At 34.6% G+C, this 72,089-nt stretch overlaps 1 protein-coding gene across 4 annotated transcripts; it reads left to right on the top strand.

Moving 5' to 3' along the window:
* Positions 1–33,303: 33,303 nt before the first annotated feature.
* LOC122046908 (malate dehydrogenase, chloroplastic-like) lies at positions 33,304–45,529 on the top strand. 4 transcript variants are annotated; one of them, XM_042607863.1, is made up of 3 exons: positions 33,345–33,432; positions 38,200–38,275; positions 44,023–45,529. In XM_042607863.1, the coding sequence occupies exon 3, from the start codon at positions 44,044–44,046 to the stop codon at positions 45,277–45,279; it is 1,236 nt and encodes a 411-aa protein (XP_042463797.1). In that variant the 5' UTR covers positions 33,345–33,432; positions 38,200–38,275; positions 44,023–44,043; the 3' UTR covers positions 45,280–45,529. The 4 variants fall into 4 exon arrangements, with proteins under 4 accessions (XP_042463794.1, XP_042463797.1, XP_042463796.1 ...); XM_042607860.1 differs by lacking the exon at positions 38,200–38,275 and having other exon boundaries at positions 33,304–33,432; XM_042607862.1 differs by lacking the exons at positions 33,345–33,432; positions 38,200–38,275 and adding an exon at positions 33,449–33,651.
* The last annotated feature ends 26,560 nt before the right edge of the window (positions 45,530–72,089 follow it).

The raw sequence follows: 72,089 nt of genomic DNA, 5'->3' as shown, positions 1-72,089 counted from the left end.
TTAGTTACCGTAAAGGAGTGTTTTCATAGTGGAGAGTGCTCGTGTGTGTGGATCATTGGATTAGTCACCTCTTCTTGAGGTGGATACCAAGCAAATCTTTGTGTTAGTGTTGTATTTTTATTTCTTGTACATTCCGCTGCATATCATCACCAAGAAGCAAGCTACAAGCGCACGACGAGCCATTCACCCCCCTTTAGCTACATTTCAACCCTAACACTAATGACCTATAGGAACAAATACAGTGTATTAATTGATAAAATAAATAAAATTATAAATGTGATAGTATATAAAAAACTCAGTGAGCTATAAGTTTGGTAAATTTGCATATTAAAAATAAATGTGCTTGTAAAAAAACTAGTACCACTAATGTAAAAAAATTATGGCAAATTCCTTTAAATAAGCTAACAAAACTTATCCATCATTAAAAATCAAAATCCTCATTGTCATTATCATCCTCCTCCTCCTCCTTCTCATCATTATCATCATCATCATCATCATCATCATCATCATCATCAATTTCACTTGTATCCACGTTTATCACTATACCGCTGGGATATCGTAAAGTTGGAATAATATATTCCTCAGTCTGAAAGGTATTTGCAACTTCCTCTTGTTGATATGCAATGTTTTCCCAACGTGCCTCAATTTTTTTTCGTGCTTTGGTTTTACAAACAACCCACCAATCAATCTTATCACGTTTCAAACTAGGATACGAAGAATAGAATACTTGAATTGTTTGTTGTGCCAACATAAATGGTTCATATCTCTTATAAAATCTCTTATGATTTATTTCAACCAAATTATAATGTGGATGCACCTTCATCCCTCTGACAGGGTCAAACCAGCGACACATAAATAATATAACTTGCATTTATGGCCCTGGTTATTCTACTTCTAGAATTTCATCCAACAAACCATAAAAATCATTGCTTGCACCTCCTTCATTGGATGATGATACACACACTCCACTATTCATGGTATTCTTTCTCATTCCATATTCTTGAGTATGAAAATTATATCCATTTATGAAATATGCTGACCAAATGCGTACAAATGATTTTGGATCCCATGATAGATGGATTAGCCATTCTTGCTCAAGGCGAGCTAATTGATTACCATGAACCTAAGGTCAAAACACCAATTGTTAAAAGTATGCATATGTATCAACCAAATATAGTTTGTTTACTTACATATGATTTGAACCATGCAGCAAATTCTTCTTCACAAAATCGATCAAACTCTTGTGTCGACAATTCAGAATATAAGTTTTGAAATATCCTACTAAAAAAACATATTATTACACAAACAATTTATGTCATTAAAAAAATAAAATAAAAATATATACTTACTCGTAATATGATGATACTTTTGGACAATTTAGTAAAATATAGGTCTAGGTTGCTTGCCATTCTTTACCAGTTAAATATCTTTGTTTACATGGTCCACTTGGTCAACCAAGGTAGTTAAAAATTGAAAATGAGTTCACATTTGGATCAATAGGACCCTCATCATTTCTGCCCACTCTTCGCCTTTTGCTATGAACATGAGGTTTAAAATAATATGATGCAAAAGTTGTTACTTCCTCCACAATGTATGCATTAACAATAGAAGCTTCAACTCGTGCTTTATTTTTTACTTTTTTCTTCAGATGATATAAGAGTATGTTGGTAATATAACAAATTATATTAAATATTAATATATAATCCAGAATTAGTAATTTTTTTTGCATTCAAAGAGTCAGAGTATAGAAAAAAGAAATTCTACCTTTCAAATGGATACATCCACCGAAAATGGACAGGTCCTCCAACTTTGGCCTCATATGGCAAGTAAACCAAAAGATGTTCCATGGAATCAAAAAAAGAGGGTGGAAATATCCTTTCTAAATTGCACAAAATGATTGGAATGTCTCTCTCTAACTTCTCCATGTGTGAACATTTCAAAACTGTTGAGCAAATATCATGTTGGAAAATACTTAACTTCGTAATCGCTCCCCATACAAATTATGGTAAGAGTTCATTAAAAGCAATAGGAATCAGTCTTTGCATTATTATATGACAATCATGACTTTTCATACTAATTAACTTGCATTCTTTCATATTGACACATCTTCCAAGATTAGAGACATACCCATCTGGAAATTTCAAAGATTTCAACCATTCACATAGGACGCGTCGCTTATCCTTATTTAATGTATAAACTGCCTTTGGCTTTGGTCCCCTACTATTTTCATCGACATCAAGAGTGGGTCTTTTACAAATGAGTCGTATATCTTTTCTTGCATTGAGATTGTCTTTTGTTTTTCCGTTGATATCCATGATTGTATTTATTAGATTATCCAAAATATTCTTCTCAATATGCATTACATCAAGATTATGATGTATCAAATGACTAAACCAATATGGCAAATCTCAAAATATACTCCATTTAGTCCATTTATGTGTACTCCCATATTCATATGTTATACCATATGACTTTTCAATAATAGATGGAAAGTGAAGCACTCTGTACCAAATATCTAGACTTGTCAATCTCAATGGTGGAAGTGTTCTTTCAATCCTATTTTTAGTGAATTCATCTTTATTCTTTCTGAAATTATGATTTGTTAGTAAAAATTGTCTACGACAATCAAAATAACTCGACTTCTTCCCATGTTTCTGTTGGTGCGGTTAGCACTAACGATCTAACTTAGATTTTGATGAATGACAAAGTATGTTAAGTTAGTTTCATTGTGATCTAACGCTTTGACCAAGTGTGCAGGAGAAGCTCAGCTAGGTCGACGGGTCGACCGGATAGCTAGCACGGAGTCCAGACAGGTCGACTAGCTGACCGAATGTCTAGCACAAAGCCCAGCTAGGTCGAAGGACCGACCAGATAGCTGGCACAAAGTTTAGACAGGTCGAAGGGCTGACTGGACGTTTGGCACGAAGTCCAAACGGGTCGAAGGGTTGACCGGACTTCTGACACGAAGTCCAGACGGGTCGAAGGGCTTACCGGACGTCTGGCAGGTAAGTTAAGGTAAGTCACTGGAGGAGAGTGACTGTGAGGACGCATTCCCGGGAAGGGAACTTAGGCGCCGATCCAACTTAGAACCATTTTGGAACTCTAAGTTGAGATCTTGACTAGATTCCGATCTCGGTGAGATGGAATCTAATTAATATACTATTTGATTATTATAATTGCGCTAACACTTTGTTTTGCAGGGTAATATAATTTGTATTATGCTTCGGACTAATGTTTTCTTGCAGGGAGTTGAAGTTGCTAGAAAATGGAGTTTGGGCATTCGGAAGGGATCCGAGCGCCCGGAGGTCTGGGTGCCCGGAGGTTCGGGCGCCCAAAGTGCAAATTTTATCTCCTCACCGTGTCGCCACATGGAGCTCTATGGTTGGCTGGGCTACGTCACACTCCAGGCGCCTGGAGCCTCCTATATAAGGAGGGTGAGCCCTGGAGCAAAGGATAATTCACTACACGTGTTTCAACACTTGCTTTGCCGTGTTGTGCTCCTGTGACGCTGAATCTTCTCTGACAACGCGCTGTTTCTTTTCTTTTTCTTAATTATTGTCGGTACTTCATTTCTTTAGCATTCCTGTACTTTCACTTTGTAATAACGTTTTCGAATTGCTAGTGGATTGCCTAACGAAAGCACTCGACGAGTGCGGGCCTTGGAGTAGGAGTCGACGAAGGCTCCGAACCAAGTAAAACAGTTCGTGTTAACGTAGTATTTTTTCCACTGTGTACTCATCTTTCGATCGATATTCACTCCCTCCCTCTCTATCGACTTTCACGATTCAACAAGTGGTATCAGAGCAGGTATCGCTCTGATTTGGTGCAACCACCAATCAGACAAAGGGGTGAATTTTTTTTTCATTTTTTTTCGGTTTTCAATTTTACATTTTAATCCAAACTGGTATCGTTACCTTTTTGAAAATTTTCTCGTAGCAATTAATCTAAATTGGTGCAACACTAATTCAACCTTAGATATTTTTTAAAATACCGCACTACTAATCCAAGACCAAGTCTTGGGATTTCTTTTTTTTTGTGTGTGTGTGCAAGGTAAAAATGTCCCAAGTCGAAGCTTCAGCACAATTTGCCCTCCTCTATTCAATGGGGACGACTTCCCTTACTGGAAAAGCGAATGGAGGTCTACTTGAAGATCGACTTCGACCAATGGTTCAGCATCACCAGAGGCTACAAGGTGCCGATCGACAATTCCGGAAATCCACTGGACTTGGAACAGTGGACTCCATATATGAAAAAGAAATCCTCGACAGACTTCAAAGCTCTGAACACACTATAATGTGGGTTGACAAGGGAAGAGCTGAACCGAGTAGGACCACACCAAAATACAAAAGAATTATGGGACAAGCTGGTCAAGCTACACGAAGGAACAAGTGACGCCAAGGTAACTAAGCGTGATCTCCTTCTAAATAAATTATTTAATATTAAAATGCAGGAAGGAGAAACGACAAGTCAACTTCATGCGATGATCAAAGACATCCTCAACGGACTTCACACGATAGGCCACCAAATGGAGAATCGCGACTTAATCAGGTACGCCTTAAACGCCTTTCCTCGAAATACATTGTGGGCATCCATCGTGGATGCCTACAAAATTTCGAAGAATCTCTCTAAATTGAAATTAGATGAGTTATTTTACGAACTAGAGTTACACGAGCAGACTAACGCCAGAACTGAGAAAGGTATCACTTTGTTTACAGGTTCCTCCAAGGAAAGGAAAAAGACCAAGCCTGAACCTGAAGATGAGTCTGACCAAGATTTCGAAGACAAAGAGTACCTGGTGAACCTAGTAAGGAAGATGTTCACCGGAAGGAAGAAGAACTTCAGCAAAAAGGACCTACAGAAGATCAACTCCCCAACTGAACCAAGGAACGTGACTTGCTTCGGGAGCAATAAGAAAGGTCACTACAAGAATGAGTGCCCGAGATTGAAGAGCGACAAGTTGAAGACATCCAAGAAGAAGGCTCTCAAAGCAACCTGGGATGACTCATCCTTAGAAGAATTGGAGGTCGAAGATCAAAAGCATCAAAGCCACCTCGCGTTGATGGCTCGCGAAGCTTCAGCGTTATCGATTGTAGCATCCAAGAAGAAATGAAGTGCCGACAATAATTAAGAAAAAGAAAAGAAACAACACGTTGTCGGAGAAGCTTCAGCGCCGCAGGAGCACAGCACGATAGAGCAAGCGTTGAAAGATGTTGTAGTGAATTATCCTTTGCTCTATGGCTCACCCTCCTAATATAGGAGGCTCCAAGCGCCCGGATCCCTTCTGTGCGCCTGGAGTGTGATGTAGCCTAGCCAACCATAGAGCTTCACGTGACGACACGGTGAGGAGATAAAATTTGCACTCCGGGCGCCCAAACCCCATTTTCCAGTAGCTTCAACTCCCTGCAAGAAAATGTTAGTTCGAAGCATAATACAAATTATATTACTTTGCAAAATAAAGTGTTAGCACAGTTATAATAATCAAATAGAGTATTAATTAGATTCTGTCTCACCGAGACCGGAATCTAGTCAAGATCTCAACTTAGAGTTCCAAAATGGTTCTAAGTTAGGTCAACGTCTAAGTTCCCTTCTCGGGAACGCGTCCTCACAGTCACTCTCCTTCAGTGACTTACCTTAACTTACCTGTCAGACGTCCGGTTAGCCCTTCGACCCGCCAGATATTCGGTCAGCTCGTCGACCTATCTGGACTCCATGCTAGCTACCCGGTCGACCCGTCGACCTAGCTGGGCTTCTCCTGCACACTTGGTCAAAGCGTTAGATCACAATGAAACTAACTTAACCTACTTTATCATTCATCAAAACCTAAGTTAGATCGTTAGTGCTAACCGCACCAACAATCTCTCCCTTTTTGATGCAATGATAACCTGGTTAAGTTAGTGAAAAAATATGCAATAAATACACACTTACAAGCAATGATGTTAAGTTAGTCTTGTTTTATTTTTGGTAATTTTTCGTTGCTAACTAACTTAAACCACCTAACCCTCCTCCTTTGACATTCATCAAAAAAAAGAACATAGGAAAAAAAGTAAGCGGTTAAGGAAAAGAATGCAATAGAGAATTCGAACTAAAGTCAGATTGACTTGGGGAAGTTTAAAGTAGAAAACTTTGAAAATTTTGCTTAAAATTTTGAGTTTTTCAAAATAACTAAGTTTTGAAAATAGCTAATTAGGTTGAAAATCAACTTAACTTTCAAAATAAGCGTGCAAATGGAAGACAAAATTAAAGAACAATTTTCAAACATAAGTTGTATAGAGGCTAATGTAAAAAATAATAAAATAAACAAAGCCAAGTTTTATAAAATTTTAAAGCTAAGTTTGTAAAAAAAACTAATCTTCAGATTATAAAAGAAATTTTCAAGTATTGAAAGAGTTAGTTTTTCTAAAATAAGTTTATATAAATTTTAAAAGTAAATTTGTATAAAATTCATCTTTAGATTATAAAAGGTAAGTTTACAAACTCTGATTTTCAAAGTTAGCAAAATCTAATTTCCAATTTTCAAAACTGAGTTTGTAAAATTTAATTTTCAAAGACTTAGTTTGAAAATCTAATTTTCAAAAATAGATTTATAAGGTCAAATTTAAAAAAAAAATAGAATAATTAAGTATTTTTCAAAAATATTTTCAAGGCGGAGAAAATAATTTCGGTGCTATGTATGAAAAATAATTAATTCTCCCCCTGAACCTGGCATAAAAAACTGTCTAACTAATTAGTTACTTACTGTCTATCAAAGGATAACAACTTTCACTTGGTTAGTCAGGTTAAGTCAACTGTAATCAGTTAGTGTTTGACTAAACTGGATAACTTAACCTGATTGATATGTGTTTTGTATTTAACGCCCAGACTTATATCGATGCACTGAAATAAGCATCTTAAGTCCAGGCAATCTTCCTATACATCTCACCCCTTTCTATGTTCAACAATCACAAACAAGGTAGTCCTAGTGTATTGGTGAGATGCTTAAGTACTAGCCCTATAGGAACATGTTTTCTAAGGAATTGATCTACTCTAAGGCTAAAATTGATTTTTGAAATTCTAAAAATGGGAAGTTTTGAAAGTTTTATCCTAGAATTTAAAAACACTATTTTTGAAAACAATTTTTGTAATTTAAGAATCCTAGTCTATTAATCATAACAAGATAATTCAATATCTGAGACAAAATATAACTAAGTCGAAATAAATCAGAACAGGATAAGTCAATATCTGAGACGAAATATAACTAAGTCAAAATTCAATAGTCACGATAAAGTACATATAGTAATGATCTAGTTTATCGAGATGATAAGGAGGGTGGTCCGGACCCCAAGGAGCGTAACAACTCTATCATCTCATTATGACGAGCCCGGTCATCCTCTCAGGAGCTGGATAGGTCATGTCGAAGGTTGGAGATCTCCTATCTTACGTCTCGTCGCAAGTCGGAGACCTCCTGCCGCATCTCCCGTCGTAGGTCGGTGACCTCCTGCCACATACCTCGATGAAAATCAAAGACCTCCTGATGGAGACTCATCATAGATAGCTCAAGTCCGGTAACTCAATCGCCTAGAGTTCGAGGAGCGGGACTTGGTGCTCAGGCTGGGGACGGTGCCGAGGCCGGAGCGGGCTCGTCAAATAGTGCGACCATAAACTCATCCTGCTCTACCTCCTCCTCCTGGGCATCTGGGTCAGGCTGGTGCTGTACCCCCCTCTGCCAAGATAGGACACCCTCATCATCTATCTGAATACCGCCTAAAGAGAAGTTTCTAGATCCTACAACGTCAAACTCAGTCAGGACTCGGATATCACCTCTGGTGACGCCAATACGTAGGGAGGCAATATATGTCGTCAAAATGTGACAGTACGACATGTGAACTTGTGCACTGGTGGTGACTCCAGCTGAGTAGATAATAGTCTGAAAGATATGTAGGCTAATGTCTATAACTAATCTATGACAAAGGGCATAAGGAGAAAAGAATGAAATGGACGCATCATCGCGATGTCGCGAGTGGTCAACGAAAAAATGTAGGAGATTCAAACCCTATAGAGTACATAGTCGTGAACTCAAAGGGATACTGACCTAAACATAGTAACAGTGAGTACTTGCTCTCCCCCAAAGAAATACGAATAAATCGTATCAAGAGTAATGTGCGAGTAAGGATCACCAAATGGTAGATCCCTAGGAGGGTAGCACTGAAAAGTGCATGTAGATGGTCATTGGCCTAAAAAGGTCCGGATGATGATAGGGAATAGCGTGATATCAGTACCAGCTACCCTAGTAGTATATGTAAGATCATCTACCCTGACTTGTTGGACCACTGGGTCAGCTAGAAGGGGGGTTGAATAGTCTGCCAAAATAAAAGCACAACCCTTCTCGAACTTTCAACAGAATAGCACTTGCATAAAATAAATTAACTAAACAGAACAGAAAGAAGAGGCAAGAGGATTTTTACTTGATTACAACAGGGGAGGTTGTTAATCCAAGGAAGATGTCGCACTAGTATCTCGTTCAGGTGGAGAAGCCTCTTACAACGATGAAGCGCAAAAACAAAGAAGCTAATCTAGAAATGAGGCGTACAAGTGTTGGGAAATGAATTGCTTGAGTTGATTGAAATCTTCTGGACCAAGGCTGTATTTATAGTCTTAGTCGGGGTACCCCGAAGGGTTCCGGCGCTCTGGGGGGGATAAAATTTTATCTCCTACACACGGATCACGGTTTGACCGTGATCTGGATGAACTTTTGGTCCGAGCGCCCGGAAGGGTTCCGGGCGCCTCGGACTGTTCCGAGCGCCCGAAACCCCAAAATCAACCTATGTTGACTTTTTCAGTCCGGGCCCTCTGCTCCAGTTCTGCCCGCCTTGGTCTGGGTCTTCTGCTCCGGTTCCGCTCGCTTGGGTGATCTCTGCCATCCGGAATAGGGCTCACCCGAATCCAACTTCCGGTCTTCTCGAACAGGCTTCCGCTCCAGCTTCTTGTCCCTCAGAATCGTCGTGTGCTTCCTTTTCGTCCACCAGCGTACTCATCCGCAGTCTTCATCCCTCGGTCGCACCCCGTGCCGATCTTCTCGCTAGCTGCGTCTCTTGCTCCCCGAGCAGTCTTCAGCTCTGGCTTCTCGTCCCTCGGAACCACCGCACGCTTCCTTCTCGTCTGCTGGTGTACTCTTCCGCAACGCCTCGCCCCTCAGACGCACCGCGTGCTGTCCTTTTCGCTAGCTGCATCTTCCGCTCGACTATCTGTGCTCCTAAGCTCCTGCACACTTAGACACAAGGTTAAAAACACATAGGACCTAACTTAACTTGTTGATCTCACCAAAACAACCTTCGGGTTCCAACAATCTCTCCTTTTTTGATGTGAGCAACCCAAGTTAAGATAGGGTAAATAGACATAAAAATAAACTAACTAATTTCGCAATAAAGTGCAAAAAAGATAGAAAATTTTGGTCTATCTCCCCTAGACTTATACTTTTCCTTCTCCTCCTTTGATCACATAAAAATTGAGATTCAAAGAAAAAATCATAGGGTGATAATTTTGAAAATTTTGATATTACTAAAATTTTGCAATACTTTTCAAAGAAAAAGGTTTCTAAGCTAAACAAAATTCTAAGTTAGAGAAGAAAAAGATATTTTTGAGACATTGCTAAGTTTTCGCAATCAAAATTTATTTTTTTTGAGAATTTTCTAAGCAAAAAACTTAAGCAAGAAAATTTTTCCAAGAAAAAATATTTTTGAGAAATTAAAAAATTTAAGGACTTTCTAAAGCATTTTTAAATTTTAACTTTAATACTTTATTAGAAAGTTAATTAAACATTTCATTTCTATATTTGGCTTCCATGCAGTGGCGAGGCACTAGGCCTTCTTGGTTATTGGAGCAACAACCACTTTCTAGTCAAAGCCTCATAAGAAAATTTAACATTTAATTTTCTCACTGAAAGCGCTAAGTCTAAACTTTTAATTTAGATCAAATTCTCTAACTTTTTACATTGTGATATTTAAATTTCCACTTTAGTTTATCATAATTTCTGAAATCACAATTTTTCAAATTTGAAGCAAAAAATATTGAGCATGCAAAAAATTGTATCATTTCCTTTATCATGTTATTTTCTATTGTTAGTTTGTCGAAATTTTTTGATCGACAAGTTGTTGCATGAGTTTCCTTTAACCCACTATTCTTTAATAATTTTTTAGGTTTTAATTCGCAAAATCCGTTTGACAAAATAATTTCTGATTTGCAAAAATCTTTTGACAATATATTTTCTAATTTGAAAAAATCTTTTGACAATTTTTTAATTTAATCAAACAATAGGTCAGGAGGTGGAGACCATACTTGACTTACCTTGTCGGCTGTTGATTCTCCCCTTGTTGAGCTGCTTTCTCCCGACATTGCTCCCCTTTCATCAATACTCTCGATGCTTATTAAGGAAGAGTTGATTGCATCTTCTGGTAGATACTCAGCGTTGAGTGTTGTTCTGACAATTTCCTCCGTCTCGGATTCTTCTGACAGTGGTTCGGTGTCCATCGAGGAGTTGGATTCGAGTTTAAGTGGTTCTTCGTAGAGCTTCAAGAACTTTTTCCAAAGTTCTTTTGCGCTTTTGTATTTTCTGACTCTGTCGAGATCCTAGGCAGGTAGCATGCTCAAAAGGCAAGACTCAGCCTTACCCTTTGTTATGAATTCATCGCGATGCTCGTCTGTCTATTGATGCTCCTCAAGTTCTTTCCCTTCTTTGCTTTTGGGCTTATCAAAACCATATGTCATTATTAATAACAAATTAAAGTCAGTTTTAAAATAAACCTCCATCCGTCGCTTCCAAAACGCGAACTCCCCCTTGAACGGCAGTGGGTAGATGTTCGTTGCGGCCATCTCGTTGCTTCAGTCGGCGGTTAGTCCTCTTGAGGCATCCTCGCTCTGATACCACTTATTGGACCGCTGGGCCGGCTAGAAGGGGGGGTTAAATAGCCTGCCAAAATAAAAGCACAACCCTTCTTGAACTTTCAACAGAATAACACTTGCATAAAATAAATTAACTAAACAGAACAGAAAGAAGAGGCAAGAGGATTTTTTACTTGGATACAACCGGAGAGGTTGTTAATCCAAGGAAGATGCCACATTAGTATCTCCTTCAGACGGAGAAGCCTCTTACAACGATGAAGCGCAAAAATAAAAAAGCTAATCTATAAAGGAGGTGTACAAGTGTTGGGAAATGAATTGCTTGAGTTGATTGAAAGCTTCTGGACCAAAGCTGTATTAATAGCTTTGGTCAGGGTGCCCCAAAGGGTTAAAGGCACCCTGGGGGGATAAAATTTTATCCCCTACGCACGGATCGCGGTTTGACCGCAATCTAGATGAACTTTTGGTTCGGGCGCCTGGAAGGGTTCCGAGCGCCTGGAATGGTTTCGGGCGCCCGGGACCCCAAAGTCAACCTATGTTGACTTTTTCGGTCGGGGCCCTCTGCTCCGGTTCTGCCCGCCTCGGTCCGGGTCTTCTGCTCCGGTTTCGCTTGCTTGGGTGATCTCTGCCATCCGGAATAGGGCTCACCCGAACCCAACTTCCGGTTTTCTCGAGAAGGCTTCCACTCTAGGTTCTCGCCCCTCAGAATCATCGTGTTCTTCCTTCTCGTCCAGCAGCGTACTCATCCGCACTCTTCATCCCTCGGTCACACCCCATACCGACCTTCTCGCTAGCCGCGTCTCTTGCTCCCCGAGCAGTCTTCCGCTCCGGCTTCTCGTCCCTCGGAACCACCGCACACTTTCTTCTCGTCTGCTGGTGTACTCTTCCGTAGCGCCTCGTCCCTCAGACGCAACGCGTGCTGTCCTTCTTGCTAGCTGCGTCTTCCGCTTGACTACCTGTACTCCTAAGCTCCTACACACTTAGGCACAAGGTTAAAAATAGACAGGACCTAACTTGACTTATTGATCACACCAAAATAACCTTGGGGGTTCCAACATGACTAAGTTGTTGTACAATTCAACACACAGATCAATGTTTATTGAACTGGTACAGTAAACAAGGTTCTGCAAGCTATAGTAGTCAATGACCTCTACAGTTGAATGCAGGAGCGCAAGAAAAACTTTTCTCGCCCCTCGGAACCACCGCACACTTTCTTCTCGTCTGCTGGTGTACTCTTCCGTAGCGCCTCGTCCCTCAGACGCAACGCGTGCCGTCCTTCTCGCTAGCTGCGTCTTCCGCTCGACTACCTGTGCTCCTAAGCTCCTGCACACTTAGGCACAAGGTTAAAAACAGATAGGACCTAACTTAACTTATTGATCACACCAAAATAACCTTGGGGTTCCAACATGACTAAGTTGTTGTACAATTCAACACACAGACCAATGTTTATTGAACTGGTACAGTAAACAAGGTTCTGCAAGCTATAGTAGTCAATGACCTCTACAGTTGAATGCAGGAGCGCAAGAAAAACTGTCTATCTAAACACCTAGTCCAGATAGGGATATAAATGGTAGACTCAAACCTAATCTTAAGTTCGTCAGTAGGGAACCTAGGGTCGGTACTAGCAGTAGAGGGCTCAACACCAGATCTAGAACGTTTCCTAAATTATAAAAAAATTAAACTAAGCATAAAATATAAAAATGAAGCATTTTAGAAACTTGAGAAGGGAAAAAAATTTACCAAGGCATTGTGAATAAGAATACTAGAAATGACAACCTCGGTTAACGAGCAGTGGCGTAATAACCGAAGAAGAAAGGAAAATTTTAATTGTCAATCCCTCTCGCGTTAAGGTTCGGAGAGAACCTTTGCAAGAAATGGAAGGGTGAGGTGCAAGGAAAGGGGGTGCCCTTGTCGCCCCTTATATAGGGCAGTCCGGGCGCCCGGATCCACTCCAAGCGCCCGGAATGGGAGCCGGGGAGGGGAGCCCAGAGTGCCTTCCGGGCGCCCTCGAAGGCAATACTAGGGGCGCCCGCCCCTAGTTTTTGACCCTTTTTTTTAAGGTTAAAAAGATTTAAAATTAATTAAATATTTTTTTTATTTTTTATTTTTTTATTTTTAAATTTAAGTTAGAATCATTTTTAAGATAAATTAATTTTTAAAATAATTTTTAGGTTAAAGTAAAATAATTTTTAGGTTAAAGTAAAATAATTTTTAAGATAAAAAATAATTTTTAAGTTAAAGTAATTTAAAATAATTTTTTTTAAGATAAAATAATTTTTAAAATAATGTTTTAAGTTAAAATAATTTTTTAAAGTTAAAATAATTTTTTAAGTTAAAATAATTTTTTAAGTGAAAATAACTTTTAAATATTTTTTTTAAGTTAAAATAATTTTTAAAATATTTTTTTAAGTTAAAATAATTTTAAAATAATTTTTTTAAAGTTAAAATATTTTTTTAAATATTTTTTTTAAAGTTAAAAAGATTTTAAAATAGTTTTAAATTTAATTTAATTTTAATTTAATTTTAATTTAATTTTAATATGAATTTTATTTTGGTCCTTAGTCATCTCACCCGATCTAAATTTTTAATTAGGGAATCATATAATTTTGTAAGATGTGTTAAATTTGATTTTTAGAGTTTGGTTTAATTTTGTGTTAGATTCAGGTTTAGCTTTGGATTCAACAAATCGATATTTTTTTGATAAACTTCTGGGTTATGGTGAATCACTTGGACATCATTAGAGTAACCATGCCTTCGAGGTTTTCCAAATAGTCCTATCCACTGAACTTAATACAAAACCTTGGTCTAACTAGTTATGATCCGTAAAGGGTAGTTTCGGTTAGTTACACTAAGTCAAATGCACCAGATCGAAGTCATATCTTCCTAGACATGCATAGACAAAGTTTTCCTAATGTACTATCATCCAAAACTTTACCAGTACCGTTGGTCAGGTTAAACTATTATCCCTTTAAACTAGTCCTAATTACCCTATCGGGTAGGTTAGTTTTTGGTTACCCTGTCAGGTAAGTTAGTTTTTGGATACCCTGTCAGGTAGGTTAGTTTTGGAGGTGCCAACTATTCTGGAGCTTCCCCCTGAATTATTGTCCTGTATTTTCAAGTTTTAGTTCTAGGTTTATGTCTGTTACTTTTATAATTATATTTAACTTGATAATAGTCAAATTTTTGGTGGGGTTTAACATATTTCGATTTTGATTTAGTTTGTCTAGGTTTGTGTTTTGAGTTTTGATTTGGTTTATCAAATTTTATATAGTATATTTTATCTTTGGGTATGTAATATTGGTTAATTTCTACTTGCGCGGTTAAGCACGCTTTTGGAACCCAAGCTTTAGTTTGTTGTTCGTGTTGGGTTATTAGTGATTTAAACATTTTATTTAAATTTGACTTGTAGCCAAGTCCGATTTTATTGTAGACAGCTTTTTGACTATTTAAAATAAGATCTAAATTTTTAGATCTTGTTGTAAATTTTTCTAAAAGTCCTTTTAATTTATTAATTTATGTTTTTAATGTTGAATTTTCCTCCTCAAGTGTTAGGTCTTGAGTTGGATTAGAATTTGTGATTTGTTCCTTGAGGTTCTGGTTTTCCTCAAAGAGCAATTTATTTTCATTTTCAGTTGCAGTTAATTTCTTATTTAAACAAGCAATAATTTTTTTTAAAAAAATCATATTTAAATTAAAATATACCTCTTCGGGACCTTTGGAAACGAGTACGGACTCGTGGCTCGATTCGGGTTCAGATCCGTCTTCGGGCTTCAGTATAACGTCTTAAATGTTAGGTAGCTAGTGCCTCTGGGCCATAATAATGACCAACGCGCAAGTATTATTACTCTAACAATCTCTTGGTGTCAATGTAACGACATATATGTCTGGTAGCTAGTGTCTTCGGGTCATAATAACAGCCAATGCGCCAGATATTATTACTCTAACAACCTTCGAGCACGAATATAACAATCTCTATCTCATAGCATCTTCTGAATTGTACTCTTCCATCACAGTCCAGACTGTATTATTTAATCATATATCAGAATGAGAACTAATTTCATGGTCTTCACATATTTCTTGAATTGTCTTTCCATATGGGAGTCGGTATTATTTCTATCAACATCACTCAATAATATTCCTCAGCGGGACTAAATTTTTTATCATCTTGGATTTCTCAGTAATATCCCCAAGCGAGATTGAAATTCTTATTTTATTTGACTTTGCAATATTTAATTTTCTATTGTCATTGGCATATCCTCGAGCGGGATTGGATTTCTTATCTTATCAATATGTTTAGTAATATCCTCTGAAAGGATAGGATTTCTGGTCTCTATTTAGCTTGGCAATATTCCTCTTGTGGGATTAAATTTTTGGATTTTCTCATTTTACTTAATAATATCCTCAAAGCGGGATTGTAATTCTTATCTTATCTGACTTTGCAATATTTAATTCCTACTATCATTGAAATATACCTAGGAGGATATGTTCTTTTGTCTTATTATTCAACTTGACAATATCCTCAACGGAATCGGATTTCTTATCTTATCAATGTGTTCAATAATATCCCTCAGCAGGGTAATATTTCTGGTCTTATTCTTTAGTTCAACAAAATCCTCTAGTGGGATTAGTTTTTTGGTCTCATTTTTTAATTCATTAATATCCCCAGCATAATTGATTTTTCGTCTTCTTAGAATCTCTGGGTTACATCCATAAATGGAATTTGCTCATTTTATTTTATAAGAACTTCTCTATATGACCCTGGGGGATCAGATTTTTGGTTTTCTCAATATTGCTACTTGTCCTCATAAGGGATCGAACTCTTCTCCCTAATCCAGACATTAGTCTTTCGGTGTTCGTGGTATTCTCCTTATTACCCCCAGGTGGGATTGGCCTGCCAATATTTTATGGTATTCTTATTATTATCCCAAATTTTGTTTCTGATGTTTTTTACATTCTTATTATTCTCGGCAGAGACTGATCATACTTCAAATTTTATTTTTGGTTTTTTTATGTTCTAAAATAGTGCTTCTGTTTGATATAACTATCATGCTTATTTCATGCTTATCTCATTCTTTTATTGGATACTGGACATGACATTTAATTTGTTCAAAAAAAAATTTCATTATATAGAGAGGAAGCATTTCTCTTTATCAAAAGAAAAGAATCAAGTGTGGCATGTGGATGAATTTTTTTACTCTTATTAGAATATTAATCCATGTTCTTAGTCTTGGTGCATGATGGTATTCGGATTCATTCCCAAGCTAATCTTCTTTGACTCGACATTTTTAATCGGACTTCATTTAACTTCACTCTTCAGTCCAACTTGAAAGAAGAACATCTGATGGTATCCGGATATATCCCCAAGTTAATTCTCTTTGACTTGACACTTTTAATCAGACTTCATTCGATTTCGCTCTTCAGTCTGACTTGAAGGAGGGACATCTGATTGTATCCGAATTTATCCTCGAGCATCCTAAGTCACTAGAATCTCCTCAACAATTATATTCTCGAATGCTATAGTAAATACTACAGTAACAACATTGCTACAATATTACGAAGTCCAAGTGCCCATATGTTCTCTCCTGAGCATCCCCATTTTCAGCGTTACAGTACCTGCTACAGTAACCTTTGTTCTACAAACCAGTTTCCTCTCCCGAGGATCTCCATTTATGAGTGCTACAATGACTGCTATAGTAACCTTTGCTCCACAAACCAATTTCCTCTCTGAGCATCTCCATTTTTGGTGCTACAGTAATCCTATAGTATTGCTACATACCTTTGCCCCACAAAACCGATTTCCTCTCTCGAGCATCCCCATTTTCGTGCTCTACAGTGACTACTATAATACTTGCTATAGTACCCTTTGCTCCATAACCCAGATTGCTCTTCCGAGCATCCCCATTCTCAGTGCTACAGTGACTGCTCCAGAAATCAGATTAATCACCCACGCATTCACATTCCTGTATGCTACAATACACACTACTAAGGTAAAGCTACAACAAGGCAAAGTTACTATGCTCAATCTATTTCTCCTGAACATCAGAATATACTTCCACCAAGTACCAAAATCAACTTCCCTTAATAATAAGCTCCGAAGCTTCTAGTTATAAATACATGGCAATTAATGAATGAAGAAGAGCATAACAAACTATCAAAAGGCTCATCGATGAATTGTAATTATAAATACCACTCTTGAAGCATCAACTAATATTGATATTGTAATGCAATCAATGGTTCATGATGTGATGAATGTTGCAGTTGATTATTCTAATACAAATGAAATACCAACACCTAAATATCAACAACTATATGAAATGTTAAAGACTAGTGAAAGAGAAGTGTGGAAAGACATTCTCTCTGGTTATTCTCAATTATCAGCTACTGTAAAGTTATTGAATATGAAAGAAGAACATCATTTTTCAGAAAGATGTTACGATGACATTTATCAGTTGATGTCAGAATTGCTTCCTGCTGATAACATAATGACTGATAGTTTTTACAATACAAAAAAATTGGTCAGAGATTTAGGTTTGCCTGTAGAGAAGATTGATTATTGTATAAATAACTGCATGATATTTTGGAATGAAGACAATGATCTGTGTGAATGCAAAATCTGTACACACCCTCGTTATAAGCATGGTACTCGCATACCAGGGTAGAAGAAGAAAAAAATTGCTTGGAAAGTGATGTATTATTTTCCATTAACTGCTAGACTTCAACGTTTGTATGCATCTGCTGCTATAGCTTGCCATATGACGTGACATCATGAGCATGAGCACGATGGAGGTATAATGTGTCATCCTTCTGATTCACCTGCATGGAAACATCTAGATGCTGTATTTCCTTCTTTTGTAATGGAATCACGTAATGTGATATTGGGACTTTCTGTAGATGAATTTCAGCCATTTCTACAGTCAGGGCAACAATATTCATCTTAGCCGGTTATATTAACACCGTACAATTTACCGCCATGGATGTGTATGAAAGATGAATTTATATTCCTTACAGTACTTATTCCTGGTCCAACTAATCCCAAAGAGAATATAGATATTTTCTTACAACATCTGATTGCTGAGTTAAATGAATTTTGGAATGTAGGGTCGATGATTTATGATGTTGCAAGTAAAACTAATTTTAGATTGCATGCTACATTATTATGGGCGATCAGTGATTTTCCAGCATACTCAATGTTGTCGGGTTGGAGCATGACTGGTAAATTAGCATGTCCACACTACATGATTGATTCTGATGCATTTTCATTACCTTACAGTGGGAAGGTGTCTTGGTCTGATAATCACCATAAATTTTTACCACTTGATCACTCTCTCAGGTGAAATAAGAAAATTTTCCTAAAAAATGTTGTAGTCAGAAAACCCCCTCCACTCCATGCTTAAGGTGAACAAATCATTGAGTAAATTGATAGTTATGGATTTCTATGAGTATCTCAATCTGGTTCTGATGAGATAAATAAATATATTGTTAGGATGTGTAAGTGTGGTTGGAAGAAAAATAGTATTTTTAGGAGTTACCGTATTGGAAGTATCTGCTTATTCGACATAATTTAGATGTTATGCATGTTGAGAAAAATTTATTTGATAATATCTTTAACACTGTGATGAACGTACCTGGAAGAACTAAAGACACTGCAAAATCACGCGAGGAATTAAAAGAACTAGTCAATATACTAGAGTTGCATCAAGATGAAATAACTAATAGATTTCCAATGGCTTGTTATACATTAGGTAAAGATGACAAGCAAGCTTTATGTAATTGGTTGAAAGAAATCAAATTTTCATATGGGTATGCCTCAAATATGGCTTGATGCGTGGATATGAATAGATTAAAGATGTTTGGAATGAAAAGTCATGACTGTCATGTATTTATGCAAAGACTTATTCCAGTAGCTTTCCATGACTTACTTCCTCAAAATGTTTGGCAAACACTCACTGAATTGAGTCTATTTTTTAGAGATTCGACAGCAAGGTGTATTACGATGGATGATATGCTTCGGCTAAAAATAGACATTCCTCTCATATTATGTAAACTGGAGCGCATATTTCCACCAAGTTTTTTTGATTCAATGGAACATCTACTAGTACATTTACCATACGAGGCACAAATAGCAGGTCCTATGCAATACAGATGGATGTATCCATTCGAATGGTTTTTGAGGAAATTAAAAAATAATGTTCGTAACAAAGAAAGAGTTGAAGGGTCAATATGCAATGCTTATCTAGTTGAAGAAGCATCTTCTTTCTGCTCCTATTATTTTGTTGATAGTGTGCAAACAAGACATCGCAAATGTCCTAGAAATTCTGATGATGCTTGTCAGCCGATAGATCCATCGATGCTTTCTATTTTTAAGTTTCCTGGTAAGTTAATGGGTGCATTGCTTTCTAGATGGTTAACCAAAGAAGAATACCATGTTGCAAGAATATATATACTCTTAAATTGTGAAGAGGTCAAACCATACATAAAGTAAGTAAACTTCTTAAATCAAACATTTATCCCCCGTTTAAGTATTTTGCTTGATATCCCAATTTTTATATAATTACTTTTTTTTTCTCAACTTGTACGAACAACAATTATATCTACAAAGCTCATCAATTGGTGCAAGTGAGGTAGCTACAAAATTAGAGACCGAATTTGCAATATGGTTTCAAATATATGTAAGTTAGAAAATTTATGAAATTTTTGAGTTCATGTTTATTAAGAAGTGTCGTAATATATATGTTACTTATTTTTATAGGTGAAAGACTGTAGAATATCAAATGTGCAAGATGATAGGATAATGAATATTGCATCAAGACCCCTTCGTAAAATAAAGGTGTATTCTGGTTACTATATTAATGGCCTTAAATTCCACGTGGCACAATGAGATTCACAGAGATTAACTTATAATTCTGGTGTTTGCGTGAAAGGATCTATATGTTGGTGCGGTTAGCATTAACGGTCTAACCCAGATTTTGATGAATGACAAAATAGGTTAAGTTAGTTTTGTTGTTATCTAACACTCTGACCGAGTGTGTAGGAGCAGTCCAGACAGGTCGACAGACTGACCTGATGTCTGGCATGAAGTCCAACTAGGTTGACGGGCTAACCGGATAGCTGGCACAAAGTCCAAATGGGTCGACGGGCTGACCGGACGTTTGGCACGAAGTCCAGCTAGGCCGACGGGCTGACCGGATAGTTGGCACGAAGTCCAGACGGGTCGAAGGGCTGACCTGACGTCTGGCAGATAAGTAAAGGTAAGTTATTGGAGGGGAGTAATTGTGAGGGCGTGTTCCCGGGAAGGGAACTTAAGCGTTGATTCGACTTAGAACCATTTCGGAACTCTAAGTCGAGATCTTGACTATATTCCTATCTCGGAGAAACGGAATCTAATTAATACTCTTTCTGTTAAACTATGAATTGTGCTAATAATCTGTTTTGCAGGAGATATAAGTGCCTCAGACTAACATTTTCTTGCAGGAAGGAAGCTGCTGGAAATCAAGGTCCGAGCGCCCGGGAGGTAGTCGGGCGCCCGGAGGTACCCGGGCACCCAGATGTAAAGTTTTATCCCCAACGTCGCTGTGCCATGTGGAGTTTGCTGGTTGGCTCAGTTACGTCACTTCAGGGCACCCCGAAGGGCTGTGGGTGCCCCGAACCTCCTATATAAGGAGGGTCAAGGCTAGAGTCAGGGGAATCAACTCACAATCTGCATTCTTGCGCTCCTGCGACATTGCTATGCTACTCCGACAAAGTGCCTTTCCGTTTTCTTCTTTTCTTTATTATTATTGTCGGAGTTTATTTCAGCATTTCCTGTACTTAGATTTGTAATAAGTTTCGAATTGCTAGTGAATTACCCATCGAAAGCACCCTTGTGTGCGGACCTTGGAGTAGGAGTCGACACAGACTCCGAACCAAGTAAATCGAACTGTGTTAGCATTGCTCTTTACTTTTCGCTTATACATTTTCCGCTGCGTAATCTTTCGATAAAGTTTAAAATCGCTATTCACCCCCCCTCTAGTGAAACTCACGATCCAACAAGTGGTATCAAAGCGGGTATCGCTCTGATTTGGTGCAACCACCAATCATGCAAAGGGGGTGTTTTCTTTAAGGAAAATTAGATATCGTTGATATTTAAAATAAAACGCCTTTCGTTTTTCCCTCCAAAATTATTTTTGAAAAATACATCGTCGTCTTTTCACCATTGCTTAGTATTGACAAAATATTACATTTTCAAAAATTTGAAATAACATTTTTTTATTAATATTTTATTATTTTTCTCGAAATTAGTGCAATACTATATATTTTTTTTTCCAGCACTGTTAATCCAAGACCAAGTCTTGGCACCACTTTTTAGTTTTCCATCTTCAACATTCAATGATTCTTCAAGAAGGACGGAACCCCCACGAACCACCACCATACGATCAAGAAGATTTCAACTACTGGAAGCAATTAATGGAATGCTTCTTAGGAAGCTTAGATTTCGATCATATGCTAATATTGAGAAAACCTTCTCAGGACTTGGAACTGAACAAAAATGTAAGTAAAATTATTTGTAATATTTTACCTAACAATGTTTTATGCAGACTAGAAAAGTACAAGAATGCATATGAGCTTTGGACACAATTGATCAAACTTTACGAGGAGCCGTTGGAGTTGGACGATCAAGTCGAAATTGAATCCAAACTTGAGGCAGATCCAACAGAAAAGCCTACTGAATTAGGGGTTGTGCTAAATGTTAGTAATATTTACCAAAATACCCCTGATAATAGTAGTTTAAAGAATATACATGTTAATTTGGATATTTCTGAAAATATCTGTGAAAATAGTGTAGCTGACAATACTTGCAAATATACCCCTAGGATATTTTCTGATAAAACAAATCTAATTAATTTAGAAAATTCAGAAAATTTGAAAATAATTAATAACCCTAAAAATTTAAATTTAAACCTAAACAAATCTGAAAATTCAAATAATAATGATAATGTCAATATTGATCTAGATAAAATTAATAAATTGTTTAGTAATCTAGACAATATCAATCTATAAAATTCTATCCAAGATAATTTAATTAACAAAAAATTAAGTTTTAAAGATAAGACTTATCTAATAAATTCCACTAATTATATCAACTTAAAAGGTAAAGAAAATATAAGGATAAAATTAAACACTCATAAAATCAAAAATAAATTTAACAAACTTAAAATTAAATGTTAAAAATAACGTATTAAACAAAGATAATCTAGAAAAGTCAAAATTAACAGCTAATAAAAGGTTAAAAGATAAACCTTTAAAGAAATATAATTTAAATAATTTGATTAATTCAAATTTAAAAATTAATAAAAATTCAATCATTAACGATCATCTATTAAATAAAGACAATTTAATTAACTTAATAAAATTAAAATTGAAGGAAAATTCAAATATTAAATACACTCTTTTAAAGAAAGATAATTTGACCAATTTAATTAATTCAAAATTTAAAAATTAAATTTAAATTACAAATTAAACATTAAATCTTAACTGAAACTAACTTCAATTATACAAAAATCTTAAAAAAATATACTATATAAAATCGAATAAATCTCAAAAACCAAACTAAATCAAAGAATTCAAAAACTAAATATTTTAAAACCCACCAAAACTTAGAATATCATGAAGTTAAATATAACTATAAAAGAAATAGACACAAACCAAGAAATAAAATAAAAAATAAAGGGCAATAATTCAGGGAGAGACTCCAGAATAGCTGGCACCTCCAAAAAATAATCTACTCGACAAGGGTAACCGAAACCAACCTACCCGACAGAGCAATTAGGACTAGAATAAAGGATAGGGTTTAACTTGACCAACGGTACTGGTGAAGTTTTGGATGATAGTACGTTAAGGAAGCTTAGTCTATGTATGTCTAGTAAGATATGGCTTCAATCTGGTGCATTTGGCTAAGTGGAACTAACCGAAGCTACCTTTTATGGATCCTAACCAGTTAGACCAAGGTTTTATATTAAATTCAGTGGATAGAACTATTTGGAAAACCTCGAAGGCATGGTTACTCTAATGATGTCCAGGTGACTAACCATAGCCCAAAAGTTTATCCAAAGAATGTCTGTTTGTTGAGCCGAAAGCTAAACATGAATCTAACACAAAGTTAAATCAAAACCTAAAAATTGAATCTAATTCATCTCACAAAATTATAGGTTTCCCTGTTTGAAAATTTAGATCGGGTGAGATGACTAAGGAAATTAAATTTAAATTAAATTAAATTAAATTCAAATTAAATTAAAATTTAAATAAATTAAATTCAAAATTAAATAAAATAAAATTAAATTCAAATTCAAATTAAATTAAATTCAAATTAAATTAAAAGTATTTTAACTTTAAATTACTTTAAAATTAAAAACTAAAAATCTTTTTTAAATTAAGTTTTTTTTTAAAAAAAAATAACTTAAAATTTTAGAATTCGTTTAACATAAAAATTTATTTTAAAAATTCATTATAATAAAAATTCTTTAAAAAATTCATTTTAAAAATTCTTTAAAAATCTATTTTAAAAATTTGTTAAAAAATCATTTTAAAAAATTCTTTAAAAATTTATTTTAAAAATGCTTTAAAAATTTATATTAAAAATATTTTAAATTTTTTTAAAAAATTTATTCTTTAAAAATTATTTTAAAAAATTTTATAAAAATTTATTTTAAAAAATTCTTTAAAAATTCATTTTAAAAATATATTTTAAAAATTCATTTTAAAACTCCTTTAAAAAATTCATTTTCAAAATCTTTTAAAAATTATTTAAAAATATATTTTAAAAATTGATTTTAAAATCTTATGAAAATTCATTTTAAAAATTCTTTTAAAAAATCATTTTAAAATTTCTTTAAAAATTCATTTTCAAAATCTTTTAAAAATTATTTAAAAATTGATTTTATAAATCTTTTGAAAATTCATTTTAAAAATTATTTAAAAAATTCATTTTAAAAATTCTTGAAAAAATTATTTTAAAAATTTATTCTTTAAAAATTCATTTAAAAATTCTTTAAAAAATTCTTTAAAAATTTATTTTAAAAAATTCTTTAAAAATTGATTTTAAAAATTCTTTAAAAAATGATTTTAAAAATTCATTTTAAAAATATTTTAAAAATTCATTTTAAAAATATTTTAAAAATTCATTTTAAAAATTCTTTAAAAAAATTATTTTAATAATTCTTTAAAAATTCATTTTAAAAAATTTATTTAAAAAAAAAATCTTTAAAATTTCATTTTAAATATCTTTTAAAAATTCATTTTAAAAATTCTTTAAAAAATTCATTTTAAAAATTCTTTAAAAATTTATTTTAAAAATTCTTTACAAATTCATTTTAAAAATTCTATAAAAATTTATTTTCAAATTCCATTTTAAAAATTCATTTAAAAAATTTGTTAAAAAATTTATTTTAAAAATTATTTAAAAATTTATTTTAAAAATTTATTTTAAAATTTTATTCTTTAAAAATTCATTTAAAAACCTTTTTTAAAAATTTTTTTTTTTAAAAATCATTAAAAAAAACAAATTATTAACATTAACTTACAAATACTTTTAGTTTAAATAATAAAAAAAACGATCCTAAAAATTATGTTAAACTAAAACTAAAATTAAAAATCACGTAAAATTAAATTCAAACTGAAATTTAAAAGTTAATTTTAAATTAAGTTAAACCTATACTAAACTTAAAGTTAAAGTAAAATTAAAATTAATTCTTAATCTATGTTACTTAAATTTCAATGTAATTTAACATAATTAAATATTAAATTAAATTGAACCTTACTTAACTTATTTTAATAACTTTAATAAAGTCAACTTCAAAGTACTATTACTAACTTTAAACTAAGTTAATCCTGCTTAAAAGAAAGTAAATGAAAAATTATAACCAACACTTTCATTAATCAATTAATACAAAATTTAAATTATTTTATTAAATCAAGTAAAAGTTAAACAATTATCAATAATGATTGACTATTATTGAATTAATAATAACTTATCTTATTTTATCTTAAAACTAAAAGTTTAACTTATTACACCTGAATCTAAAATTAATTGTTTTTGGAATAATTAATTAATCAAATTAAACAAGGATATCAACGATATAGAGATAATAATATAAGTGTTGCTAAATCATCTCCTAGAACACACTTAGGTAGAAAAATGTGTTAGGGTTTTGAAATTTAACACACCCAAACCTTAGCATTATATTAAGGAGGAGTAATAAAATAAGGAGGATTAATAAATTAAGAGAGAGTAATAAATTAAAGAAGTATCAAATTCAGGGGGAGGGTTTATTTTGTTTAATTATCTCCTTAAGTGTTATTTTTTTAATTTTCTCTTTAAAATCTCTTTAGAAAATTCTACCTCAATTTATTTTTTTTCAAAATCTTATATTAAATATTCTTAGCAAATATTTTCAAAAGCTTTATTTTAATAATGTCAGGTTCAGGGGGAGTAATAATTATTTTCATATTTTTTATTAAAAATATATTCGAAATTAGGTTTTGAAAAATATTCTTCTAAAAATGTTTTAGAAATGTGTTTATGAAACCTAACCTTTGTAAAACTAAGTTTTATGTTAATTTTTTTAAAAAAAAACTTAGTTTTGAAAACTGTATGTTATAAACTTGGTTTGAAAACTGACTTTGAAAATCGAATGTTACAAACTCAGTTTTGAAACTATGATTTTTCAAACTTAATGTTGAAAATTAATTTAAGAAAATAGAAACTTAGTTTTGCAAATTAAATTTCACAAACTTAACCTTGAAAAATTAGATTTTGAACATTGAATTTTACCTGGTTTTTGAAAATTTTACTTTTGTAAAATTTTCTTTATAGAATTTATGTTTGAAAAATGTTTCAAGTTCAATTTTATTTTGAAAAATTTTGAAACATATAAACTTATGTTTGGAAGTTTGGATTTTTTTGGTTAACTTTGAACTTATACTTGAAAAATTAGCTTTTATAAATTTATGATTGCAATAATTATCTTTTGAAAATTAATCTGCAAACTTACTACTAAGATATGTTACTAGATTAGTTATCTTCCTAACTTAGTCATTTTTCAAAACTTAGCTATTTTGAAAAAGTTACTCTTTCTAAGTTATCTTTCTTAGCCATTTTGAAAAGGATAAGAGATATTCTTTAAAGCAAAATTTCTAATTATTTAACTCCCCTGAGTTAATCTGATTTGTGTTTGCATTCTTTATGCAATATTTTTGCATTTATGATTATTTGATCCATGTTTATGTTTGATGAATGCCAAAGGGGGAGGGTTAGGTGGTTAAGTTAGTTAGAACACATTGAAAATAAAAACTAACTTAAAAACCTGTTAATGCTTGTTTTACTTGCATTTTACACTAATTTAACCAAGTTGTCATTCCATGAAAAAGGGGGAGATTGTTGGTGCGGGTAGCACTAACGGTCTAACCCAGGTTTTGATGAATGACAAAATAGGTTAAGTTAGTTTCGTTGTTATCTAACACTCTGACCGAGTGTGCAGGAGAAGTCCAGACAGGTCGACGGGTTGACCTGATGTCTGGCACGAAGTCCAGCTAGGTCGACGGGTTGACCGGATAGCTGGCACGAAGTCCAAACGGGTTGACGGTTTAACCGGACGTTTGGCACGAAGTCCAGCTAAGTCGACGGGTTGGCCGGATAGCTGGCACGAAGTCCAGACGGGTCGAAGGGCTGACCTGACGTCAAGCAGGTAAGTAAAGATAAGTCACTGGAGGGGAGTGTATGTGAGGGCGCGTTCTCGGGAAGGGAACTTAGGTGCCGATCCGATTTAGAACCATTTCAGAACTCTAAGTCGAGATCTTGACTAGATTCCGGTTTCGAAGAGATGGAATCTAATTAATACTCTTTCTGTTAAACTATGAACTGTGCTAATAATCTATTTTGCAGGAGATATAAGTGCCTTGGACTAACGTTTTCTTGCAGGAAGGAAGCTGCTGGAAATCAAGGTCTGGGCGCCCGGAAGGTACCCTGGCGCCCGAAGGCAAAGTTTTATCCCCAATGTCGTTGTGTCACGTGGAGTTCGCTGGTTGGCTCAGTTACGTCACTTCAGGGCTCCCCGAAGTGTTGCGGGTACCCCGAATCTCCTATATAAGGAGAGTCAAGGCTGGAGTCAGGGGAATCAATTCACAATCTGCATTCTTGCGCTCCTGCGACATTGCTACGCTACTCCGACAAAGTGCCTTTCCGTTTTCTTCTTTTCTTTATTATTATTGTCGGAGTTTATTTTAGCATTTCTTGTACTTAGATTTGTAATAAGTTTCGAATTGCTAGTGAATTACCCATCGAAAGCACCTTTGTGTGCGGACCTTGGAGTAGGAGTCGACACAGGCTCCGAACTAAGTACATCGAACTATGTTAGCATTGCTCTTTACTTTTTGCTTATACTCTTTAAAGCAAAATTTCTAATTATTTAACTCCCCTGAGTTAATCTGATTTGTGTTTGCATTCTTTATGCAATATTTTTGCATTTATGATTATTTGATCCATGTTTATGTTTGATGAATGTCAAAGGGGGAGGGTTAGGTGGTTAAGTTAGTTAGAACACATTGAAAATAAAAACTAACTTAAAAACCTGTTAATGCTTGTTTTACTTGCATTTTACACTAACTTAACCAAGTTGTCATTCCATGAAAAATGGGGAGATTGTTGGTGCGGTTAGCACTAACGGTCTAACCCAGGTTTTGATGAATGACAAAATAGGTTAAGTTAGTTTCGTTGTTATCTAACACTCTGACCGAGTGTGCAGGAGAAGTCCAGACAGGTCGACGGGTTGACCTGATGTCTGGCACGAAGTCCAGCTAGGTCGACGGGTTGACCGGATAGCTGGCACGAAGTCCAAACGGGTTGACGGTTTAACCGGACGTTTGGCACGAAGTCCAGCTAGGTCGACGGGTTGGCCGGATAGCTGGCACGAAGTCCAGACGGGTCGAAGGGCTGACCTGACGTCTAGCAGGTAAGTAAAGATAAGTCACTGGAGGGGAGTGTATGTGAGGGCGCGTTCCCGGGAAGGGAACTTAGGTGCCGATCCGACTTAGAACCATTTCAGAACTCTAAGTCGAGATCTTGACTAGATTCCGGTCTCGAAGAGATGGAATCTAATTAATACTCTTTCTGTTAAACTATGAACTGTGCTAATAATTTATTTTGCAGGAGATATAAGTGCCTTGGACTAACGTTTTCTTGCAGGAAGGAAGCTGCTGGAAATCAAGGTCTGGGCGCCCGGAAGGTACCCTGGCGCCCGAAGGCAAAGTTTTATCCCCAATGTCGTTGTGTCACGTGGAGTTCGCTGGTTGGCTCGGCTACGTCACTTCAGGGCTCCCCGAAGTGTTGCGGGTACCCCGAATCTCCTATTTAAGGAGGGTCAAGGCTGGAGTCAGGGGAATCAATTCACAATCTGCATTCTTGCGCTCCTGCGACATTGCTACGCTACTCCGACAAAGTGCCTTTCCGTTTTCTTCTTTTCTTTATTATTATTGTCGGAGTTTATTTTAGCATTTCCTGTACTTAGATTTGTAATAAGTTTCGAATTGCTAGTGAATTACCCATCGAAAGCACCCTTGTGTGCGGACCTTGGAGTAGGAGTCGACACAGGCTTCGAACTAAGTACATCGAACTATGTTAGCATTGCTCTTTACTTTTTGCTTATACATTTTCCGCTGCGTAATCTCTCGATAATGTTTAAAATCGCTATCCCCCCCCTCTCTAGCGAAACTCATGATCCAACACTATGGACAACAATAACATTGAGTTTGATTACTATGGTAGACTTGACGAAATCATAGAGATTGAATATCCTGCATTACCAATAAAGAGGTGTGTGTTGTTCAAATGTTCATGGTATGATCCGACCCTAGGAATAGGTACTAGAATTCATCTAAATTATAATTTAGTTGAGGATAATGCAAATAAAAGATTCAACAAGTTTGAGCCTTTTATTTTCGGGATACAAGCGGGTCAAGTTTTCTATCTTGAATACCCTACGAAGAGAAGAGGATCTAGTGAATGATTGTCTATTTGTCGAATCAAGCCTCGCTCGACCATAGAGATGTCGAATACAATCACTGCTCAAAACCATGATGCATTTCAGAATGATGAAGTGTAGAGACATTCAGTTGATTTACAACACTAATCTACTTCTCAATTACTTGTAGATGCTAATGACATTTACGAAGAGATAGATGATGGGGAGATGTCCAACAGTGAGAATGAAGTTGAACTAAGCTCATCTAGCAATGAGGATATAAAAACTGTTAATGTTGATTAGTCAGATGTTATTGATGATTAAATATTAACATTATTATTTTTGTCAGTAAGTAATGTTTCCATATTGTTTTGTATTTATATTATCATGTTTTTAGACCTTATTATGATGTGTTGCAATATTATTTTGCAGATATCATTATGGCAGAACAGCAGCTGTAGCACCCCGTGGCTACAAGGTCCTTACCGTTGTCGGGGACTCGTAAGTATTTTGTATTATTAATAATTCAAATTCATATATAACTTTATTTATAATATATTTCTCATAACTTAATATTATTTTATGTATGTTCACTCCAGATGGCCATCGAGTTGCCACATATATCACTGCAAAATTCAAGGAACGAGTTAGCGCGTCTGGTACTACATGGAGGCATGTAGACCAGGAGATGAAGTTATTTTATTATAATGAATTTATGGTAAGTAAATTTAATATATTTGACATTCTATAATATAGTTATCATTTAAACTAAATGTTTAACTTATAATTACAAAAAAGATATACATGGGTGGACGGCAAGAAGAACAATTTAAAGCTACATAGAATATTTACTGTGCCAAACTCTACAGAGATCATATGTATTATATGAGAAAGAAGAGCACTAGGCCTGCATATGTTTCGGAGGCGATATGGAGTGCATGGACGACCACCTGGGCTATAGAAAGGTGGCAAGCTAATGACAAAAAGGCAAAATCAAATAGGAATACAGAGCTAGGTGGCTCGAGCATCGGAACTGTTCAGCATACGTCAGGATCCAGATCTATTGTTGAGCATACCATGGATCTAGTGAGTATAATTTAAAATTATTCTTTGTAACAAATTTTGTATTTATTACCAACCTTATATAATTTTTTCCCAATTTTTTTGAATGTAGGAACGTGAACTTGCCCGACAGCCCACATATATGGAGGTATTTCTCAAGACCCACAAGAAGAAGGATGGGTCATTTGTTGATTCTCGATCTCAAACTCTACATGTAAGATTATTAACTTTATTACATTTGTTCATTTTTATCTTGATTAGTATTTAGTAATACTGATCAAATTGGATATTATATTTTTTTATCCAACAACCAATGACAGAAAGGGCAACTCAGACATCTCAACCATCAGCAGAGGGTGGAGAGTCACCGTCTTTATCTACCAACGATCAAATGAGATTTATTATGATGTTGTGGGTGGAAGGACAAAAAACTCCACCCTCTACGACCTTGACTCTTAGGCCAAAGTGACATTTGATCGTTTGAGGAATCCAGTAGGCCGTGCTAGTTCCTCTTCTTCTAGTGAGATGCAGTCTTTAAGACGTGAAAATCAAGAACTGCGTACTCAACTGAAATCAATGGATCAGAGGATGACTGATATGGATCAGTGGAGAGCTAATGAGGAGAAGAAGAGAGCTGAATGTGACAAGAGTAATGAAGATCTCATGGCTAAAATGCGGGCGATCGTGGCTTCTTTCACCCAGGCATCACATAGTTCTGAGTCACAGGAGACTCAAGATCCATCAGACGGTGATGATTAGCTTTTTTGAGGTTTGTTCAACTACACTTTAATTTTTATTTATCATATATAACGTGAGCTAATATATTTATTTTGTTTTGATATTATATAACATGTTTATTTCTAAATATTTTATTACTGTATGTTTCAAGAGTCACGTTCGGTCCTATTTATATATTGGCTCTTCATTACATCATTTGCTCATTTTTGTTCAGGTAGCATTTCATATAAAATTCGTTATACATATATATGCAAACTGTTTATTTATACATCAAAATGATCATTTTAGATTTGACTTTCTACAGGATTTTCTTTATTATTTAGCGTTCTTGTAAGTATATTCTAGTGCGGTATGTATTCTGTAAACTTGACTTTAGATATGGATATTTGCATATATATATTCTGTAGATTTAGTTAGCTATGGATTGTATGGAATGTGTTTTTTTTTGTGAATTTTATTAGTGTGTGATTGTTATATGATATATATATATATATATATATATGGATTATATTTGCTGTGGATTGTATATGGGAACAGTGTGTAAACGATATGAATCCGACAGTTTTTTTTTTCATTTTCCGTCGGAGTACCGACGGAAACTGTTCCATCGGCGGTTATCGAAACTTATGGAATTCGATAGATTGCCGACGGAAGTAACGTTTTCTGTCGGTATTTCTGATATCTCCTGACGGAACCATAGGTTCCTTCGAGAGTTTTCCAGCATTTGGTACAGTGTTTTTGCCAACGTCACCGACGGAATTTTAATTCCGTCGGTATATATTACCGACGGAAATGACTTTTTTCGTCGGAAATCATGGGTCTTCGAATATTTTCCCGACGGAAATTATTCCGTCGAAAGTCTGTAGGTATTGGCATATATCGACGGAATACCGACGGATATTTCCGTTGGTAATACTGTTATTTTGTAGTGATCTTTGCCAACTCACGGGAAAATGTACAGGAGTGCATGACATCTATAAACAATAGATGAGGTAAGTTAGAAAATAGTTGATTCTCTTATTCTCGCAAGTGGAGACGACTCATTTCCATTAACTTTCTTCTTCATCTTTTTCTTTAGTCTTCTTCTTTCTTCTTTAATCGATGGTTGACTTGAACTTCAGAGGGGTTATACCGGTGAGCCGGTCCAAGTCCTAACTTGTGTTATATTTTAGGACATTGAATCTCACACATCCAACTTTCAAAAGAGGAGGAGCCCAAGTAATCAAGAAAAGAGACCATCACCTTGCTTTCAATTTTTATTAATGAACCTTCCCTCACACTATTCAAATAGGATAAGAGAGTTGGTGAAAATTAAAGAGGCTTTAGGATTTAAAGTTTAGAGTTCTCTCTTCCTCACACACCATAATACCTAAGTATATCCACAATAGAGGGAGCCCGACCCTTCTTTTTGTCACTCTTATTTTTATATATATTACTATAGTTCATGTTGTCGACTTAAGCATCAGAGGAGTTTTGGACAACTTTAACATCCTTTAATGTTTGCTCACTTTTTAGGTGATTGAGGACGGATTGTGAGAAATATTTGGAGTGAATGTAATTATTTTTTATTATAATATTATAATATTTCCTCTCTTATATGTAGGATAAACCTCTTCGGGCAAACTAAATCACCCCTCGACCTCAATATCTCGTGCACCAACATATTTCAACAGTTTGAAGGAGAATTCTTTCTCATATCTTCAATCCTTACTATCTTTCGTTTGTCATCCTCCATATCCTCTATGGTGTACCTCATCGGCTTCCTTGATAGATCGGATGAGCATTCGGTTAAAAAAAGATATTCTCCATTATTGATGTTGGACTCTAATCGTGTTTTTCACTTTGCTTGATTAGTTGTCCTCTTTCTTGTGCAATCTCGGCCTCTCTCATCACTGACTTTGTTGCGCTTTTGCTTCTTTCTTTCCTGTTCAGGATTGATACGCAGCCTTATCACTATAGTTAAACCGAGCTCTATTTAGAGCTAGTTTGCAAAAATAATAAAACATACAACTTGTTAAGTCGTTTGACACAAGTATTAACGATTGTTTGTTCAATTAATCAAAACTTTTAGTGTAAAGTAATCCTTTAATGGTTTCTAATGTTAAAATTACATCCACTTTATATAAAATCAAATTAATATTAATTTGTCCCGCCTATAGTACAATGGTAAAATATGTTCACAATTATATAGTGTATTCGTCCTGTGAAAAGACAATCTTGAAACACAGGTTGTGGATGAATAAGTTGTTTTATTTTGATAGACGATTAAAATTTTTTATAGGATCAAATTGATTAATTTTAAAATTAATTGGTTTGATATATACTAGATTATATAAAAAACTATGGCCGTTCATAACTTTTCTTAACTTTTAATGACAACTCACACAATTAAGACCTCTCTTTATATGTTAACAGTCACTCTTTGAATCAATTTTGGTATAAAATTAATATAGTTGAATTCTAAAGTGTTATGACATTATTTTTACTTGGAAAGTAAGCGAGTCACAGACTAGACACATAAAAAATATAATATAATATAATTTGTACTTTTTATTTTACCGACGCATAAAAAATAAGAAGAAAAAATTTAAATAAATAAACAGAAATATCAATCGGAATCATTCCTTTTCACCTATTGAATATTCAAGTTGAATGAACTCTTTATAAAACACGGGGAGCACGCTTCCACGTTCTTTCGCTTGCAGTCTCCGTCGCTCGGCCGCCGCTGACGAACGAAAGGGCAAACGGAGTTGGTGGTGCTCCAGGAAAGGTGAAATGCGATCTCTTTCTCCTTCTTCGTAGTTTTGCCTTAGTTTGTTCTTTGGTTGGGTTGAGGTTCCATTCCACTTGCTTCGCTCGATCTTCTGTTTTCCTACTCGGTTTGCAAGTATTTGTGGATTTTTTTTGGGGGTTAACCGGATGCTCTGGGGAGGTGGCGTGGTCTCCCCGCTGGACTCGTGAGATCTGAGATCTGGGCTCGTTGATTTAGGTTATTTTGCTATCTTTCTCCTTTCGAAAGGCCGAAAGCCTTTTCTACACTGAGATACTTGATTACTTTGTCGTCATTTCCGATAACATGTTGCTTTGGATGTTTTATACTAAGTTTTCCGGGTTGGTATTGAGTGAGGAGATTTACGGTATGTCTTCTTGTTCCATCGAGATGTGTTTTCTTGAGCTTCCTGGTGATCGGGATTCAGAGCTAGAGAAGGAGTAAGGTAAATTTTTTTGAGAACTTAGAAAGGTGTTTCGCGCGATATTTTTTATTTTATTTTATGAAATACTAAATCGTGAAGTGGTCGTAGGTATGTATGCGCTTTTCAATTTGTTGGTTCCATCACGTTTCATAGATACGACAAGGAGGCTGTTTGGACCCTATAAGATATTTCATTAGCTTATACTTTCTTTTGATTCTTCTAAGATCTACTTATTTGATTGAATCTTCTACAAGTCAAAAAGAGGTTGAGTTTGGTGATCTGTATCCTTTTTATTAATTTTGTGCCCCTTGATAGCCAAGGAACTTTTTCTACCATTCAAGTAACTGACGGACTGAGTTTTTTCACGTGTATATATATCATTCCTCCTGATTTTCATGTTAGGAAAAGGAACAAAGTTTCATTTTCACATATCCTTATTGATTTTTTTTTTTGGTTGATAAGGACTAGATGCCCATCTTATAATTAATTAAAAAAATTAGAAACTCTTCCTTAGAATTTTGGAATAAAAATTCTTCTGTTCAGTTATTTCTGATATCTACCGTTTGCAGTAAATATGAAGATTTTAAAAAATTAAATATTTCCTTTTGGAAAAAATAGGAAAGAAGGTAAACAAACATTTGCTTGAGCCTTATATGTTAGTATTTATATATTATCCTTTCTCGCCTTTTTTTTAAAAAAAAACTTTATAAGTACTATAGGTGAATTAAAAAAAAAAAGACATTACAGAAGTGCAGCTCACAAAGTTGTGTGTCCATGTACGTTGTACATGTAACTTGTCTGATTACAGGTCATGGTTAAATTTTTGAAAATTTTCCTCACCAATTCTCCAGTTACTTTCTTTTAATTTATCATTCTCTTGAAAATATTAGTACCTGTTGTTAAATTTCCTATATTTCCTATTGCACTTTTAAGATTCATGAAGCACAGTTGTGAATTTTAGGTGGAGTTCCACATTGCCTGTATGAATTTCACACTTATTTTTTACTATATAAATGTTTTAAGAGCATGCAGATTTCTTGTAGAACCTTGTTCCTTTAGTTATGTAATTCCTCTACTGCTAGTAATATATTATTTTGGATCCACAACTTTTGACCTTTGTTATCTATTCACTATTTATGATTCTAATTCAGACTACAAGTTTGTCACAGTAAACATCCCATCTTTTAATCATCTATGTGATTTTCATATTAAAAGATATAGATTTATGGCATTTCTTTGTTTGTACTGTAAATTAATCTTGAATAAACCATAGAAAAACTTCATCATGAAGAAGAATTCAGAGAGTTACAGGGAGTTTAAGGGATTATTGGTGTCTGTAAGAGTTGAGATTTTGTGACTGAATAAGGATAAGACATGAAGATAACCAACCTGATCAACTTGCTGCTGGGAACTACTTGACACTGTTAACTCTAACTCTTGGTTTTAGTCTTGGGTGGCATTAGGTGGCATGAAACCCTGTCTCAAATTCTATTATTGACATCTGCCCTTGTGTTTTAGTCATGGACTGAGATGACTATGTTTAGCACTATAGGGTCAATTGTGGCACTCTTGTTTGTTAAAGCTGGTGGGTTTGGACTGCCACAAGTCATTACTGCATCAATAATTAGGATCTTAGTTTGTAGATTTTGATTTTTATAATCTTGTAAATGCTCATTATTATGTTTATGCTCCCATAGCAAACCTGATAAATTTAGACTCTGCTTTTAGGAGAATAAGCTATTGTCAAAATCATAATCCTTCCAAATTTACTCGGGTAACATAGATATCCTTATTGGTCATAAAGAGATATGTAGTCTATATTGAAATTAGCTTCATTGTTAGTAAGAAATGGTGTGGTGTCCTTCTCATAAATGTGGCATACTTACTAGACAATAGTTATAAGACCACTCTGTAGCTTATTATCACAGAGAAGCACTTATATTAAGGCAAACTTGAGATGAACAAACCAAACCTGAAAAAAGCAAAGCCTGAGCCATAAACACACAACAAGACTCAATCGTTAAGTTAATTCTTTGACCTTCTTACATAGTCATATTGGTATTGGTCACGTTGGAGTAAAACATTGGCACTGCTAGCCCACTTGAATATCATTTTCTTGAGGATGAGGAACTTTTAAGATAATTCCAGGACATAACCAAGAATATTATACAATAACTTACCTCCTATAATCTGGGAGGTAAAGTGAGTTGAGAGGTTAGAGACTAGCAACTCGGAGAGGGCACTGCTAGCCCACTTGAATATCATTTTCTTGAGGATGAGGAACTTTTAAGATAATTCCAGGACATAACCGAGAATATTATACAATAACTTACCTCCTATAATTTGGGAGGTAAAGTGAGTTGGGAAGTTAAAGACTAGCAACTCGGAGAGGGCAATATTCAATTTAGGTAAGATTCGACAATTAGGATGGTCGTAGTGAATGATCTAATTCACTGAATTATAAGATTCAGTTGGCTGGTGGTTGACTTAACTAAGCTATTGATTCAAATTAGGTAGCCAACGAACAAAATTAATTGGCAACATTAACTGATGACATGCCGATAGCTTGATCCAATTAATTGACAGCATAATCCATTCAATTGATGACTCAGTGGAAAAGTTGGAGGTAATCATTGATTGGACAAAGCTAAGTGACAATGGTCATATCATCTAAGGGTTACAAGAAAACAGTGATGGTAGAAGCTAATTGACTTAGGTAAACTGGAGATTATATTAATTGAGAAAACACTTAAGTGATGGTGGATCTAGAGGATTGATTGGCGAAATAATAGTAGTACATAAAATGAAGCTAAAGACATTTAAAGGCTACAAAAAGAGGACCATGAGAACCATACAAAGACTTACATTAATGCTTATTATTCTGATGTAATTAGATCTTGTTTTGGCCTTACAAATGATGAACTTATTGAACCTCCCACAGTATGATATAAATCTAGAATAACAAGTTAAACTAAATAGACAAGCTAAAGGACTTAGAAATTGTGTCATGGAGAGTATGAGTCATTCTATTGTTCCAACATTATTAACTCCAAAATGGATGAACCTTGAGGAATGTGCATTGAAAGTCATACCATCAAAAATATCCTTATCAAGTATAGATATCCCATACCTAGAATTATGACATGCTGCTCCATACCTAGACTAGATGCATGCTACCTTCTTGATGATAGGATTATAATGCTTCTCTAAGATTTGTTGGTGCAATCATGTCTTAGGCGATCAGCTTAACCTTGGGTTTTTAGGTTTGTGCAAAGAGTTTAAGTTAGGTTTGTTTTTGTATCTTATATGTATATAAAGTGGTGCAGGGGTTAGTGAAATACACACGAGACTTAACGTGATCAATGTTAGAGATTGGCTCGATGACTTGAGGTTTGTTGGAGATCGGAGAAGAATGCTATGGGACATCTGAGGGATCAAAGGATGAGGAACATCAAGGCGCAACTCAACTAGAGGAGATAAACTACATAGGTGAAGAATGGACGGTGACATGTGGGGCAACTGAGGGCTTGGTGCATTCGAGGGACAAGCAACCTAATGGGAGATAGTCTCGTGGGTGAAGAGGAGTTGCAAGGTAACCTCTTAAGTGAGTTGTAACTTGAAGAAGGTACTACTCAATTTGGGCGAAGATTCAACAATTAGGATGATCGTAGTCAATGATCCAACTGACTAAATTGAAAGATTTAGTTGATTGGTAGTTGAATTGACTAAGCTATTGACTCAACCTGGGTAGCCAGCGAACAAAATATTTATGCTTGTGGCTGAGTTGATTGGACTGGAGTTAGTTAACTGATGACATGATCTAGTCATCTGATAGCATGATCCAATCAACTGATGATACTCGAAAAGTTAGACTTAGCCATTTGTGTGACAAAGTTGAGTGACAATCGTCATATCATCTAAGGGCTACAAGGAAACAGTCCACTGACGGTGGAGGCTGGTTGACTAAGGTAGACTAGAGATCATAGTGATTGAGAGAAGTCAACTGATGGTGGATCTAGAGAATTGATTGGCGAAAGAATAGTAGTATAGTAAGTGTTTCTCCACTTCTGGAAGGAAATCGAGTAGGAGAAGAAACAATGGACTTTCATGAGTCACTTGCCAAAGAGTTATTGGTAATAAAATAGGAATAAGGGTAGTAGACCACATTATATTGGAGTGTTAAAGTTTGCATTATTGTCTTATTAATGTCTGCTGCATTAATTGTGTAATTGACCTCGGTAAACCTTTAGCAGGAACATAAGTTTCATTTGTAGAATCGAATGCTATCCCCTGTGTTAGCCATCAGACCACTTACATCTAAACAAGATTTATTTGCATGGTAGATACTATTGGAATTCAAATCATGATTGAAGATGAATGCAAGACTCCCTTTAAAATGGTGGGTGGATTGTGTGAAAGGTCAGTCACACCTTTTAAAATCTTAAATGCTCTAAGCACATTTAATCAATCAAGTCATATGACCCTTTATCAAAGAAGTTCATGGTAGTGCACTTTGATCACATCGGATATATAGCAAGGAATATAATTTCCACATGTAACATAGACAATTCATCCTTGTAACCTTTTGAACAAAGAAGTTATATTTAAATCTAAATAATTATTTCTTTTTTTTATATGCTTCTTCAAGTTTGCCATTTTTGCACAAAGCATCTCTATTGTTGCAAAATTAGGATCATTAAGGATGATCTAAGTCAAATACCATTCATGAAACTTCCATGGCATCATTACTTTTTACATGCATGAAGAACTTTTGTGTGCTTATGGCTTCCATAACAAATTGTCACAAGAAAAAGGGTTGTGTTAAGTCCACTTTCATAACAAAAGGATGAATTAAAAAGAGGTTCACCCAATTGTTTTCTTTAGCCCAAAACTCAACAGCACTCATAATTATATTTCATCTATAATAAATGATTTATGTTATCATTGAGGCCCTGAGATTTTGATGGTAATAATTTCTCAAGTTAGTTCATACTATACTTTCACTATAATGCTAAGCTTCATTCGGTTAGAAAGGGGAAGATAAGCGCAAAAAAGTTAGGTTGGTAAAATTCTCTAAGCTATACTTTTGTCTTAAATCACTTCCTTGCAAAAGATACATGCTAATCCACTCAGGAAGGTTGAGTCTTCTTTACACAATGAGCACAAGGGTAATGTATTTGAGCGCCTTGAGGATCAGTACCTTACTTGTCCTGGATATTTTAGGAATGCAAGAAAGGGAATTGTCATAATTGGCTTCGCTATGTGATTAAAGAAGTTTACATTTATTAAGGTATCCATTGTGTATTTTGGGGGACACCATTTTGATATATCTTAGTGTGGGCATTAGACATAATGATATAGTTTTAGTAATTGATAGGATCTTTTAGCCATTCCTAAGATAGGATGTTGAAGTGATTGTGACCCAATGTTGTACATGCTAAACTTAAGCTACTATGTTGAACGTTGGCTTCTGCACATTGCTTAGATGGACCTTAATTTGAATTTTGTTGTGGAATTGCTCAAGTCCAATTGAACCATGATGGTTGTAGCTAGGTTTTTCATGAGAACACATGTATTACATGGAGTAAAGCCAGTGGTGCATCTTATATTACTAAATTTATTTTTTTGGAAAACTAGTAGATTGTATTAATCATCCACATATGTAATGTTAGACAAGGATGTCAAATTTGTTATGAATATGTTTGACTCTCAACTTAAATTTTTTTGCATAGATTCAACTTTTATTGATGTTCAATGGTTAAAAAATCAGCATCAGGACTCAATTTTAACAATTGCTGAATTCTCTTATAGCAATTCTACCAATACATCAATTAGTAGATACCTTTCTAAGTTGGATTTAAAACCCACTGACCTATTGACTTAATTTCTTTACATATCTTTTTCCAGTATCAGAGTTTGTTAAGAACTTTGCTGAGCTTATTTGAGTGATTGATGTTGAGGCAAGAAAGACAGCAATTACTAAATGCTATATAATATGATGATGCATCATAAATATAAGAGACTGTTCTATATGCGTAAGCCCTAAATGCATCCTAAGAACTTCTTCATATGAACTTCATAGTGGTTTCATCAATCCCTTTTCATATTGTGACAAAAATTGATACCAAGCATGGTTGCCAATATTAGTATTAATATCAATATTGTATACAGAAAAGCTTAGCTATAGGAATTGATAGGACTGGAATTGCTGAGAAAAAAATAAAAGAAAAATTCACAAAATGAAAAAAAATAATTAATCACTTATATATAATGTAAAACTTAACTAAAGTAAAAAAAAATAATAAAAACAATAAATCGGGAGTTAAAAGTTCAAAAAATAATGTAATCAATTAATTAAAATTATACTACATATGTAAATTGATTAGTTATTGATGTATATTTGATAAATTATAATCTATAATTACAAAATTGTTATATAATTTTTTAAATATGACAAATATTCAATGAATGGATCCATTAAACTATCGTGCTAATGCTAGGTTGTTCCTCGAAAGGAACGCGTTGCAGGGTCCAATTGTAACGTTTCGGCAAGGTTCGCTACATATCCAAAACTCGGGCGTAGTGCTAAATATGCAAGAGTTTACGTTGTAGGGTCTGACTGTAACGTGTCGGCAAGGATCGCTATATCTCAGAACTTGGATGTATTGTTAAATAGGCAAGAGTCCTCACACCATAAGTTGGATAAGAATAAATATGATAGGAAAACTAATAATCTAATATTTGGAACACATTGGTAAATCAACGAAGGTAGTAGATACGATGATTAGGAAAATAATTAGTATTTTGTGTGTATAATAGACAAAATGGATAGACGAGAAGACAAAATTGATAGAGAACTCGGGTTTTAAATTATGGTACACAGGAAAGAGTAAAACAAGAAATGGAATGGGTATTGTTGTAGATAGTTTGTTAAAGGATGAAGTTGTAGGAGTAGTTAGAAAAAGGGATAGAATTATAGTCCTTAAAATAATACTAGCGAAATAAACTATGAACATAATTAAAGCAAGTAGGATTAGATGAAGCTACCAAATCAAAGTTTTGTGATGACTTAGATAAAATATTATATAATATTTCGTCAAATGAAATGATTTTAATAGGAGGTGATCTAAATAGGTATGTCGAAGTGAAAAATGAGGAATATGAGAGGGGGTTATGGGGTTGGAACGAGAAATGAGGAAGGGAAAATTATATTAGATTTTGCAATAGCATATAAATATAACCTTATATTAACTAATACGTTTTTTAAGAAAAAAGAATAATATTTAGTCACGTTCAAAAGTGGAAAAAATAAATCACAAATTGACTTTCTTATGGTTAGGAAGAAGAAAGATTTGTAAATATTGCAAATCATCACTGGAGAAAGCTTAACTACCCAACATAGGTTAGTAGTGTTGGATATACGCCTTAAGCATAATATCAATAGAAAGAAAATATATACAGACTCTTAGAATTAAGTGGTGGAAGTTAAAGGATGGAAAGCAAAATATATTTAAGGAGAAGGTAAGAGTACAAGTATTAGATGAAATATATGGTGATTCTAATACGACATGGAATAAGATAATATCAAACTCGAAAATAATAGCTAAGAGTGCACTTGGTGAGTCAAAGGGACATGCACCACCAAGTAAGGAATCTTGGTGGTGGAATGAGAAAGTACAAGAGAAAGTGAAGGAAAAACGAATAACTTATAAGGAATTATATATTTGTAAGAACGAAAAAAACTTAAAAAAATATATAATAGCCAAAAAGAAGCTAAGAAAGTTGTGAATGAAGCAAAAAATGAAACTTTTGAATGATTATATAAAAAATTGGATACAAAAGAAGGGGAAAGAGACATTTATAGAATAGCTAAAATGAGATAAAGGAAGATAAGACATCTTATCTAAATAAAATGTATTAAAGATGAATGTAATACGGTACTAGTAACGATGGAAAAATAAAAGAGTGGTGAAAGAGGTATTTTCATTAACTTTTAATGAAGGTTTAGGGAATCAATTTAACTTATGTAATTTAAGTAGGTCAAATGAGTATAGAAATTTTAATTTTTATCTTAGAATTCGAACTTCAGAAGTAGAATAAGCTTTAAATGGGATGCACAATAGAAAAATCGTTGGACCAGATGATATTCTGATAGAGATATGAAAGTGTTTAGGGAAACAAGGTATTGAATGACTTACAAAATTATTTAACATGATATTAAAAATGAAAAAAATGCCCGATCAATGGAGGATAAGTACTCTAGTTCTCTTATATAAGAATAAGGGAGATATACAAAATTATGCAAACTATAAGGTATTAAACTAATGAGTTATACTATGAAACTTTGAGAAAAAGTAATAGAAAAAAGATTAAAGAAGGAGAGTGACCGAAAATCAATTTGAGTTCATGCTTAGAAGGTCGACAATAGAAGCTATACATCTTCTTAGACAATTAATTAAAAAATATCGGGAGCGAAAATAAGATCTACACATGGTATTCATTGACTTAAAAAAGCTTATGATGGAGATTTCTAGAAAAGAGAGATATTAGTATAACATATATTGAACTAATTAAGGATATGTATGATGATGTAACGATTAGAGTAAAAATTTTAGGTGGAGCAACTGAAGTATTTTCAATAAAGGTAGGGTTACATCAAGATTAGCTCTAAGTCTCTATCTTTTTACACTAATTATGGACGAACTCACTGTACATATTCAAGACACAGCACCATATTGCATGTTATTTGCAGATGATATTGTTTTGGTAGATGAAACACGTGAAGGAGTAAATGCTAAACTAGAATTTTGGCGGAAAACACTAGAAGGGAAAGATTTTAGGCTTAGTAGAATAAAGACAGAATATATGGAATTTAAGTTTAACAATATTAGATATAATGAGACAATTGTTAAGATAGGAGATAACGAGTTGTCCGGAATCGAGAGATTTAGATATTTAGAATCATTTTTGCAAAATGATGGAGGGATTGAGAGAGATGTCTTACATAGAATACAAGTACGATGGTTGAAATGAAGGAGAGCGTCGGGTGTTTTATGTGACCGTAAAGTACTTTTAAAACTTGAAAATTCTACAAAATCGCAGTTAGACCTGCTATGTTATATGGAGCTGAATGTTAGGCTATGACTCGAGTACATGAGCAGAAGATGAGAGTCGCAGAGATGAGAATGTTAAGGTGAATATGTGGACATATGAGAATGGACCGAATAAGAAATTAGAGTATTAGAGTGAAAGTCGGAGTCGTATCTATTGAGGAAAAACTCTGAGAGACGCGTTTAAGATGATATGAACATGTACTTAGATGACCAATACATGCTCCAGTTAGGCGATGTGAAACTATGACAAATACGCATATCAAACAAGGAAGAGGAAGAGGAAGACCAACAAATACTTGGTTAGTAACTATAAAATAAGATAAAATTTATTTAAGTATAGATGATAATATAGTTGGAAATAGAGCTCAATAGCATAAAAGGATCCATATAACCGACCCCACCTAGTGGGAGAAGGCTTGGTTGTTGTTGATGTTGTTGTTATATAATTTTTTAACTTAAATTCAATTAATAATTAATAAATTAAAATTCGTAATTATATATTTTAATATAAATTGAAAACTTTTTCTTGTAAGTTGTATATTAAAATCTTATATTATAAATACCAAATTAAAAATTATTTACTGTAAAATTAAATTAATCCCACTACCTTTTGAGAATGAAGAAATATTAAAAAACCCACCACCACTAACTTTATCATTTATATTCTAAACAGATACTGCTTTACAACCTTTGTATAAGGTAGTGGAACCATGAGCAAAATCTACCAATCCATGGTTTGTCAACCACGTTGTAGTAGAAAAAAAATGCTGCTGGATAGACTGTCTTTAATAATCCCATGATATGAGAATATTTTTCTAGCCTATCATTCTATTTTTCCTTGTACTTCCTGAAGTTTTCTTTCATGCATAAATTAAACCTAATTGTTCTTTGGCTCTTGATAAGGGCTAACATGACATGTGCTGTGTTTCTTGACATATTCAAGTGCACTACAACTTTATAGGCAATTCTGTAAATCTCATGTTGCAAATACTCATATTTGGACTTGCTCTTTATTACTGTTCTAATATCAGGTATCTGCTGTTCTAATATCAGGTATCTTAATTCATTGGTAAGATGGCATCAACTGCAATAGAAATTACTACTGTCACTGGATCAGCTAATGTTCGTGCTACCTTAGGATCAAGATCTAAAGCTCTTGGTCTGAACTTGAGTTGCTCGAAAAGGCCTTTGTGTGCATTCAGTGGCCTGAAGTCTGCATCGATAGCTCAAATTGATTCATCCTTTTTAGGGAAGGCGAGTAATGAATCTCTCCGGGCTTATGCTGTTCCCAAGCTCAAAGAAAAACAGGCTTTCTCAAATCAACTTCAGCCTCAGGCTTCTTTTAAGGTGGCTGTCCTTGGGGCGGCTGGTGGGATTGGCCAACCCCTAGGGCTTCTAATTAAGATGTCTCCACTGGTCTCAGAACTGCATCTATATGATATAGCTAATGTTAAAGGTGTTGCTGCTGACCTCAGCCATTGCAATACCCCCTCTCAAGTCATAGATTTTACTGGGCCATCAGAATTAGCAAATTGTTTGAAAGGTGTGGATGTTGTGGTCATCCCTGCTGGAGTTCCAAGGAAGCCAGGCATGACTCGCGATGACTTATTCAATATCAATGCTGGTATTGTGAAGTCACTGATGGAGGTTGTTGCAGACAATTGCCCTGATGCCTTTATCCACATTATAAGCAACCCAGTGAACTCTAGTGTTCCGATAGCTGCAGAGGTTCTCAAGCAAAAGGGTGTCTATGATCCCAAAAAACTTTTTGGTGTGACTACCCTTGATGTTGTAAGGGCCAACACTTTTGTTGCTCAGAAAAAGCAACTCCAACTTATTGATGTTGATGTGCCAGTCATAGGAGGTCATGCTGGCATTACTATCTTACCCTTGCTATCAAAGACAATGCCATCAGTGACATTTACTGACGAAGAAATTGAAAATCTCACTGTAAGAATACAAAATGCTGGAACAGAGGTTGTTGAGGCAAAAGCTGGTGCTGGATCTGCAACCTTGTCAATGGCATATGCTGCAGCACGATTTGTTGAATCTTCTCTTCGAGCTCTTGACGGTGATGGGGATGTTTATGAGTGCAGTTTTGTTCAGTCAGAGCTAACAGACCTGCCTTTCTTTGCTTCTAGAGTTAAGCTTGGGAAGAAGGGGATAGAAGCTTTTGTATCTGCTGATCTCGATGGTCTGACGGAGTATGAGGCCAAGGCATTGGAAGCACTGAAACCTGAATTGAAGGCTAGCATTGAGAAGGGCGTGGCGTTTGTTCACAGGATGGCAGCAACAGCCCCATCTGGTTGAATCAACCTGCATGTTTTATCTTTGGCGTCTTAGTCATTACAGAATAATGGATGGATGCTTTACTTCCAGCTCTATACAATGAGGACGTTTGGTCTTATCTTGACAAGTTTATGGTGTAAGAGGCTAAATTGATTTTGTGGATCCTAGCACGTTGTAGTAATGTTGCTGGGGCATTCTCCTGCATAGACTGATCATTTTTTGTTTCCATTGTCTTCTTATTCAACTATTCAAAGGGCTATCTTGGCTGGTATTCAAGTGGTTTACTGTGCTGGTTTAGAAAACAGTAGACTGTTTTCTATTTCCAATTTTCAAAATTTCCTATAGTATTTATATACTTTTAATTATTTTTAGGAGAACAGCTACCTTTCTTGTTGTAAAGTTAAATTTTTTATATATTTTTATTGTTCGTGTCAAAGAAAAGACATTCATATTCCTTTTAAATTTTTGTTTCTTGTTACAAGTTTTTTTTTCCATAGTCAGCAACGGACGGGTGTCAACCACGTCAACTAAATTGGGTCCGCAAGGTTGGAGCTTCGCGCGTTCCTTGCGTAGGTACGAAGTGGCAGGTGTGACCCTCATCATCTTCACCCGGTGAGTTATTGATACTCCTTGTGCCTCGCCGATGTGTTTATTTACCTCATTGCTCTGTTCATGAATACTTATGGATGTCTAGCCATGCCAGTAGGTTTTAGAGGAACAATAGTTGTTTAACTCATTTCTCGCATCGTGACACTTTAATCTTTACAACATTTAAATTTGTAGACTTTTTGGTTATTATGTAGAGACACTACCAGAAACACTAGATTTTATAACGTGTTGATTGGTTATCGTCCTCATTCTCACAGTTTTTTATTCTTTTTGAAGGCCGACACTGAGCATGAGCTACGGAGCAACGCCCTGAAGGTTGTAACGTGCAAGGATTACAACAAGGAGGTATCCGTCATATGGGGGACCATTGGGAAGCAGATTGATCCTGTTTTCAGGTTTGACAAGGTTTGCCTTATGAGATCATTGTGAAAATGAATCATTTTTAGAAGAACATTATGACAAGATTCATAACTAGAATCTTGCAACACTAATGCCCTAAGGAACATATGCAAATATTTAATAAACTAAACAAATGTACCGTGTGTGTTGCTACTTTTTCTAAAAGAAAAAACAAAAATATCTGCACGTTTATATTTATACATCAAACAAATTCACAGATCAATTCATACTTAATAAGAAAAAGAAAAACTGAGATGGAAGGTAATTATTTCCCTGCATCATTAGATTTGTTATTAAATTAGATAAAAAAAAAAAAAACCCTTCATAGTGCTAGAATAAAGACCCTAACTGAGTTTGCCGAAAGCATATCTAGAGTATGTTTGCATTTTGTCAAGCCTATACCATTACACTCTCTGGAGGGAATAATTCTCCACTGGATACTTATCCTCGATTTCAATTTTTAGTTGAGAATCTTGTATGTGTCATTTTGTTGTTGGATTTTGAGCTTTGATTTAATATTGTGTCGAGCTTCTATTTTAACGATTCAATATGTGTGTGTTTTTTTAAAATATCTCGACTACCAACATATGAATCATACGTTTAATTGACTCGACGTTACTCAATCTGATTAATTATTTTTTTTTAAAGTTTAATTGATATTGTCCCATTATGTCCTGGGGTTGAAACTTGACATATTTGATCATGTCTTTTTCATATCTTCACCATTGTTCTAATGACTAATAGTCATCCGTGATTTAACTTCTTTGTATTGGTTTAAGGATGGATTGGTGGAGGTATTGGATGAGTGAATTATTAATTTTTTTTTATCACCTTAAGTTTAATTGACGTAGTCATTGTTTTTTTTTAAATAATTGATGCAATCATTTCAAGTTTGGATATACTGTAGATTAGAGAATGAATTTATAATTAAAGAATATGTGAATGAGGTTGAGAACTTTATGAACTTTGCTAAGTGCTTTGCTAAATGTATAAAAGGTGATAAGTTATGTTATTCATGTATTAAATACAAATATAGAAATATAACCTTTTATAATGAGAATACTGTTATAATACATTTAGAAAAATATAATTTTGTTTTAAATTATTACAACTAGTATAATCAACCCTTAATATTTTGTTGGCCATCTCCTACCCTTATCTTGTTCAAGAAGAATCATATAATGAGTGTTGTCATCATAGATTTGGCATTCGAATCTCGGTAAAGTCGAGGTAAATACTTCCTTTATGTGTTAGTCACTATTCTAAAAATTAGTAGTCGTTCGTGATTTATTTTTTCTGTGTTAATCCTGAGACAGATTGATGAGAGTGTAGAGACGAATGTAACCTTTTGCCATAAAAAAAAACCATCTAATGACAACACAATGCAGTCGATGAATGTGCTTGCCCATTCGAACATGATGAGGTACCAATATTTGACATCTAGAAACTTGTTATGGGGCTATTGAACATTAAGGTAGAACACTATTTTTTTTAATGATGTTAAGATGATATTTCAATTGATGTCAAAATTATTCCTTATTGATAATATAATGGTTTGACAATTTCTACTGTACTAATAAATTAGTCAAAGATTTAGATTTTCTTGTGTAAAAGATAGTGTTTGAAAAAACGCTTTACGCGGTCGCCTAGGTGTTGTGCGATGGTAGGCCACGTGGGAAATCAATCAGACGGATGACCTAGGCGACTCAGGTTTAGATTTTCTTGTGTAAAAGACGGTGTTTGAAAAAATGCCTTAGGTGGCCGCCTAAGCGTTGTGCAGCGGTAGGTCGCGTTGGAAACAAACCAGGTGGATGATCTAGGCGGCTGAGCCGCCTAGGCGGGCTTTAGCGGCCATCGCAGGCTTTGGCGGGCTCGGCGGGCCTAGGTATTTTAGGCATATTTTAGGTTTTTTAATACTAAATCGGATATGTCGAGGCGCTTCGTCTTCTTTCATCGCCAACTCTTCGTCTTCTCTCATCGCGGCTTGCTTCCGGTTTGTTTTTATTTTTCGTTTCTATTAATTAATTTGTTTGTTTCTCACGTTGTGGCAACTCTTCGGCAACGTCGGACGCGTAGCAAGGTGTCAGACGTCGCCGGAAGCGTCCGGCGAAGTCCGGCGTTGCTTCCAGCAATGTCGGTAGCACCGCGATACTTCTGGCTGCGTTAAAAGCTTTCCGCGACGCTATCGGCGCTGTTGGAAGCAATGTCGGACTTCGCCGGACGCACCGGACCCATTCGGTGCTGCTTCCGGTGGTGCCGAAGGCCTCTCGTCAGGCGCCGGTGGTGTCCGATGGCGGTCAGTGGCGTCTGCGCGAATGGTGCGTTTTTTTTTTCTATTTTGTAATTTTTTTAGATTTAATAAATTAAAACAATTCCTAACTGGAATAATTTTAATAGGGTTATAAAGCCTAATTAAATTACGATCCCAATTAAATTTATTTAAAATTTAATTTTTTTTAATAAATATTATTAATTTATATAAAACAAATTTAAATATATAAAATTATATATAAAATTCTAATAAACATAATTAATTTATATAAATTTGATTATATATATAAATACTATATTTATTTATTTTTAATAAATATTATTAAATATTAATTTGTGTAACAGATTTAAAAAATTATATTTAAAAAATTCTAATAAATATGATCATTTATCAGATTTAAAAATATAAAAAAATATTTAAAATTAAAAAAAATTATAATACATATTATTAATTTATATAAATCATATTTATAAATTTTATATATTATTAATTTATATTAATCAGATTTATAAATATTAAAATTATACTAAAATTTTAAAAATTCTAATAAATATTATTAATTATTAATAAAACAGATTTAAAAATATAAAAAATATATTTAAAATTTAATTTTTTTAAATAAATATCTAATAAATTTTATTAATTAGATTAAGATATATAAAAAAATATTCTCATAAAAAATATTCTCAGACTTGTTATTGTTATATTTTATTATTGTGTATCGTATGGTATAATTTAATTTTATTATCATGTTATGTTGTTATATATAGTTTTTTCATGTTATATGTTATTAAAATGACAAGCAATCCATCTTCGACAGTATCTGTCACTCAACCCGAATCCCGGATTCTTAGAAGAAAGTCAAATGACATCGGATGAAAGTTTGGGATATTGACTGATCCTAAGAATCTCGACAAAATTAAATACAAGTTATGTGGAAAAACAATGTCAGGGGGAGTGTATAGGATAAAAGAGCACATTGGAAATATGCCTAGAAATGTATCTGGTTGTCGAAAAACATATCAAGAAGACAAAAATAAGTGCAAACAGGCTATTTTAGAAGGGAGGAACAGAAAGAAGAACAAAATAATGGAAGAACAAAGTTGTAGAGCAGAGGTGACTATTGCTCTAGACGAAGAAGAAGGTCTTGAAATTGAAGGGATGGATGGAATTAAAAAACCTCTTCCACTTGGCCCCATAGATAGATATGCATCGACAATTGCTCCAGAAAATGAAAGCTAGTGAAAGTAAAGTGCTTCGCTAAAAAAATATAAATGAGGCTCTTTTCAAAGAGAGAACTCAACAAGTTCAATAATATGTTGGGAGATGGGGTTATGAAAATGGAATCTCATTCAATGCTATTGATAATGATAACTTCAAGCAACTAATGAAGACAGTGGGTCAATTTGGACCAGGATTCAAGCCCCCAACTCAATATCAACTTAGGGAGTCACTGTTGAAAGCCGAAGTTGAAAGAACAAAACAATTACTGAAGAAACATGAAGAAGAATGGGCAAAGAATGAGTCTTGAAATTGAAGGGATGGATGATTCATATATTTGTTTACTAAAAATATTAATGGAGGTTCCATCTGTCATGTCCACTAATTTGTCAACAATTGAGATGGTGAAAGATTGTGACCCCATTGTTCAATTGTCTCTTTGCACTGAAACAGAAAATGAGGGACATGATGATCAAGTGATAGTGAGAGAGAAACAATCAATTCCAATGAACTAAGAGCCTCCATGGCTTAGATGTGGTGTGAGAGTCATCAACCCTCCAAGCAATTGCTTGATGGAGAGCCTTTTGAGGTAAAATCCCTTGAACAAGAGAATGATCCCACTTCATATAACAAAATTGTGGAGGATATAGACACTAACCATTGGCAGAGTGCAATGACTCAAAAATGAAATCCATGTATGCTAACTCCATTTAGGGTCTCATAGATATGCCTTATGGAATGAAACTCATTGGGTGTAGTGGCTCTACAAAAGAAAAAGAAGGAATATAATATACAAAAGGTAGAGACCTTTAAAGCTAGATTGATTACAAAAGGTTAATATAATATACCTTTAAAGCAAGGCTAGGTAGTGGAAGTCCTGGTTGGGAACTAGACAGTGAAAGTTCTAGTTGAGAATTAGGTGAAATAAGTCCAAGTGGAGCCAGCTAGAAGCTGATTGCTTAGCAAACAAGTCCAAGTGTAGTCACCTAAGAGCTGATTGTTTGGCAAACAAATTCAAGTGGAGTCAACTGGGAAATGATTGCTTAGCAAATAAGTCCAAGTGGACTTAATTGGGAGCTAATTGCTTGGCAAACAAGTTCAAGTAGAGTCAGCTGGTAGCTGATTGTTTAACAAGGAGAGAAGTCTTGGAGAAGTGAACTCCAAATAAACCTAATAGGTTAGGTAAACCAAGTACTAGGTTTTGCTTATTGTTTTCTTGTTTATTTTGCAGGAAATAACGACTAGACAAAGGCTTTGGTGGGATTGATTTAGGTCACCGGACTCAAGATTCGATGGATCGAAAGGCAGTTCGATCAATTAAAAAGTCTAGTTGACCAGGCCCTTCTGGTCGACTAGAAGTTGACTTGATCAAGTTTAAACGAGTCGAGTCTCATATAAGTTTTAGCTGAGTTCAAAGTGACCAGAGGGTGTCCGGTCGACCGAGAGGTAAAAAACTTATCTCAAAGAGGATCAAGTTTGCAGCCACGTCAGCAGTGTCAAGACAACCGAAGGGCCTTCAGTCGATGGGGAAGTGTCGATTGAGTTGTATAAAAGGGAGTCAAGGCAGTGTCTTCTAACAACTCTTACAAACGCCCATCTTCATACTAGTGCTTAGAAAGTGCTCCAAACTCTGCTTGTGTGGTTTGGGAAGCGCTAGGAAAAGTGTCCTGACACTCAGGGTTTCCAGTCAGTGTGCGACGAGTTTTGTTTTTCCTTACATGCTCATTTCTTATACTACTACTCTTATTTTTGTATTGTGATTGTCTTACAACTTGTAAGAGATTTCTTCGCCTCCGGAAGAGTCTGCAAAGGAGAAATACACTAGTGGATGACCACTTCATGTATAGTCTTGGATGTACTAACCTTAAGGGTTGGGAACCAAGTAAATTTTAGTGTTCTTTGTTTTTCTTATTGTTTTACTTTTATTATTTTTCTATGCAAACTAACAACTTTGATAGAAAAAGAAATGACAAAAAGATGAGTATGCTATTCACCTGCTCTAGCGTCAAACAAGATCCTACATATAGCTCATTTTGATTTTGAAGTATGACAAATGAACATCAAGACTACCTTTTTTTAATGAAAACTTGACAAAAACATCTACATGATGCAACCAAATCCAAAAGGGTTAAAAACATGAGGTTTGCAAACAAAAAAGATCCATTTATGAACTTAAACATACGTCTAGGTCTTCGAACATAAGATTTGATCAAGCTATAAAGACTTATGGTTATGATCAGAATCTAGACGAACCTTGGATCTAAAAAATTAAAAACAACAAGGTGGTTTTTCTCGTGTTATATGTGGATGATATCCTACTCATTGGAAATGACATAGGAGAGTTAACATCAACTAAGCATTGGTTGACTTAACAATTTAACATGAAAGACTTGGAAGAAATGAACTATGTTCTAGGTATCCAAATCCTTCGGGATAGGAAGAAGAGAAGGATTACATTATCTCAAGTTTCGTACATTGATAAGATACTAGTGAAGATTGCTATACATTATTCCAAGAAGGATCAAACACCTTTTAGACATAGAATCCACTTGTCATGAGAACAAAGTCCCAAGACTCCAAGTGAAGTAGAATACATAAACTAAGTTCTTTATGCCTCAGCTGTAAGAAGTATCATGCATGCTATGTTGTGTGCTAATCTAGATATCTGTTATGCTATTGGGACTGTTAGTATATATGAATTGACTTCGGGGCCATAACATTGGACTATTGTAAAACATATTCTCATGTATCTTCGTATACTAGAGGATGCTTATTCAGCTCTTGATTTAGTGTTTATATGATATATTGATTCTAATTTTCAAGTTGATAGAGACTATTGTAAGTCTACATTAGGTTCAGTGTTCAAACTAAGTGATGGTGTTGTTTGGAGGAGTATCAAACAATCTTGTATTGTTAATTCCACAATGAAAGCGGAATATGAGGCAACTTGTGAAGCAGTAAAAGAAGTCTTATGAATGACAAAAGTTTTACTAAGCCTTGAGGTTATTCCTTTTGCTTTAGAGGCCATTACTTTATGCTGTGATAACAATGGAATAGTGAGAAACCCAAAAGAGATTAGAAGCCATCAATGTTGAAAACACAATGAATGAAAGTAGAGCCTAATTAGGGATGATGTTCAATGAGGAGACATGATAGTGTGCAAGATAGCATCTGCATAAAATCTTGTTAATCTTTTCACTAAAAGCTTACCAATTAGGAGTTTTGAGGGACATATTGAGAGTATGAATATACTAGATATGTATCATTTCCTCAAAGACAAGTTGGAGAAATTTAAATAATATTGTTTTGAGAATTGTATGTGTCCATGGATTATATAAACTATAAATTGAGTGTTGTTAAATACAAAAAGATCCTATTTATAATTCAATCCAAAGAAACATTATCCAAGATCAATAAATAATTATAGATAATTTATTTTAACAAGATTGTCTCAAATTTATTAAGTCTATCTTTGACTTATTAATAAAATTGGGGATACATTTTAATCTATTGGACTAGACCACTTGAAATTAGAATTGTGATTTGACCCCATAAATTTAATTTTACTTGATTATCATACGTAACACCTTAATCCTGAATGGATAATAAACTTTGATTACTAACTTGAAGTTTTTGAAATACCAATGAGTCATATCAAACTATTGGTTATCTCAGTGTTTTAGGAATTCAAGTGAAATAAAAACATGTATTCATAATATGAAATTTGTTGTCACTTAAATAATAGGCATGATTATAACTCATGAGTTCTTCTAATTGACACTAAAATATGAGCTATTCAATTTTAATTATTGAATTAATGATGTGATAGGATTACAAGGATAGTCTATTATGAAAGTTGAGTGATTATGAATATCTAATAAGGACATTTTGGTCATAGTATCCTATTTTAGATATTCTAGTTGATCGATGAGGGTGATATGTTAGATTTATCATTCAGATGATATATTTATTGATTATAAGCTTCAGTAATTCTAATTGGATTAAGAGTGCAATCTTATTATTTTAGTAGAATAGAGTGAGATTAATAAATACTTAAAAATCGACTAGGTCAAAACTAATTTATTGGAGCTTGATCTAAATAGGTCCGATTATGTCCCTTTGATGTTTGAGCAGATTTTGATAAATTATAAGAGTTATAATTTATCAAAATTGTAATGAAAATAAAATATGTTGAGCTAATATTTGTTGGTGTAGGGAGTATTAGACGATTGAACATGTATTTTGATAATGACAAAGGGTTCAAAGTTAAGATTACTTGTTATTTACTAAGTGTGAATGAGTTTGCAGGAAAGTTTTAAGTGTTCTTAGACAAAAGTCCTAGTGGATTCTAGGCAGGTGGAAAACCCTAGGAGGGATGTAACCCTAGGTTATGGAAAGTCCTAACTGCGGTTAGGCAAATAAGTCCTGATCCGGGGGACTGAACGAAGTCTTGGCGGGTCGAGCCTAAGGGTCGCGGACCAGGTGAAAGTCTGGACAGGTCATGGAGCTGACGTTCAGCATGAAGTCCTGAAGTCTCGGACGCTAAGCAAAAGTCCAGACGGTCTAGAGAATCGATCTGATAAAAGGTAATTTCTCCTGAGAGAAGTAGGAGAAGACGCATTCCCTGAAGAGGGAACAGTAAGCGTATGTCCGACTTAAAGTTTCAACGAAACTCAAAGTCAAAACTGAACAGTCAGAGGCTGTCAAATTCATATTATATATATTGTTTATTGCCTAAACTCACATTATTTTGTAGAAAGTAAAGTGGCTGGAAAAAGTTGGTCCGGGCGCCCGAGATACCTTGCCGAGCAGTAGCCCTAGCGAGGGCCAGGTGCCATCACGGTTCGGGGGCCCGGAGCTGGTTCAGGTCTTCGAAACGCCGAAGTCTATCTTTTTGCCAAGTTGGAATGTGCTGATTGGACGGGCCTACATCATGGTCCGGGCGCCTGGGGGAGGTCCAGGCGCCCGAAACAACCTATAAAAGTAGCCTTCGACCAGAGGCTAAAACACAACATTCCGAGCATCTTCTGCTTCTGTATGCCACTCAGAAAATGCCTCTTTGATACCTAAAAGCCGCTCCGACGATGACTACATTCAAGATCTATTTCTAAAGTTGTCGGTATTGTTTAATTGTCAAGTTACTTGTACTTAATTACTTATTCACACTTGTAACTTATTCAAATTGATAGTATTTGCCTATCAAAAGCACTCTCACATGCGAGCCATGGAGTAGGAGTTGCTAGAGGCTCCGAACCAAGTAACTCTTGGCGTGTTAGCATTGTTCTTGTTTTGTTTATTGTGCTGCTTTCTCTTGACTGTTCTTCGATTGTTATAAAATGAACGTGAAAGCCACGAGCGTGTAAGCATCGAACTTCACAAATAGACTAATGCACTGCCAGTCGAGAAAGGTATTGTTTTGGTCGCAGATACAAATAGAATGAGGGAACCAAAAATCAAGTATCGAATCCGAGTCCGAAGACGAATCTGACTTGGAAGAAGATGATGAAATTACCGTCGAGCTCATGAAACTAGTACAAAAAATATATAAAAAGAAGAAGGTGACTTGATCAAACATAAAGGCGAAGTCCGAAGGCATCTACTACGGCTGTAACAAGAAGGGGCATATCAAGCCTGAATGTCCAAACTAGAAGCAAAAAGGAAGGAAGGCCTTGAAAGCAACGTGGTCGGAATCCTTGAAAGACTCAAACGAAGAACATGAGCAAGCAAGCTTCGTTGCTCTACCAACACAAGCATACGTTGTTGAAACTGATTTCAAATATGAAGCCGGAGCTTAATCAGAAATAGAGTTCAAAAGAAGCCACAGATCTGTATCCGTTTCCGAAGGGAAAAATAATATTGTAAGTTCTCTGATTGCTGGTACTCAAGTCGATGATGTATAAAATTTAATTTCATATCTACTAAGGAAGTTGGCCAAATCCAATATCTGAGTCAAGTCACTCCAAAAGAAGGTAACAATCCTTAAGGAAGTGACTAACCCAAGCTCCTTGACTGAATTTGTTCAAACTGAAATTTCAACTCATGTCCAACAACTTGAGGAAGAAAATTTCAGCCTGAAAAGTCAAGTCAAGGAATTGAATGATACATTGGAACGATTCACCTTGGGTTCCAAGAATCGTGATCTAATTCTTAGAAAAGAAAGAGCCATATACAGTTGATCAGGACTTGGGTATAAGGCTAAACATAAATTTATATCTTACTTATCTCTTGTAAATCGATCAAATAGAAACTTAGTCCAAGCATGAATTCCCAAGTCTAACCTGGTTAATCAAGTTGGACTTGATCAATATTGGATCCCCAAGGATCAAATCCACTACCTTGATAGACCTTATCGTCGAGGCTATGATTCAAGGGAAACCAATAGAAAGATCATCTTTATTATTCTATAAATTTGTTTGATGTTTGATTTACTACTTTCCTTATACATGCTTAGAATAAGATAAATAAGGACTTAGGTTTGATCGACACTTGTTTAGTTAGACTAAGGATTCTCATAAATAAAATTAAACATTTAATTTCTTTAAGAGACTTTGTCTAGAAGTAGTTGTTATTCCAATATTCAAGAAGGCCTAGTACTTCACCACAGCCTAGAAGCCAATTATTGAAATGAATGTTTAATTGACTAACTTTTAAACCTTAGTCTAACTCAAATGTAAATCAATTCATGGGTGTTAATCTAAATTGAAGATTAAAGTTAATCATCTCACAAAATCAATAAGGTTCCCTGATTTGAAAATCTAGAAAGGATGAGATGGATTTAGCTTTAATTTGAGAATTAGTCTAACCTAATTCAAACCAATCAAATTGAAAATTAATTTTAAAATCTTAATTAATATTAATTAATTTTAAATTTAAATTTTCAAACTTAGTTATTCTTCAAATTTAGTTATTAATTATTTTCAAATGTTAATTAATTTTTAAATCATAATTAATCTCTGAATTTTAAAACTTAAATAGTATTTTTCAAACTTAAATATCTTTCAAAATCTAAAATCTAAATATTTTTCAAAATTCAATCTTAAATTCAAATCAAAATTCAAAAGTTAAACTTAAATATTTTCAATCAACATCAAAATTAAAAATAACTCCATTTCACATAAACTCATAAGCTAAACATGTTTGATAACATAGAATGGATGAGATAGAAAATCAAAAAAATAAATAATTACCTTTATATTATTAAACTTATGTTTTTCATGCTTGGACTCTAAGGTCATAGTTATTAATCAAGGCATTAATTAAGGCATTTATTAAATTATTTAAGCTCACCATCTCCTACAAATTACTTAGACTTTTTAAGAGAGAGAGAAATAGGGAGTTAAATTTTTTAAGTTTTCTTGCGGGGTGCCATTTCAAAAGAAAGTCTATAAGTTAAAATCAAATACTTCTTTAAAAGTTTATATAAAATCTTTTTCAAAACTAAGTATTTAGTAAGTTTTCTTTTAAGAAAATTTGTTCAAAACTAAGTATTTAGCTAAACTTTTTTTAAAAAGAAAAACTTTTTAAAGCTAAGTATTTTGCTAATTTTTTTTAAAAGAATATCTTTTCAAACCTAAGTATTTAGCTAAATCTTTTCAAAGTTAAGTATTTAGCTAATTTTTTTTTAAAGAAATTTTTTTCAAAGCTAAGTTTTTTTTTAAAAAAAAGAGAAAATCTTTTCAAAGCTAAGTATTTTTCAAAGGCATCCCTTTCAAAGCTAAGTATTTACTTAAGTATTTTTCAAAGCATTCTTTTCAAAGCTAAATATCTAGTAAGTTTTTCTAAAAAAACTCTTTGAAAGCTAAATATATTTTTTTGAAAAGAAAAGTAAAGTGCTACTTTTAGAGGGAGCTTAAAGGAAAAAATTAAAAAGTTAACTTTTTAAATTTAAAGATTTTTCAACTTTGCTTTCTACTTGATAGTTTTTTGATATATGTCAAAGGGGAGAAATGTGTTAAAAGTAAAGTAAAGGTGTCTTATTTTGAGAAAAAATAATACTTAAGAGAGAGTGAGTAGCATTTTATTTTTTTCCTTGAAAAATGCTACGTGTAATTTACTTGGTATTTATTCTACATTATTCTTTCAAATACTTTTTGTTTTTACTTAACTTTGAACTATGTTGCCATACTAAAAAAGGGGGAGATTGTTAGTACAGATAGCACTAGACGATCGAACTTGTGTTATGATAATGACAAGAGGTTCAAAGTTAAGGTTACTTGTTGTCTAATAAGTGTGAATGAGCTTACAAGAAAGTCATAAGTGTTTTTAGGTAAAAGTCCTAGTGGATTCTAGGTAGGTGGAAAACTCTAGGGGAAGGTAACCCTTGGCCTTAGGGGGTGGTAACCCTAGGTTATCGAAAGTCCTAGCTGCAGTTAGGTGACAAAGTCTTAGTCCGAGGACTGGGTGAAGTCTTGACGGGTCGAGGACTTTGGGAAAAATCCTAGAGTCGAGAACTCTAGGTGAAAATCCTAGGGGTCGCTGACCAGGTGAAAGTCTGGACGGGTCATGGAGCGGACGTTTAGCATGAAGTCCTGAAGTCTCGGACGCTAAGCAAAAGTCCAGATAGTCTGGAGGACCGGCCTGACAAAAAATAAATTCTCTTGAGAGGAGTATGTGAGTGTCAGGATGTATACTAAAAGCCTAGCTTTTGGTATAAACATTTATCTAGAAATAAGAATCACATTGGTCAAATGTCTACATTTATGATAAATGTAATTGTTCAATTAATTTATATTCTAGATATCATGGTGTGTGGTGTCACACACAGAGGATCATGTTATCAGTACCTTATAAATTATAAACAGTAGCTCACGACCAAGATGGAAAGGAACAAACCATTGGAAGATCGTAGTGTAATTAGGTATTAGTTTATCTTAACTATATAATTACACTAGTACACTTAGAGTGTATTGAGTAGGACCATTAGAGGTCGTTTTCTTTTTATACTGACTTTATAAAGGAACAAAGACCTCAGTTATTATGGAAGTGTGTGCTCTTAATCCTAATATAATAACAAGCACATATATTTGATATTTATTTCTTTAATTTATCAATGGGTGAAATTTAGTTTGATAAATCAATAAGCCCGATAAGTTGGGAAATGATATCACTTATAGTGTGTGTTGTTGATTATAAAAGAAACTGTGTCCTAGAAATCTAGGTTGAGAATGTCCCCAAGAGGAGCTCATAAGGATTATCATGTTAAACCCTGCAGGTGGACTTAGTCCGACATGATGATAAGGTTGAGTGGTATTACTCTTGGACTAAGATATTAATTAAGTGAGTTGTCAGTAACTCATTTAATTAGTGGACATTCATTATCTTAAACACAGGGAGACTAACACACTCATAATAAGAAGGAGCCCAAAAATATAATTTGGGATTAGTGCGGTAGTTCAATAATAGTTCTCAAGTGAAATGAATTATTATTGATAAAATTAAGTTGTGTGTTCGGGGCGAACACGGGATGCTTAATTTTATCGGGAGACCAAAACCAATTCCTCCTCTCGGTCCCTATCGTAGCCTCTTAATTATAGAGTACTATACCCACCTTCTTACCCATCCTATAGGGGCCGACCAAGCTAGCTTGGAGACCAAGCTAGGGCCGGCCATGGCTTGGTTCATGGGTGAATTCATGTGGTCGGCCCTAGCTTGAACTCAAGCTTAGGTGGCCGGCCCTATTAAAATAAAAAAGAATTTTAATTTTAAAAAATATTCTTATGTGGATAACATGATTTAAAAGAGAGTTTAAAAATTTAAATCTTTCCTTTTATAAGATTCTACAAAAGATTAAGAGAAGAGCTAAATCTCTTTCCTTATTTATAGATTAAAAAGTTGATTTTAATTTTGGTAAAAACTTTCCTTTTAATCATGTTCATGATTTAAAAGAAAGTTTAAAAATTAAAAATTCTCTTTTATTAGTTTCTACAAAAGATTAAGAAAAGATTTAATATCTTTCCTTATTTGTAGATTGAAAGGAGATTTTAATTTTTAGAGATAACTTTCCTTTTTGGAAATTATCCACATGTTTAAAAGAAAGATTTTAATTTATAAAATTTCCTTTTTATTAACCAATCATGAAGGGATAAAATTATTGGAGAAATTTTTATAAATTTCTGGAAACAAATTAGGAAGTTTTAATTAAAACTTTCCTTGTTTTGGGGAGAAAGTGGCCGGCCAAATAAGTTGGAAAAAGAAAATTGATTTTTAATTTTTCTTTTTCATGGCAAAGGAATTAAGGAAGTTTTTATTTAAATTTCCTTATTTGCCAAGGCCAAGGATTATAAAAGAGGGGGTAGAGGTGCCTTCAAAAATACACAATAACCTCTATTCTTTTTCTCCCTCTTTTCCTTGGTGGTGTGGCCGGCCCTTCCTTCTTCTCTTTTTCTTCTCTTTGTGGCCGAACCTCTTCATGCTCTTGGAGTTTTAATTGGTGGCCGGATTCTAGCTTGGAGAAGAAGGAGAGAAAGTTTGCATCCCTTGGAGCTTGGTTGGTGGAAAAAGTTCTTCATCCTTAGGAGTTTTTGTGCTTGGCCGAAACTTGAAGGAAGAAGAAGAAGGTGCTAGGTGGTTCTCGTCTCGGAAGATCGTTGCCCACACAACGTCCGAGATTAGAAGAGGAATACGGTAGAAGATCAAGAGGTCATTATTCACAAAGAAAGGTATAACTAATAATTATTTTCCGCATCATGTTAGTTTTGTTTCTTTGTAAAAATACCAAATACAAAAGGCATGCGATTCTAGTTTTTCGAATTAGTTTTCGAAGTTGTATTCTTTTGTTTTTTCTTTTCCTTGTGATTTGATTGTTCTTAGCGGTTAACCTAGGGTTACTATGGGAAGGTTAAATATTTAATTTCCTTAAAAGGCTTTGTCTAGTCGGTGGTGGTTGCTCCCATATCCAAGAAGGCCAAGTGCCTCGCCAAGCTGTATTGGAAGCCAATTTTGGAAATAGATATTTAATTTTCTTCGTGACCTAGGTGATTTGGATCGAACGTGTTAAGTTCCGCAGGAGATCCAAGTCTAAACCTAAAAGAACAAATAAATTAAACTTAGGATCAAACGTGTTAAGTTCCGCAGGCGATCCAAGTTTAATTTAAAAGAACACATGGTAGCTAGGAAAAGGTTCAGACCTTTGTACAAAATTTTTGTACAGTGGAACCATTAGGTTTTCCGAGTAACAACCAACAATTGGTATCAGAGCTAGGGTTTTGCCTCTGTGTATTTGGTATTAGTTTAATTATGCACATGTCATACATAATTTAGGCAGGATAATAGTAGGATGTGCTAACTTTGTGGATGCAGGATCCAACTATTATGGCTTATAGATATGTGTGTGTGATTGGACCCTTGGACATGTCAAGGGCATTTTATTGTGTGTGCATGATTGTATTATAAAATACAACAGGAGCTGTATTTAGTTTTATTAGGATTTATTTATTTTTTTGATCTAGATACATGTACATTCCTTCGAGGAATATAGGATCGAAAAATGTAAAATTCTATTTATGTCGCGGATCGAATTTTGCAAGGTGTGGAACCTTTTGAGGACCAGAGGCGCAGCGGAACAAGGAGCAAGATGGATGCGACAACTAGACCCGGTGGCGGTGGCCAAAAATGGCAGCAGCTAGGGATGGCAACACACGGAGGACAACAATAGATAAAAGTCATAATAGTTGAAAATTAGTTTTTCTATTTATTGCTTTTATGCTGTGCTGTGTGTGCTTGTTAGTATGCATGTTAAGTAGGCTAGCATAGTCAAAATTCCTCACTTTAAATAACTAAGTGGGAGAGAGATTTTAAATAAATTCCACGGTCTCCATAAGTGATGCAACAAGCTTGCGCGTTGGCTCTGAGTGCCTTCCTCCATATCGGATGAGCTTGTTTGCGGATCACTAGATCAAACTTCCATTTTGGATGACTATAGGAAGTTAATTAAGAGCGTGTGATCTTCCCCATCGGAAGGGACATAATCTTATTAATGAACTTAGTGTCAAGTAATGGTATACACTTAGGCACGTCTAATAGTATCCTCCCATCGGAGTCACTGCTATTATTTGTGTGAACGAAGAAAACTAACTATTAATTTGTCAAATAAATAGGTTGACAAGATAATAAAATTAAAAACTCCTCTTACAAATGTTTAATTTTGTATACGTCCACACTATCACGGCATACAAAATTCACGGTGTTTGAGGTAATTTTATTTTGTCATAAAGATTTATTGACAAGATAATTAATGGGTAAAACCCTCCTCTTACAAATGTTTAAATTTTGTATACGTCCACACTATCATGACATGCAAAATTCACGGTGTTTGAGGTGTTGGTGAATTTAAATAATATTGTTTGAGGAATCAATGTTATTTTAAATTCAAAAGTTTTGACCAAATATTTGATCAAAGACAGATCAACTATTAATTTTATTCGTCATAAAGTAAAGTTGACGAGATAATAAAATTAATAGATAAAATCTCCTCTTTGATTTTGTATACGTCCACACTATCGTGGCATACAAAATTCATGGGGATTTTAAGGAATTGATCTTGACCAAATATTTTTGTGATTCTTAGGATTTAAAATGTTTGTCAATTCCCTAGTTGTTATACTATAGAAAAGACTTAGTAGTCCCAATTGTAATGATTGGAAATAAGACTTGGACATTAAGGTAGACTGTCTTCTTAGAACTAAGAACAATATAGGTGTATTTAATTCATTAGTTGAAACATGTTTAGTGATGTTATCTACCAGAACCTGGAGTGTAGATACAGATGCCATTAATCATGTCCGCAATTCATTGCAGGGTTCCAGGAAACCCGACAACTAAATGAAAATAAAAACACCGTCCACATGGGCATTACTGCAGTGGGAGATGTTTATCCTTTGATAAGAATAAAGTATGGATTTTAAGTAATTGTCTTTACGTACCAAGTTTAGAAAGAACTAGTTTTCAGTTTCTAAACTATTCAAAGAGCTTGATATTCTGCCTCTTTTAATAACAAAGTTGTTATTAAGAAAAAGAGGGAAGTTATCTATTCTGGTACGTTGGTTGGCAATTTATAAATCTAATAACTCCCACGATGCAACAAATGGAAATTAGTAACACATCTTCTAACTTTAAGAGAAAGCAACCTTCGGAAATGAACCAATTATATCTTTGGCATCTAAGGCTATGTTATATTAACTTGAGTAGGATTCATTGGTAGCTGATGAACTTTTGGGTTCATTAGTAGTGGAAATCTTTCCAACCTGTGAGTCTCACTTGGAAAGAAAAATAACCAAGAAGCTTTTAAGTCTAAGGGGTATGGAGCCAAAGAAATATTGGAATTGGTTCATTCTGATTTGTGTGATCCTATGACTATCCAGACAAGAGGTAGTATCGAATATTTCGTCTATTTTATAGACAACTATTCAAGATACAAATACATTTACTTGATGTGTCGCAAGACTAAGTGTTTTGATTAGTTCAAAGAGTACAAGGCTGATGCGGAGAAACGTTAAAGTAAAAATATCAAGTCACTATGGTAAGATTGTAGTGACAAGTACCTCTTGAGATAATTTAGGAGTCACTTATCAAAAATAGGGATTCAATCCAACTAACTGCACCTGGTACACCCCAACAGAATGGTGTAGTGGAAAGAAGGTATAGGATTCTTGTGGAAATAATTAGATGAGTTATTCAGAAAATTACCAAATTCGTTTAAGGATATTCTCTGAAAATGGAAGTGAACATAGTACCTTCCAAAGTCAGAACTCTCTACTCATATATAATTGCTGAATAGGCGTAAACCTATTTTGAAGCATATTCGGATTTGGGTAGTCCAACACATATGCTGAAGAGAGACAACGATAAGTTGGATAGGAATTCACTAGTTTGTGAGTTATCCTAGAGAAACAAAAGTGAGTTTATAGTCTTAAAAATCAGAAGGTCATTGTTAGCATCAATGACTGATTTTTAGAAGAGGACTATATAATGAACCACAAGCCCATAAGTAAATTTGTTCTTAATAAAGGACACGTCTAATCTAGTACCAACTGTACAAGATGAAATATCACAAGAAACTGCAACACGTATCACAAATGATACACAATTACAGAAAGTGTCTCGTCATAGTGGGACGGTTGTTAGGCAACCTAAAAGATTCATGCTTTGGGAAAGTCTTTGGATTTGATCCCTGGTGGACATGAACCTGATCCCCGGACATACGACGAAGCGCTCCAAGATAAAGATGCAGCATCTTTGCAAAGAGAAATGAATAAAGAATTGGAATATATGTATTCTAATAAAGTCTGGGAGATTGAAAAATCACCAAATGGTGTAAAAGCCATTAGGTCTACAATAGAAAAGGAAGGACAGACAAATAGGTGTATACTTTCAAAGCAAGGGTTGTTGAAAAAGGGAAACCTTTTACCGGTAGTCATGCTTAAAGTATATCCGGATTCCTTTATCTATTGTTGCTCATATGGATGATGAGATTTGGCGAGTGGATGTCAAGACAGTTTTCCTTAACGGAAGTCTTGAAGAAAACATCTATATAAAGTAACCAGAAAGGTTCATTGCAAAGAGCAAAAGAGCATCTTATGTGTAAGCTCAATCAATCTATGGACTGAAGTAAGCTCCAAGATCTTGGTACATCCGGTTTAATAAAGTAATCCAGACCTATGGATTTATTTTATAACTGAATGAGTTTTGTGTATACAAGAAGTGTGATGGAAATGTGGTGGTATTTCTTGTACTATACGTAGATGACATTTTTTGTAGTTGGAAACAATATCAAAGTGTTGTCGGAAGTAAGGGTATGGTTGCCCAAACAATTCCATATGAAGAACTTAGGAGAATGTGCACACATTCTTGGGATCAAAGATATAAGGGATCGCAAGTAAAGAATGTTGTGTCTATCCCGAGCTTCATACAATCCTTGCTCGTTTTAAGCATGCAAAACTCCAAGAAAGTTTTTTTTTTTACCTTTTCAGTATGGAGTAGCTTTATCTAAAGAGATGTCTCCGAAGACATCAAAGGAGATAAAGTAAATGAAGGCAGTTCCTTATGCTTCGGCTGTCGGAAGCCTAATGTATGCTATGCACGAGATCAGGAATCTGTTTTGCCAAGGGCATAGTTTGCAGATATCAAAGTAACCCTGGACAAGGACATTGGTCTGCGGTAAAGCATATATTGAAGTACCTTAGAGGCACTTGAGATTATATGATAGCTTACAAGGCAGATAATTTGTTCCCTGTGGGTTGCATGGATTTAGACATCCAATCAGATAGGGATAATAGTAAGTCAACCTCGGGGTTTTGTGTTTACTTTAGGAGGTAAAGTCATAATTATGAAGGAGTGGTGTTTTTCAGACTCCACCGTAGAAGCTGAGAATATGGTAGCCTCTGAGGCAGGCATAGAAGCTGAATGGCTAAAGTGATCTCAAGATGGACTTAGATATGATTTCTGTTGTCCAAAAGATTATTACAATTTATTGTAATAATAGTGGTGCAGTAGCAAACTCGAAGAAACCATAAGTCTATAAGGCAAGTAAACACAATAGAGCGCAAGTACTACCCAATACGAGAAATCGTATAACGAGGAGAAGTTGTTGTCGCTTAGATTGCATCAAGTGATAACCTGGAAGATCTTTTCACTAAGGCCCTTAAGGCAAGAGCTTTTGATGGACATGTTGAAGGGTTGGGAATCAGATGTATAACAGCAGATATGACAGCTTAGTCTTTTAGTATAAGTGGGAGATTGTTAGGATGTATACTAAAAGCCTAGCTTTTGGTATAAACATTTATCTAGAAATAAGAATCACATTGGTCAAATGTCTACATTTATGATAAATGTAGTTGTTCAATTAATTTATATTCTAGATATCATGGTGTGTGGTGTCACACACAGAGGATCATATTATCAGTACCTTATAAATTATAAACAGTAGCTCACGACCAAGATGGAAAGGAACAAACCATTAGAAGGTCGTAGTGTAATTAGGTATTAGTTTATCTTAACTATATAATTACACTAGTACACTTAGAGTGTATTGAGTAGGACCATTAGAGGTCGTTTTCTTTTTATACTGACTTTATAAAGGAACAAAGACCTCAGTTATTATGGAAGTGTGTGCTCTTAATCCTAATATAATAACAAGCACATATATTTGATATTTATTTCTTTAATTTATCAATGGTGAAATTTAGTTTGATAAATCAATAAGCCCGATAAGTTGGGAAATGATATCACTTATAGTGTGTGTTGTTGATTATAAAAGGAAACTGTGTCGTAGAAATCTAGATTGAGAATGTCTCCAATAGGAGCTCATAAGGATTATCATGTTAAACCCTGCATGTGGACTTAGTCCGACATGATGATAAGGTTGAGTGGTACTACTCTTGGACTAAGATATTAATTAAGTGAGTTGTCAGTAACTCATTTAATTAGTGGACATTCATTATCTTAAACACAGGGAGACTAACACACTCATAATAAGAAGAAGCCCAAAAATGTAATTTGGGATTGGTGTGGTAGTTCAATAATAGTTCTCAAGTGGAATGAATTATTATTGATAAAATTAAGTTGTGTGTTCGGGGCGAACACGAGATGCTTAATTTTATCGGGAGACCAAAACCAATTCCTCCTCTCGGTCCCTATCGTAGCCTCTTAATTATAGAGTACTATACCCACCTATACCCACCTTCTTATCCATCCTATAGGGGCCGGCCAAGCTAGCTTGGAGACCAAGCTAGGGCCGGCCATGGCTTGGTTCATGGGTGAATTCATGTGGTCGACCCTAGCTTGAACTCAAGCTTAGGTGGCAAATAAAAAGGAATTTTAATTTTAAAATTTTTTCTTATGTGGATAACATGATTTAAAAGAGAGTTTAAAAATTTAAATCTTTCCTTTTATAAGATTCTACAAAAGATTAAGAGAAGAGCTAAATCTCTTTCCTTATTTGTAGATTAAAATGTTGATTTTAATTTTGGTAAAAACTTTCCTTTTAATCATGTTCATGATTTAAAAGAAAGTTTAAAAATTAAAAATTCTCTTTTATTAGTTTCTACAAAAGATTAAGAAAAGATTTAATATCTTTCCTTATTTGTAGATTAAAAGGAGATTTTAATTTTTATAGATAACTTTCCTTTTTGGAAATTATCCACATGTTTAAAAAAAAGATTTTAATTTATAAAATTTCCTTTTTATTAACCAATCATGAAGGGATAAAATTATTGGAGAAATTTTTATAAATTTCTGGAAACAAATTAGGAAGTTTTAATTCTTGTTTTAATTAAAACTTTCCTTGTTTTGGGGAGAAAGTGGCCGGCCAAAAAAGTTGGAAAAAGAAAATTGATTTTTAATTTTTCTTTTTCATGGCAAAGGAATTAAGGAAGTTTTTATTTAAATTTCCTTATTTGCCAAGGCCAAGGATTATAAAAGAGGGGGTAGAGGTGCCTTCAAAAATACACAATAACCTCTATTCTTTTTCTCCCTCTTTTCCTTGGTGGTGTGGCCGGCCCTTCCTTCTTCTCTTCTTCTTCTCTTTGTGGCCGAACTTCTTCATGCTCTTGCAGTTTTAATTGGTGGCCGGATTCTAGCTTGGAGAAGAAGGAGAGAAAGTTTGCATCCCTTGGAACTTGGTTGGTGGAAAAAGTTCTTCATCCTTAGGAGTTTTTGTGCTTGGCCGAAACTTGAAGGAAGAAGAAGAAGGTGCTAGGTGGTTCTCGTCTCGGAAGATCGTTGCCCACACAACGTCCGAGATTAGAAGAGGAATATGGTAGAAGATCAAGAGGTCATTATTCACAAAGAAAGGTATAACTAATAATTATTTTCCGCATCATGTTAGTTTTGTTTCTTTGTAAAAATACCAAATACAAAAGGCATGCGATTCTAGTTTTTCGAATTAGTTTTCGAAGTTGTGTTCTTTTGTTTTTTCTTTTCCTTGTGATTTGATTGTTCTTAGCGGTTAACCTAGGGTTACTATGGGAAGGTTAAATATTTAATTTCCTTAAAAGACTTTGTCTAGTCGGTGGTGGTTGCTCCCATATCCAAGAAGGCCAAGTGCCTTGCCATGCAGTACTGGAAGCCGATTTTGGAAATAGATATTTAATTGTCTTCGTGACCTAGGTGATTTGGATCGAACGTGTTAAGTTCCGCAGGAGATCCAAGTCTAAACCTAAAAGAACAAATAAATTAAACTTAGAATCAAACGTGTTAAGTTCCGCAGGCGATCCAAGTTTAATTTAAAAGAACACATGGTAGATAGGAAAAGGTTCAGATCTTTGTACAAAATTTTTGTACAGTGGAACCGTTAGGTTTTCCGAGTAGCAACCAACAGTGAAGACGCGCTCCTTGAAGAGAGAACAGTAGGTGTCAGTCCCACCTAGAGTTTCAATGAAACTCAAAGTCATGACCGGACAGTCAGAGGCTGTCAAATTCATATTATATATATATTGTTTATTGCCTAGACTAATGTTATTTTGCAAAAAGTGAAGTGGTTGGAAAAAGTTAGTCTGGGCGCCCGGAGTCTGGGCGCCTGGAGTCTGGGCGCCTAGAGCTGGTCTGGGCGCTCAGAATGTCGTAGTCTATTTCGTCGCCAAGCAGGAGCGCGCTGATTGGACGGGTCTATGTCACGGTCCGGGCGCCCGGGGGAGGTCCAAGCGCCCAGAACAACCTATAAAAGCAGCCTTCGACCAGAGGCTAAAACACAATATTCTGAACAACTTCCGCTTTTGTGTGCTGCTCAGAAAATGCTTCTTTGATGCCTGAAAAATGCTCCGACAATGACTACATTCAAGATCTGTTTCTAAAATCGTTGGCATTGTTTAATTGTCAAGTTACTTGTACTTAATTACTTATTCACATTTGTAACTTATTCGAATTGATAGTATTTGGCCATTGAAAGTACTCTCATGTACGGGTCTTGGAGTAGGAGTCGTCATATGCTCCAAACCAAGAAACTCTTGGCGTGTTATCATTGTTCTTATTTTCTTTATTCTGCTACTTTTTATCGATTGTTCTTCGATTGTTTTAAAATGAACATAAAAAATCATGAGTACTATTCACCTCTAAGTACGCAACGATCCTATAATATTGATATGCCTATTATAGAACAAGTTAAAGATCTGATTCTGCTCAAAGTAATTAGTGAAAAGTAAGTATTTTCAATAATTTTTAAATGATGCAATTACCAATTCAATTTCATATTAGATGTTTTCTTTTTTTAAAATATTGAAGAATCTTTTTTTAATGCAGCTTTACTCCATAAACACCAACTGTCTCCATTTAATTAGTACAATAAATTTAAAGAGCAATAGTACATTTCTGATCATATATGGGCACAGAGAGAAAAGGAGACTAAAGATTTCTACTATGGAAAATTTTTGGTAAGAAATTTAATATATTTAGTGGTACATAATAAAAACTAATAATATCATTTTTGCTAATATTGTAAAAGATATATATGTATCAACTTTGCTTAGCAATCGGATCCTCTAATTCATTTTTTTAATCAGGGAATGATTTATAATATATTTATGGTCGGATCATGATCATAATTTGGCCACAATTAGTTATGATCCTTTTCTGAGTTCACCTTCCTACCCAGATTATAGTTTAGGTCAGGATGAGCGATAGCAGGCTGCCCCCACTCGATGTCTGGTAGCTTGACCACTTGCCCATCGTCGGTGGCCTCTGGGCAGTCTCCAGCCGTCCTACCCGACCTAAACTATAAGTTAGATGAGAAGATGAACTCAGAAAAAGATCACAACTAATTACGATCGAATCGCGGTCATGATTCGACCGTTATTATATTATGAACTATTTCCTGATTAAAAAAATAAACCAGAAGATTCTTGGCATACATTGCCAACACATGTGTTGGATGAGATACACATGGCAGAGAATTTGGAGCAGGGAAAATGGGAACACAATTCAGAGATGACTTGAAGAAATAAGAATACTGAACAAGCTCAAGAACAAGAATTACGAAGCTCTGGGATATCACGCTAATTACCAACAACATATTTGAACTTGTTTGTGTATGAAGAGATTTTACAATGGTGAATTAATTATTTGGAGTTGTTTTGTAGGACCCATATAACACTTTTGTCGATGCTCGATCCCAAACCATAGAGGTAAGTATCAAAATTTTATTATATCTAAAATTTAATAATAACTTGCTAAATTATTCATATATTACATATTAGTAATTTTTTTTTCTGAATAGGATGATATGATTGCAAGTTACATAGGCATCTCTACGAGGAGCCACAAATTCCATTAGTTGATGCCGTAAATGACATGTATTTTGAGGTTATTGGTGGGATGAAGAAGAGGTGCCTCGACCGCCTTGGCTCCTAAGAGAAATTGTGTTAACTCTCCAATGTGATGTCTACTCCTAGGGTAGGGGGCATCCTATCAGCTCACCTACTGATATGTAGGAGTTGAGAGTCGAGAATACAAAATTGAAATCTCGTGTGGCGATATTAGAGAAGTCGATGCGGGCCTTTATGTCCCATATGCGGTTGTCTCAACTATTAGACCACTTTCTATTTTTTTTTCTAAATTTTCTTCACCTGGTATTGACTTTGATGAGACATTATTATCTAAAGATTATAACTATTTGAGTTTTCAAAAATATATTGATGGGTTTATGAACAATGTGTGGTGTGTTTGAGATTTGTTATTTATGGTTTGAATGCTTGATTTTGAATATTTTATATAAGAAATTTATGAATATTTTTTATAAATATTTGCATTATGATGTTGATAGTAAATGATATTTGATTTGATGTAATTGTTGTAAATGTTTTAGAATTGATTGTATAAACAAAAAAACTGTAGGGTGTCAGGTTAATAAATGGAGTGAATTTTTTAAATCAATCTCTAAAACGGTTGCAAATTGGAGACGGATGGAAAAATGGTCTATAATTTAGAGAAGGAATAATAAACTCTCGTCACTAATTCAGAGACGGTATATTATATTAAAAGCGGTCTCTAATTCAAAGATTTAATAGTAAATTCATCATTAAAAATTAGACTAATATATGAAAAACAATCTCTAGTTTAGAACCTAAATTATGAACTTCGATAGCTAATTCAGAGACAGATCTATTATAAGTGGTCATTAACATTATGCAAACAAGATGTTGGTGATAGGTACACAATATGTAACCTAGAGTTTTGATATATAAAGATTAGAGTTAGGTTAGTTGAGATCTAACTAGTTATGTCAAGTTTTCATGATACTTGACAGATGTTAAAGTACTGGTTGTGAACCAGACAATGATCAAGTCCTAGTGGATCTAGGCATCTAAGTCCTAGTTCAGAATTAAGCATGAGCTAAGTCTTGGTTGGAGACCAAGTATATAAAATTCCTAGTTGGAGGTTAGATGAATCAAGTTCAAGTGATTAATACTTGGCAGATAAATTTCTAGTTATATGCTAGATGAAGCGAGTCCAAGTGATTAAGGTTTGACAGATAAATTCTTAGCTGGAGGCTAGATGACTCAAGTCCAAGTGTGTGTAATTAGCTTGAGGCTGATTGCTTGACATAAGTCCAAGTGTATAGAATTAGTTGGAGACTGATTGCTTGACACAAGTTCAACTGTGTGAAATTAATTGGAGGTTGCTTGCTTAGCAAAACCAAACTAGATGGGTTAATATAGTCAAGTAAGTGCAAGTTACTTTACACTTTATATCATACTCATTACGTGCAACAATTGCAAGGAAACACATTCGACGGTTCTAAACAACCGGGTGGAGTTTAGGGGCAACTGATTGGTGTTAACTCTCGACGAATGAATTTCGAAGAGTCCAAACGATCATGTAGGATTCAAGCAACATGATACATGGACGACCGGAGTAGCTTTTAGGCAACCATGAGACAACATTATAAGTAATCCAATCAAGACAAATAAGGTAAAGTTTGACCTTGAAGCCACCGTAGGATGTATGAGCGATCGGAGAGCTTTGCTAGCATTAGCTTATGAATAGATTTTAGAGTCATGTCATCACCTATATAGCCGACCAGGAAGGCTCTAGGTGATTAGGAGAGTCCTATATAAGGAGTTTCGAGATAAAGCTTGAAAGCATAACATCTACAAATAGTTCACTCTTGTTCTCGTGCTCTGAGTGCTCTTTCGTCTTCTGTGTTGCGACATACTATGACTTACACTTTATTTCTGATCGACAACATCTAAAATAACATTGTCCTTTGTTTTAGTGTTGTCTTAATATGTTTTACTGTGCTTAACTTTTTAGATTTTTTTGATAAGATTTTTCCACTTAGGAGAAATTAAAAATAAGAATCAATTTTTTAAAGTGTTGGTTGTCTATACTTATGGTTTGATTG

This window comes from Zingiber officinale, chromosome 2B (genome assembly GCF_018446385.1).
Source record: "Zingiber officinale cultivar Zhangliang chromosome 2B, Zo_v1.1, whole genome shotgun sequence".
Taxonomy (NCBI): Eukaryota; Viridiplantae; Streptophyta; class Magnoliopsida; order Zingiberales; family Zingiberaceae; genus Zingiber; species Zingiber officinale.
This window is presented reverse-complemented; position numbering and strand designations above follow the sequence as displayed.

Bases quoted from the DNA above. Each gene is read 5' to 3' on its own strand.
- LOC122046908 (XM_042607860.1), top strand. From the start codon at position 44,044: ATGGCATCAACTGCAATAGAAATTACTACTGTCACTGGATCAGCTAAT.